Raw genomic sequence first — 70,847 nt, forward strand, 5'->3', positions numbered from 1 at the left:
GTCCCTGGGGGCTGGTGAAGCAGGAAGTTGGAGACACTTGGTACAATGGAAAATTTAAATGTAGAGATCACTGTGGAAGCCCTTGATGTGCTCTTCAAAGCAGGAAGGCCACGTCCTTACCCACATCCCCTACAGATGGGGCTCCTTTCCCTCTTGGCATGTTCGGGGCTCTTCCTGGGGGCAATGTGATTGGGAGTGTGTGTTGCCAGGTGCAGGTCAGCAGTAGGGCACCTCCCAGGATTTATGGGGGGTGGCTGAGGAGGCAACGAGGCACTGGAGCTGGAAGGACCTTGTGTTCTCTCCTGGGTCTCAGTGGAAGAGACAGAAGCCACAGGAAAGAGAACAAGGGCCTCAGATCTGTTGGGGTGTCAACGCCCCACCAAGGCCCTTGGCCATCCCCACCACAGCTACGCTGTCCTGTGCCTGTGCCTGCTTCCTTGTTTCCAACTTCAAAACACTGTGGGTGTCTGAGGATTTGCCAATGCCAGTGAGTTCCCCACATCTCACCTGGTTTCCTCCAAAGCCTTGCTACTGCTCATTTATCCCCAAGATTTCCAAGCTCCAGAATCCTGGAGAATCCATGCCAGAATCCTCTCTGTAGCTCCACATCCCAGCACTGAACAGCCAACCCCCAATATTCCATTTCTTCTTCCTGCCTTTAGCACACTCACTGCTCCCCCCACACTGCTCTCTCCCTGCACGCCCATGTGTCTCACAAACCCTTCCTCTGCCCCTGCAGTGCTGAGACCTCAGCCCAGGAGGTTTGTGCATCCTCCAGGCTCATGGATGTTTCCTGAAGTCCATCCAAGTGTGGGCAGTGAAGGAGGGGAAAGGAGCAAGTTGTCAGCCCATGGGGCATTCCTAAGAACAGCCACCCCCAGCAGTGGGCATTCCCCATCCGCCAGGCTGAGGCAGGCACACAAGAGATGAATGTCTGTATCACCCCTGGTTTGCAGAGGAAGGGTCTTCCTTCCTGCCATTGTCCCAGGACAAGCCTCTTCCTCAGCCTCTGCCCACAAACATCCACTGCTTCCCACGGCTGGCTTCAGACACGGCTGTAAGGATTGGCTAAAGCCATCAGCCGTCCCCTTGCTTCTCGCTGACATTGCTTGACCCTCTCTAACAGACTTACACGTGGCCAATCACCACTGCTCAGGGCCACTCGCCCTTTGGAAGAGCATTTTGGACTTTCCTAGTGCTTTTTATAATCTTCCTCGCTCCCTCCAGAGCACATGGTGGGCTTTCTTGGCCAAACAGGGCCTTTTTCACCATCTCTTAAGAAACAGTCGTCTTTTTATGATCCTCTGTGCGGGAATAGTCATCCCAGAAAAGCACCAAATGTATCCAAATAGCAGTTGAGTGAAGTGCCAGTAAGAACCAGGTGAACTCCCCCCATGGCCGTGGCTCCCTGGCAAGGAGCCTCTTCTGAGAAGGTGATCCGGCCTCTGCCACTCTCTGGAGAGGGAAACCAGCAGCGTCTGTGCCACACGGGGACACAAGGGGTGACTTTTGCAAGACCACCCTTCATCTGAACCACTTTCAATATGTACTTCAGGATGGGATATCATACCTTATATGGCAAATACTAATTTAATTGCCATTGTCCAGATTTGCTATTGTGGAAGTAGACTGTTACTTTAACATTTCTTTTCATCATTATTATTATTTTTTGCCACTCTAAAGGAAATCACAGAATCACTGGAAGGATCACTGATGCTTTATCAACAGAAGACCCGCCAGCTTTGCATCTCAAGAAATAGGATGCCAGAGGTCAAGAGAAGTGTGGGAGACTACGGGGGGTGTGGACCCCTTGATTGAGGGTATGGAGTCAGGAATTGACCTTGCAGATATTGAAGTATATCCTTGAGAAAGAAGGGAGTAGAAAACATCCTGAGAAGTAAACAACTTCAAGGAACCAGCTGGAGACTGACAAGATAAGGAGTAGCTTTGATGTTTGCAAAAGTTAACCAATGACATATTGTTATGACAATATGTAATCAGTAGTAAAAGAACACGTGTTAAGAAAGAGTATATGAGAAAGTACGTGTGGCAATAAAAGTTAGTCTGTTACTGCTTGAACTTCAGAAGAGTGCTGTCCGTGTCATTTGTCCGTCTCAACAATGACAGAGAAGGATGGTTTGGGAAAACTCATGGGATTTGGGAAACTGAAGCGTGTGCCCCTCTCCCCGACATCCTGCCCTCCTCCGTGACCTGTGTGAGAAACTTCATCAACTGGGTCCGTGCTCACAGTTGTGTCAAGAAAACGGTGTGTACCTGCAGCCAATGTTGTCCTTCCAGTTCAGGATTTGAGCTCCCACTTAAGACCAAGAAGCCCAAGGATCCCAGTTCCTAGAGGGCCAACTAATGAGGACATCCCACAGGCTGGGGGAGTTTTTCTTTACTGACAAAGATTTTGTTAACTTTTTTTCTCTCTCTTTGTAACTTGACTGTCAGAATTCATGCATTGAATCTACTTTGACCCTTTAAAACTGTCTCTGTGAAAAACTAATCCAGCATAGTTTTTTGTTTTGGTTTGGTTTTTTTTCCCAACCCAACTGTACTTGGAGCATTGAAGAGTCTTTCCAGATTTGGAGTGGTTTTTCAGAATGTCTGCTCCAAGAGGGGAAATATCTCAGCCTGCAGATGGAAGGACAGGAGGAGGACAGCATCATTCAGGCTCAAAGGGAATTGGAGGGTGTCTTGACCAACCTCCCATTGAAAACAGGGTCAGACCTGAAGAGTCAGGGCTTTGTTCAAAGATGTCTGGATCCCTTTCCAAGACAGAGCTGTTGCGCGCTCTCTGGGAAACAGCTTCCAGTGCTTGACTATCCTCATGCTGGAAAAAGTTCCTCCTTGTTTGGCTTGACCATCCCTTTTCTCAGCCCATTGCCTCTTGTCCTTGTATCTTCTACCATGGATTTGACTCAGGCTCAGTCTTCCTGGTAACTGTGTTGTTATAGTTGAATTTTAAGACAAATCGAGTCCGAAATAGATTTATTAAATATTTATTAAGGTAGGAAAGCAAAAGCAGCGCTGGGCGGCCGGGGAGTCGCAGCTCCACCAAAGACTCGCAAATTCAGGCAAGCTAAACGACTCCTTTTATCTTCACAGAGGTCGATTGCAACATCTTCGGTACGCCCCTCGGCTTCTTCCGAGGGGCTTCTTGCTTGGGGCAATTTCGATAAGATATCGTCACAGAATCAGCTTATACAATCTATTCTTTTCAGGGTTGATTGGTACAATGGCACACGTTAGCACGACATTAACGGTTTAACATTCGCTCAAGGTAACACATTCTGATGACATTGTGGTTAAGCCTTTCTTGTCAAACAGGGTGTTCCCATGTTTGGTGTTGCCAGATAACATTGTGGACGTGTATCTTCTGGTTAAATAGGAAGTTCTCAAGACTGCTACAATGGGTTCGTTCCTCTTGCTTAACCTGTTTGATCAGCAAATTACCCTTAGTTACTTATTACAATCCCCCCTTTTTTTTATTTATAAGTGATTTGCTGATCAAACCTAGACAACACCTCACAAGCGGCATCTAATTCAGGATTTTCGTTTGGTATAATTTTCATTTCCAGTTCCGATTGCTTCATCAGCATTAGCTGCACTTTTTCTAACCTGCCTTTAAAAAAGGTTACAAGTTTATTAATGACACAGGGTCCAAAAGTCAGAGCCAATAGTAACATTATGAGGGGTCCCGCCAAAGTAGAAATTAAGGTAGTCAGCCATGGTGACGGATTAACCCAAGATTCATACCAGGAGGACTGAGCCTCTCGTTCCCGTTTTCTTTTCTCTAATCCTTCTCTCAGCTTAGCTAATGAATCTCTTACTGCCCCTGTATGGTCAGCATAAAAGCAACATTCTTCACCTAGGGCAGCGCATAATCCTCCGTTTTGCATGAACAAAAGGTCCAATCCTCTTCGATTCTGTAAAACTACTTCTGACAATGAGGTCAATGATTTCTCTAAATAGGAAACAGATTTTTCTATTCGGGCCAAATCTTCGTCTACTGCAGCTCTTAGAGATGTTAGACTCTGTTGTTGTTGTACCAAGGAGGTTATGCCAGTGGCGGTCCCGGCGACCCCTAAACCAAGTAGAGTAGCTATAGTAATTGCAGATATTGGCTCTCTTTTGTTGATTTTATGTCCTGAATTGCTCCAATGTAAATACATAGTTTCTTCCCCATGTAAGAGGATTCTAGATACCACAGTAACTTGTACACAAAATTCTGAGGCATTTTTCTTGAGAACAGCAGTGGACAAACAAGGTGTTAATCCGGTTATGGAACAAACCCACCATGCCCCAGGACTAGGCAGAATCCATTTAATATCAGATGTAAAGTTTTGAGTTTGGTTAGTACATAGAGCTCTTTCCCCATTCGTCACCTTTCCTATACACCAACCGCTCCCTCTGACCTGTTGGAGAGTAATCCCTGCTTTCCGTTCTTTCCAATTACATCTGGGGGGATTCTCCTCGGCAGAGGTATTAAAGGGAGATGGCACAGCTATCCCTTCATAAAAAGGGGGTTTTACATCATAACATAACCAACAGGAAGTGGTAAAATTTGGATTTGTTGCATTTAGAGCTTGATAGGCTGCCTTCATTACAGCCCATAGGGGTTCATCATCTTTGGGTATTTTCTCCACTTTATTTGTAGAGGTTAGGTATGTCCCTGGGGTGACTGAGGCTGTGGAGTTTCCTCCCTTTGGCTTTGTGATGACTCGATTGGGCCCTACTGCTTGTGGTATTTTAACTTCCCGTTTTTGAATGAATATTAGTCCTCCTCTATCAGTTCCAGATTCCCAATATCGCATTCCCCAGGTTCGTCCAAATAACCATCCATGGTCATTAGGCTGCAGGATTTCTAATATAACATGCTTACAGTTGCCAAGATGGGAGCCCTCTATGTGTCCATCCCAGCTAGAAGCTGGCGGGTTGCATCCTCTGGGCCCCCATATTATATTTAAAAATCTATCTTTACTGGCTACATCCCAGTTTGAAGCTATGGTTTCACATCCCCAATATGCACAGTAATAGTGATTAGGGAAATTGCAATAGCTTTTCCCTGGATTCGAACTGGGGCAGAGATAAAAAGGTTTTATTGCTCTTTCTTGTCGACCGGGTGGGTCTAGTTCATAAAAGACTAATTCTTCCAATTTAACTTGGAATTCTGGGGGTCCGGCTGTCGCATTATACCGAACTTCTATTGAATCTTCCCATCGACCTAAGGTCCAATTGAAGGGTTGATGTTAATTTTCTAAAGTCGTGGTAATTAATACCATTAATAGGATACCAGCTTTCATTTCCCCCACTGTTCAGTACCTCTCTGCCTTCCTCGTCTACTCTTTTGCGGAGAGCAACGGGATATTAATATCTTCTCGGCAGCAGCAGGTAGTCTTCAGGGGGATTTTGCTGTTATCCTGTCAATAATTTCCAAGGTCTAAAGAGTTAGTTACCTCTCAAATATATTTCCACCTGTTTGGTTGTTGTGCCCGTTTCCAGGCAAATCTTATAACACACTGTCTTAAAACTCTATACCAGTCTGTTTCATATATTTCCCAAAGCTCGGGTATTGACAATTCCCACCCACAAAATAATTTACGAATCTCTGCTTGAGCCCGTTGTTCCCTGGTATGTGTCAAATTATTGCGACATTTCATACAATAAGGTTGTCTCTTAAATGAAACACAGGACCATTCTTTATCGCAATTTAAACATCGGCAAACAACCCAACATAGATGTCCGGAAGTGGGGTGTTTCACGCAGGGTATTCTACGGAGATCTCCTATACTGGGCGATTCAGGTATTTCTGTCTCTGTTTCACAGCAAAAAGGAAAAACCTGAGGAGTTCCTGTCAGTTTGTATAATCCAGCCCCCCCCGTTTGGTCAGGTATTCTCTCCTCACTCCAAGGTGCAAAATATACTTTTCGTAGGGTATTTCCAGGTGGTATTTGGAACCATTGATGTAAACTATTTCTTGCTTCCCTTCTGGAGTGGTTCATTTACCGGTCTCGTTTTTCCTTATCTTCATTCGGAGGTCTCCTGGTTCTGACGTTACGGTCCACCTTTCTGGGAAGATAGGTCCCTTAATTCTGCTGGCATGAGTCCATCCTTTTTCTGCTGTCCGTACAGCCATATCTGTGGTAAGTAAAACAACAAAGGGTCCTTCCCAACGGGGTGTTAGGGAGGTTTCTTTCCAGGTTTTGATTAATACCTGGTCTCCAGGCTGGATTTGGTGTATGGAAATGTCCAAGGGAGGTCTTTGTACTACCAAACCCTTCTTTCTTAGTTCCTGTCTCCTTCTTGTAAGTTCTAAAATATATTCTGTTAAAATTTTATCCTCGACCTTTGGGTGCTCTACTAATAATCCAAAGTCATAAGGCATCCCATACAACATTTCAAAGGGGGATATACCAGTATCTGTCCTAGGTTGAGTTCTAATGTAAAGCAAGGCCAGCGGTAGACATTTAGTCCAACTCATTTTTGTCTCCACCATAAGTTTGGTTAGGTGTTTCTTTATTTCCCCATTCATTCTTTCTACTTTCCCGGAACTTTGTGGGTGCCAGGGAGTATGGTATTCCCATTTTGTACCGAACAATTCAGTTGTTTCTTTAATTATTTTGGATGTAAAATGTGGGCCTCGGTCTGAGTCAATTACCGCAATAGTTCCATACCTCGGAATAATTTCTTCCAACAGGATTTTAATAACTGTCTTTGCAGTAGCCCTTATCACTGGGAAGGCTTCTACAAAGTGCGTAAGGTGATCAACCAAGACTAATAAATACTGATATCTCCCAACCTTCGGTAATTCAGTAAAATCCACTTGTATTTTCTCAAAGGGCCTTTTAGCCAGTTCACGACCCCCTTGAACCTTCTCCCTAAGTTGTCGTTTATTCACTTTGTGACAGGTTAAACATCCCTCTAAGATCCTTTTGGCTAATCCGTATATTCCGATGCAGGCATATTTTGTTTCAAACTGATCCACTAAAGCCTGAATTCCCCAATGGGTTTTATGGTGTAATTTATTTAGTATTCCTCTGGCTAATCCCTTTGGAAGAATTTCCCTACCATCTGGTAGCAGCCATTTATCACCATCTCTTTTTGCTCCAATTTGTTTTAGCTTATCCAATTCTTGGAGAGTGAAAGTCTTCTCTATTTTTAGCCTTTCAGGTTCCTCTCCCAAGGTCTGAACCATTAACAGGGCAGCCCGTTTTGCCTCTGCGTCGGCTAGATTGTTTCCTCTTACTGTATGGGTTAGTCCCCTCTGATGTCCTTTTACATAGACTATGGCTATCTTTAGTGGACCTCTTAAGGCCTTTAAAACTTCTTGGATTAGTTTTTCATGGACTAATCCCTTTCCCTGGGTGTTAATTAAGCCCCTCTCTTCCCAAATTTTTCCAAAGGTATGCACCACCCCAAAGGCATACTTTGAATCTGTATAAATGGTTCCAATTTTATTTTCTAAAAGTTTTAATGCTCTCATCATAGCATATAACTCACATGCTTGTGCGGACCAAGCTTTATTTAATGGTCCTGACTCTTTTATCTGAAAGGTATACCCGTCCACAATAGCATATCCCGATTTCCGTTGTCCTTCAACCACTCGTGAGGAACCATCCACAAATAATTTCTCCCCTTCGCCTAATTCATCTTCCTCTAAATCCTCCCTTATCTTAGTTTGCAAATTTATTAGTTGGAGACAGTCATGTGTCAAATCTTCCCTAGGTTCCCCATATAAAAATTGGGCAGGATTCTGAACAGAGGTGGTTTCCATTTCTAACCATGGGGAGTTAATCAAAATTCCCTCATATTTTAGTAATCGACTGTCTGTAAGCCACTTATCAGCTCGTTGTTGCAATACTCCTCGAATGTTATGGGGGGTGTATACCTTTAGTTCACCTCCTAAGGTGACCTTTCCAACTTCTTCTACCAATAATGCAGTGGCCACTATTGCTTGTAAACAAGTGGGCCACCCGCGGCTTACAGGATCTAGTATTTTAGAATAATATCCTACAGGCTTTCTCTGCCCTGCCCACCCTTGGGTCAGAACCCCATAAGCTGTCTCGTTATCCACATTGATAAAAAGTTGAAAGGGTTTACGGATATCGGGTAAACTGAGGACAGGTGCTTCCACCAGGTTTCTTTTCACGTTCTCCCAGCGCTTCTCATCTTCAGGGGTCCATTTTACTAACCCATTTTTAGTTAGCTTTTCGTACAAGAATTTTACTTTACTGCTGTAATTTTCTGTCCACTGTCGACAATACCCTAACAATCCCAACAGCTGTCTTATCTGTCTTTTATTAGTGGGCGCTGTTAGGGATAAAATTCCTTTCACTCTTTCGGGATCTAATTTCTTGTGTCCCTTTGTGAGCCAATGTCCCAAATATTTTACCTCTTCTTCAGTGAACTGCAATTTGGACTTAGAAACCTTTAACCCCTTGAGGCCCAAAAAGTTTAATAATTTGATGCTCTCATTTCTGACTTCTTCTTGAGTTTTTCCTGCAATCAATAAATCGTCTACGTATTGAATCAGGATTAATCCCTGACTTAATTCGTAGGATTCCAATAATTGTTCCAGAGCTTGTCCAAACAAATTTGGGGATTCTGTGAATCCCTGGGGCAAAACAGTCCACCGTAATTGTTGTTTTCTATGGGTTCTGGGGTCCTCCCACTCGAAAGCAAAATAGTCTCTACATTCTTCTTCTAAGGGACAGGCCCAAAAAGCATCTTTTAAATCTATAACACTATACCATTTATATTCTGGACTTAACCGATTAAGTATAGTGTGTGGGTTAGCCACCACAGGGAACCGGGTAATGGTTCGTTCGTTTATGGCTCTCAGATCTTGTACTAAGCGATAAGACCCATCCGGCTTCTTTACGGGCAATATGGGGGTGTTGTGAGGAGACATACAGGGTTCTAAAAGTCCTTGGACCAAAAGTCTCTCAATTACTGGCTGCAACCCTTCTCTCCCTTCTCTGGAGATGGGATACTGTTTTATCCTAATTGGCTGGTCTGGGTCTTTTATAGAGACTGTGATCGGTTTGATATTTAATTTTCCCACCAATCCAGGGCTATACCAAGTTTCTGGATTAATCTTGGCTTCATCTTCAGCGGTTAATAAGCATAACTTTACTTTTAACATCTCTTGGTCTACTTCCAAATTAATTCCTAATTCCACCATCAGGTCTCGTCCCAAAAGGTTATATTCAGCTTCTGGGACCAATAAAAATGTTCCCACCCCATCTTTATTTGGGGCTTCTATTGCTACATTCCTTATCAGGGGCACCTTGAAAGGTTCCCCTTTTGCACCAATTACTTGGAGTTTATCCTTTGATTCAACACATCCAGATGGTAACTTTTGGATGGTTGATCTTTCGGCACCCGAGTCCACGAGGAACTCGAACACTTCATGCTGAGGACCCAATTTCAATTTTATCAAGGGCTCGGTAACCTTAGGGGTCCCCAGCAAATAGAGCCCCTGACCCCCCTAATCTTCCTTAAAAATCTCCTCATCCTGCATTCTTTTCCGACAATTTCTCTGCAGATGTCCCTTCCTGCGACAATAAAAACATTCTATGTCCTGCGAACCAAATCTCCTTCTTCTCGGTTCTACTGGGCCCTTCCAGGGACTTTCTCTTCTCTTTCCCTGACTTTGCCCTTCCCTTACAGCAGCCATCAGGATTCTGGCTTGTTTCTTCTGACTTTCTTCTTCCCTTCTCACATACACCTTCTGAGCTTCTCGTAGTAACTCATCTAACCCCCTCTCCTGCCAGTCTTCTACTTTCTCTAACTTTCTTCTTATATCTGTCCAAGATTTAGCTACAAATTGAGTTTTCAGCAGGGCTTGACCCACTTGGCTATCGGGGTCTAACCCAGAATATAGCTGTAAACTCTTTCTCAATCTTTCCAGCCATTCGGTGGGGGTTTCATCTTTCTTCTGTTGTTCATTAAAGGCCTTATTGATATTTTGCCCTCTAGGTACAGAATCCCTAATCCCCTGAATTATCATATCACGGAGATCAACCATGTTATTTCTATGTGCGGGGTCTTGATTGTCCCAATTGGGCCTCTGTAAGGGCCATTTTACATCCCCGGCGGGACCATGCTGATGCCTCTGATCCCAGTGTCTCATGCCTGCCATTCTGATCATTCCTCGTTCTTCGTTTGTGAACAAGATCTTTAAAATAGACTCCATCTCGTCCCAAGTATAAATGTTAGGCCCGAGGAATTGATCAAAACGTTCTGCTACCCCTAATGGGTCCTCTAACAAGTGTCCCATTTCTTTCTTAAATTCCCTCACATCCCCGGAGCTGAGGGGTACAGATACAAATCCAACTCCGGGTTGTGGTCCCCCCATAGCAGTCTCCCTTAAGGGATACAATAAATTTTCCTCCCTTCTTTCTCTGATTTGACTTCTAGTTATTCTTCAATTAGAAGGAGGAGTCTCTTCCTCAGGTTCTGTAGGTGCTGTTGGAGGGAGATCTTGCTCAGGACCTTGTGGTGGCGGAGGAGGGGGGACATAGGGTGGGGGGGACACTGGAGGTTCGTCTATGTCCCACCTTTTCTTTTTATCATTTTTCTTTTCCTTTAATGGAAACAAATTAGCGGCCTGAGCCGTGCTCAGGATCCATAAAAAGGCATATTCACTCTCCTCCTTACTAAACAGTCGTTTGTTGTTAACGTATATGTTTAATTGTTGGCATATCCAATCCTCTAAGGATCCATGAATTGGCCAATATAAATCTTTTCTTATCTGTTTTCCTCCCCATATTTCCATACAATAATAGACCAATTTCTCCTTGGATTTCCCTTTTAGGGAAGGGGAACTATCCCAATATCGAATCATTAGGCCTAATGGGCTGTCTTGGGGTATATCAGGGAGCCCACCCCCACCCCGTATCTTCTGTATGGAACCAGAAGCCTTACTTTTCTTCTGTCCCATCTTCCGGGAGTGCCTTCTCTCACTCAAGTTTCACTCGCTTCCCTCCGTTCGTGGCCCACGCCCTCGCGGACAATGGGAACCGCACTATTAGGAGGTCCACACTCACTTCGTCCGGTGGGCTACTAAGCCCAGTGGACGTCTCAGTCACTCACATCCCAGGTACCCAATCCCCGACCGAACGGAACCGCAATATACTTACTCACTCCCGAGTCTTCGTCCGGCTCTTTGTGCACAAAAATTACGGGGAACTGCAGTTTTCCTTTCTCTTTCTTTTTGCTTTCCTATCTCAGTTCGGAAAATCCAGGTGAGCTAAGTCGGAATCTCCTCCAGGACCATCCGAAGATGGGGGCGCCCTCCCAGAGTTGAATTCTGAGTTGGCTGTCTGGATCCGAGTCACGGCACCAAATTTGTTATAGTTGAATTTTAAGACAAATCGAGTCCGAAATAGATTTATTAAATATTTATTAAGGTAGGAAAGCAAAAGCAGCGCTGGGCGGCCGGGGAGTCGCAGCTCCACCAAAGACTCGCAAATTCAGGCAAGCTAAACGACTCCTTTTATCTTCACAGAGGTCGATTGCAACATCTTCGGTACGCCCCTCTTCGGCTTCTTCCGAGGGGCTTCTTGCTTGGGGAAATTTCGATAAGATATCGTCACAGAATCAGCTTATACAATCTATTCTTTTCAGGGTTGATTGGTACAATGGCACACGTTAGCACGACATTAACGGTTTAACATTCGCTCAAGGTAACACATTCTGATGACATTGTGGTTAAGCCTTTCTTGTCAAACAGGGTGTTCCCATGTTTGGTGTTGCCAGATAACATTGTGGACGTGTATCTTCTGGTTAAATAGGAAGTTCTCAAGACTGCTACAATGGGTTCGTTCCTCTTGCTTAACCTGTTTGATCAGCAAATTACCCTTAGTTACTTATTACAAGCTGCCTTTGTCTCATCGTACAAGTTTTGCCTTTTTCTTCCGATTCTCCCCTCATGGCCAGGGGGGTGCTGGGCGGCCCGAGAGAGTGGCTGAGGCTAAACCACGACAGTCCTTTTCGGCAATCGATGTTGCACACGAAGGGTTGAGATAACGACAGATCTGACCAGAGCGTGCTAAAATGAATTTGTTATATACATTTATTGTATTAGTTAAATAGTCGCTGGGCACCATGTTGTTTTGGTTGTTCTCCTTTACTTGCTTTGTGCTCTCTCTACAGGGCATAAAGATATTTCTGACACAGTTGTTGTGCTGATTTCTATGTTGGTCAGTACAAAACTAGTAATGTCCTTTATTTCCTGTAGTGCCCTGCAACTGCTCTTGCTGTTATCTTGTGCTGATGGATCACCACAACCACTGTGAGCTGTCTGCACGCAAACATTAAGAACGGACCAAATGGAGCTTCAGTCCAGAGGGACTTTGGGAAACTCTGGGATTCAGCCAGCAGCAAACTCCGAAGTTTTACAAGGAGGAGTCACCAGTCCTGCATCAGAGGGAAGATAAACCTCGTATATCAGGACCTGAAAGGACCTGAAAGGATGAGCAGTGACCCTGAGAAGAAGACCTAGGCATTATGAGGGACACCATATGAGCCAGTGGTTCATGCTCACCATGAGCAAGGCCAGTTGCAAAGGGGGATTTATTAGGAGGAGCATGGTCATCCCCCAGCATCTTAAATTTTCATACCCCTCCAGTGAGCTGTGTGGTGGCCACACCTGGACACGTGTGTGTGTCCCTCTGTGGGAATTCCTGCTGTAGAGAGGTGGGGAGGAAGTGGAGAGTGTCTGGAGGAGGTAGGCCCTTTTCCACTACTCATGGCCCCAAAACCCATCTCTGCCAACTGTTTCCATCTCAACACAACACCAGGAACATGCTGACCCAGGAGAACCAAGATGCTCTCCAGACCGCTCCAGAGTCCCCTCCCAGAGGATGGATGTCCTTAATACAACCTGTGTGAAAAGCCTGGGCACATCCCTCAGTTCCACTCACCATCTTACCTGTCAGCAAACACCGACTGGTGACTCCAAAATCCAGTTCTACATCTCTAAAATGTCACAGACACTAAGCTTTTCATTCCTGAACTGATGGAGGAAGAGGAAGTTCAGGGGTGCAGTTCTCAGGCCTGTTTGGAGAAGGAGCCTGGTATGAAAGCACTGCACTGAAAGGGATCCCATTTTATTACAGAGATGCTATGAAAGATGCCAGCTCGGAGCCACTATTAAATTAAATTTTATAAGGGAACCAGGTGACATCAAGCAGGTACATGGTCTCAGGTGCAGTGACACAAATGAAACCTTTGTGTAGAAACATAAAAACCATGAATGACAATAAAGATAATGTTTAAAAATTCAACACCAACCAACAAACAAAACACACAAAAACCCAGATGGAATCAGATAGTGTGGGAGTCATTTGTGGAAAGAGGTGGTAAATGTCTCCCTCTTGAAAAATATCCATGAAATCAGATTCCTAATGACCTCCTTCAGCTCCTGGTTCCTCATGCTGTAGATGAGGGGGTTCACTGCCGGAGAAAACACTGAGTACAGAACAGCCACCAGTAGGTCTAGAAATGTGGAGGAGATGGAGGGGGGCTTCAGGTGGGAAAACACTGCAGTGCTGACAAAGAGGGAGACCACGGCCAGGTGAGGGAGGCACGTGGAAAAGGCTTTGTGCCGTCCCTGCTCAGAGGGGATCCTCAGCACGGCCCTGAAGATCTGCACATAGGACACCACAACGGAAACGAAACACCCAAATGCTAAACAGGCACTGACCACAAGAAGCCCAACTTCCCTGAGGTAGGACTGTGAGCAGGAGAGCTTGAGGATCTGGGGGATTTCACAGAAGAACTGGTCCAGGACATTGCCCTGGCAGAGGGGTAGGGAAAATGTATTGGCCGTGTGCAGGAGAGCATTGAGAAACCCACTGCCCCAGGCAGCTGCTGCCATGTGGACACAAGCTCTGCTGCCCAGGAGGGTCCCGTAGTGCAGGGGTTGGCAGATGGCAACGTAGCGATCGTAGGACATGACGGTGAGAAGACAGTACTCTGCTGTGATAAAGAAGAGAAAGAAGAAGAGCTGTGCAGCACATCCCCAGTAGGAGATGGCCCTGGTGTCAAACAGGGAATTGGCCATGGCTTTGGGGACAGTGGTGGAGATGGATCCCAGGTCAAGAACGGAGAGGTTGAGGAGGAAGAAGTACATGGGGGTGTGGAGGCGGTGGTCACAGGCGATGGCGGTGATGATGAGCGCGTTTCCCAGGAGGGCAGCCAGGTAGATGCCCAGGAAGAGCCCGAAGTGCAAGAGCTGCAGCTCCCGTGTGTCTGCGAATGCCAGGAGGAGGAACTGGGTGATGGAGCTGCTGTTGGACATTATCTTCCCCTAGGCTTAGAGACCTGTCCATGGAAGGAAAGACAGTGAGAAGTGAGGGCAGACTTCTCTCAAAAAAGCCTCTTCAATCACTCTTTGAGACCCAGCCAACTGCCTCTCCCCTTTTGGGAATGTATTTGTCGCATCCTTTTTGCACACACTGGTTGGAGCTGGCTGATGATCCATCAGGGAGGTGTTAGCTCTGCAGGATCCAGTCCTGTCCTACAGCAATAGTTAAATAGGAACTGGGGCGATCTCAGATTAAATCCATTCATGGCATCAAAGGGCTTTTCAGCCTTGTCATTCCCAATTCACCCGACTGCAGAACAGAGCTGAGGGCACTTTATTTCTCTGTTTGTTCTGTTCTAATTTCCCCACCACACCTGAGGAGTGTCTTTAAGACAGAAACCCTTGGCATTTCTGCTGCACACTATGTAAAACCTTGTGGGTCCTAAGAGCCAAAGGGCTGTCCCTCAGTACAGAGTGGGGACAGCCCATCTATCCATCAGTATTGTTCCCAACCCCCCACCCCATCTCGCAGGACCTGAGGAGGATCTCAGCTCTCCCCTCCCAGCCAGCGACACACAGGGCTCATTGCAGCTGCCTACATTCAGCCCTCCAGCAGGACTGACATGGCCTTGCCACTGTCATGTCTATTCCGTGGGGCTCCTAAAAACCACAGAGATGTAAAGGGAGAGCTGTGCCCTTCTGGAGGGCAGCGTGGCACCCAACAGGGCACTGCAAGGGGATGTTGACTTGAGTTGACTCAAGTCAACTGTCCTATAGATGGAATATCCTGATGTGAGCGTCGGCTTACACTCACCCAACACATTGCAGTCACGAGAGCCTGAAAGATTAAGGTCATTGGGATGCTTTTCATCCATGGACACACCAGTGTCTGAGCTTCACTTGAATCCTCACCCCCCCACCACAGATAAAAGAAGGGGAGGAACAAGGGCAGCAGGGACAAGAGGGGAACACGCCAAAGTTCTCTTGCCAAGAGAGTCGGGACAGGGAGACACAGTCAGACACGCGAGCATTTCTCCTCTTTGGTGCTTGGGCTGCTGGGAGGGAGACTCAGGACTAAGTCCCCAAGATATGAAGGGGTTGGGGAGTCTACTGTGTGGGAGAGGGAAGTTGCTGCAGGGAAGGCATCTGCGCTGCAGGGGATGGCAGGGAGGTGCTGGAATCCCCCCTCCCATCACCCTTCCTGTAGCAGCTCCCTCTCACTCCCTGCCCATGCCTCTGCTGCCTGCACTGTCGCTGCTGGGGGCTGTTTCTCTGCCCCCAGGTCTCCTCCCTTTCAGTGCTCAGAGACTCCATCCCAGCTGCTGAGGGCTCAGCTCTGCCCTGCAGACACCTTCTGCAGCAGGGAATGGCCCAGGGGCATCTCTGGGTGTGCACGGGCTAAAGGAGCAGCTCGGACAAGTGCTAACAAAAACTGGGGTCTCATTGCCTTCATGGGAATGGAGATGTAAATTCAGATCTCCCACCGCCCATCTAACCAACCAAGAGGGGAAAATTCAAAGCAGAGATTCCATTTCTTTTGGCTAAATGCTGCCTCTGTGTCCTTCTTCAAAAGGACCCTCTGCAAATGTCCTGGGGGTGATGTGGAGCTGTGAGCAAACCTGACCCACGCAGCATCCTCTCGACTGCAGAAGGACCCTGCCATGCCCAGACTGGGGTCACCCCTTCCCTCCACAGCTTCTCCCCACACTGTCATGGGCAGCTCCCCGGGCAGGCTGAGAGCTGACCCTGGCAGGAGACAGAGTCCCTGCCCCAGCATACAGTTCCCTGGGACACAGGGACCCTGCTCGGAAGGACAGCCCTGGGCACCCCTGGCTGCACGCCCACCTTCACAGCCCTGCAGCCATCCCTGGGAGAAGGCAGCCGACACGTCCTGGCACTTTGATGATGTGGTGGGCATCCGCTGCTCTCAAGAAAATCCTTCTCAGCACCAACAGATCCCTGAGAGCCTTCCTGACAGATCACATGAGACACGGGCTATGCCAGCTGTAGGAGACTGCTCCAGGAAGCCTCTCTGCATTATACTGCACCAGAGAGAAACATCACGCCCTGTCCCTCTGCCCCTGCAGCAGGGAAGCCCTGCTCCACAAGTTCTCCTTCTCCTCTACACTAGAGAAACTGTGAGAGTTGTACTTACAGATCCCACGGGCTGTGGGTTGTGCAGCTTCTGGATCCCTCCAGCAACTGCAGAGTCAATGCCCTGCAGCCAGAGACTTATTTTGTGAAGGGCTGTGAAGGTTTCTCCCCCAGTGAGCTCTCAGTTTTCATCCATTCCTGAATGCTTTTCAGCTCTCCTGGCCTCACAAGTTGTCTCTCAGTGCCTGCAGGCAGTGCCCTCAGCCCTTGGCAGAGGAGCTGCTCCTGGGCAGAGCTGTCTCTCTGCCGCGCTGCCCCATGGCCAGGAGCTCCCTCCATCCCAGGAGCCCGGCCCAGCTCAGCAGCAGAGCAACAGCCCAAGGAACAGCCCAAGGCATCACTTTCTCTGCCCCCTCTGGGATCCCCGGAGATGTCCCTGGGGCTTCAGGAGAACCAGCTGTGAAACAGGATGAAGTCAGCCCTGATGTTCTCTCAGGAGATGGGAGAGATTGTGGGAGAGATTCATTTCCAGCAGTGTCATTTCTCCTGTCAGGAGAAGACTTGGGCATGAGAACCATGAGAATCCTAAGAATCGCCTTTCCTTATCCTATCGTGAGGCAGCACACCAGGAGGGTGACAGGGCAGGATCTGATTTCTACAAGCTGGGGGGCTGTCTTTGGGTTAGTGTATGAGAGAGTCCTTTTTCATAACATTTGCAGGTGACCTCACAAGGAAGAGAGCAGACACTGCACTGCAGGGCAAGGTTGCCATCCGGAGGGACCTAGACAGGCTGGCGGGATAGACCGATAGGAACTTCAGGAGAGCCAATAGGTCCTGACCTGGAGGTGGACTAAACCCATGCCATGACAGAGACCAGGGACTGCCCAGGTGGGCAGCAGCTCTGCGGGAAAGGCCCTGGTGGCCCTTGGGTTCTGTGGGGTAAAACATGAGCCATCAGCAAAGGTGGCCAAGAGCTTCCTGAGCTGCAGGAGCACAGCCAGTCTGCTCAGCACTTGTTACACCTTATCCAGAATACTTCCCTAGGTTTTGGCACCACACCGTGCCAGAGAGCCCTTGCAAAGTGGAGCCAGGTCAGTGGAGGGACACCAACATTGACAGAGCTTGTACTGTGAGAAGAGGCTTAGAGAGCTGGGCTTGTTCAGCTTGGAGGAGAGGAGCTCTTGGGGGGAACATGGAGCAGCATCACACAGTTACCAGGAAGACTGAGCCTGAGTCAAATCCATGGTAGAAGATACAAGGACAAGAGGCAATGGGCTGAGAAAAGGGACGGTCAAGCCAGATAAGGCGGAACTTTTTCCAGCATGAGGATAGTCAAGCACTGGAAGCTGTTTCCCAGAGAGCGTGCAACAGCTCTGTCCTGGAAAGGGATCCAGACATCTTTGAACAAAGCCCTGACCCTTCAGGTCTGACCCTGTTTTCAATGGGAGGTTGGTCAAGACATCCTCCAATTCCCTTTGAGCCTGAATGATGCTGTCCTCCTCCTGTCCTTCCATCTGCAGGCTGAGATATTTCCCCTCTTGGAGCAGACATTCTGAAAAACCACTCCAAATCTGGAAAGACTCTTCAATGCTCCAAATACAGTCGGGTCGGGGGGAAAAAAAAAAAAAACCAAAACCAAAACTATACTGGATTAGTTTTTCACAGAGACAGTTTTAAAGGGTCAAAGTAGATTCAATGCATGAATTCTGACAGTCAAGTTACAAAGAGGGAGGAAAAAAAGGCAACAAAATCTTTGTCAGTAAAGAAAAACTCCCCCAGCCTGTGGGATGTCCTCATTAGTTGGCCCTCTAGGAACTGGGATCCTTGGGCTTCTTGGTCTTAAGTGGGAGCTCAAATCCTGAACTGGAAGGACAACATTGGCTGCAGGTACACACCGTTTTCTTGACACGACTGTGAGCTCAGACCCAGTGGATGGAGTTTCTCACACAGGTCACGGAGGAGGGCAGGATGTCGGGGAGAGGGGCACACGCTTCAGTTTCCCAAATCCCATGAGTTTTCCCAACCCATCCTTCTCTTGACCTCTGGCATCCTATTTCTTGAGATGCATAGCTGGCGGGTCTTCTGTTGATAAAGCATCAGTGATCCTTCCAGTGATTCTGTGATTTCCTTTAGAGTGGCAAAAAATAATAATAATGATGAAAAGAAATGTTAAAGTAACAGTCTACTTCCACAATAGCAAATCTGGACAAAGGCAATTAAATTAGTATTTGCCATATAAGGTATGATATCCCATCCTGAAGTACATATTGAAAGTGGTTCAGATGAAGGGTGGTCTTGCAAAAGTCACCCCTTGTGTCCCCGTGTGGCACAGACGCTGCTGGTTTCCCTCTCCAGAGAGTGGCAGAGGCCGGATCACCTTCTCAGAAGAGGCTCCTTGCCAGGGAGCCACAGCCATGGGGGGACCTCACCTGGTTCTTACTGGCACTTCACTCAACTGCTATTTGGATACATTTGGTGCTTTTCTGGGATGACTATTCCCACATAGAGGATCATAAAAAGACGACTGTTTCTTAAGAGATGGTGAAAAAGGCCCTGTTTGGCCAAGAAAGCCCACCATGTGCTCTGGAGGGAGCGAGGAAGATTATAAAAAGCACCAGGAAAGTCCAAAATGCTCTTCCAAAGGGCGAGTGGCCCTGAGCAGTGGTGATTGGCCACGTGTAAGTCTGTTAGAGAGGGTCAAGCAATGTCAGCGAGAAGCAAGGGGACGGCTGATGGCTTTAGCCAATCCTTACAGCCGTGTCTGAAGCCAGCCGTGGGAAGCAGTGGATGTTTGTGGGCAGAGGCTGAGGAAGAGGCTTCTCCTGGGACAATGGCAGGAAGGAAGACCCTTCCTCTGCAAACCAGGGGTGATACAGACATTCATCTCTTGTGTGCCTGCCTCAGCCTGGCGGATGGGGAATGCCCACTGCTGGGGGTGGCTGTTCTTAGGAATGCCCCATGGGCTGACAACTTGCTCCTTTCACCTCCTTCACTGCCCACACTTGGATGGACTTCAGGAAACATCCATGAGCCTGGAGGATGCACAAACCTCCTGGGCTGAGGTCTCAGCACTGCAGGGGCAGAGGAAGGGTTTGTGAGACACATGGGCGTGCAGGGAGAGAGCAGTGTGGGGGGAGCAGTGAGTGTGCTAAAGGCAGGAAGAAGAAATGAAATATTGGGGGTTGGCTGTTCAGTGCTGGGATGTGGAGCTACAGAGAGGATTCTGGCATGGATTCTCCAGGATTCTGGAGCTTGGAAATCTTGGGGATAAATGAGCAGTAGCAAGGCTTTGGAGGAAACCAGGTGAGATGTGGGGAACTCACTGGCATTGGCAAATCCTCAGACACCCACAGTGTTTTGGTGTCGGAAACAAGGAAGCAGGCACAGGCACAGGACAGCGTAGCTGTGGTGGGGATGGCCAAGGGCCTTGGTGGGGCGTTGACACCCCAACAGATCTGAGACCCTTGTTCTCTTGCCTGTGGCTTCTGTCTCTTCCACTGAGACCCAGGAGAGAACACAAGGTCCTTCCAGCTCCAGTGCCTCGTTGCCTCCCCTTGTGCATCACCCTTGTTTGCCCACCTGGCAGCTGTGTTAAGAAGTTGTCCCAAGGTCCTCCAGGCTGCTGGCACCCTGTGTCTTTGCCTGGCCAGTGAATGCCAGGGCAACTACTCTTCCCCATAGGAACCTGCTCATTGACTTGGAGACTTCTTCAGGTTGCTGTTAGAAGACTTATTCTGCCTACTGTGCCCGATCAAGTGGGTTATAATGGCCAAGACATTTTCACCCTTACTGGCTTCTCCTCTCATCCTCACTCACACAAGCTCACTCAACCCTTGACCCATCTCATACAGGAGCTCCATAGATCTGAGCTGCTCCTTCACTCAGGGGGCATTCTGCTGGTCGTCCTCTTCCCTGCTACTCCCTCCAGCAGAGCCTGTACCCTTCCATTGCAGCACCACAGCTCAGCAAGATGTCCCACCACATCTCATTCATTCCCAAACCATCCCAGTTCTGTGAGTAGACATGGGACTCCTCCTGGCAGTGCATATTTGGGCCACAGCACCTCAGCTGACTTCTCACGGGGAAACCTGAGCTGTGATCCTGCCCAGAAGAACCATTGTACATCGAGCAGTTCGTGCTGGGCTGGGCTGTACGTACAGAGTGGCCTTCACCCCTGGGCTGTGCTGCACAGATGCCTTGGCCACAGGACAACCTCAGCAGCACATTGTCACACAGGAGCCTGCAGAAAGGTCCCAGTCTGTACCAGACATTCTGCCTCCTGCGTGGCCCTCCCTGTACCCGGCACTGCTGCAGGAAGTTCTCATGGAAACGTCCTGGCTGTTTGACTGTCGAGATGACGAATAGTGTTGTTTCCTTCTAAGAAAATCCTGGAGTGGTTTGAATGACCGAAAGAGGAGACTGTCTGCTATGGAGGGGGTCTGCATGGTTGTCTGCATGGTTTGCCGCATTTGGGTCGAAGGCCCATTCAATGCTACACCTCCTGGGGTTCTCACCATTGAAACAGACATGAGATTTGTGAGAAACACCGGCTCACGATTAGAATTTGATAGAGAACAAAGTCGCCGAAGCAAAGATAAAAAAATTACAAATTTATTATACGAAACAGTGCTGAATGTGGTGCGTCTCAAAGCAGAGGCACACCTCATCTTTCAGCTTTTAGGTATTTATACCCTATCCCGGCCGCTGGAGTTTCTGTCTCTCTTCTCGTTGGTTGAGAAGTTGGAGCTCACATTCTTCCCGACCGCCTGACCCGTTACAGGTTCAGTTCACACCTTTTCACCTTACAGGGCATACACACACCTCCCCTACGAAATCATTATCCTAAACACGCCTTGGATTAGTTGATTACGCTACAAGTTATTTCACTGTCTTTGCTGCCATCTACTGTCCAGTGTTAGTAATTACAAGCACTCTGGTGGTCGTTTACTTCCTCAGGTGGTCGTATCCTCCTCTTCATCAGCTGCCCTCTAGATGACCTTAGTCCACTCAGCGGTCTTCACAGCCCCCTCAGCAGTTTTACTGTCCAGGCCTGGTTTCTTTGGCCTTATCGATACTCCCCTATCTTCTGGGTTCCTGTATTGAAGGCCACATGCCAGTCTGTTTCTCTTTACCTGGATAACGTTCTGTAAACAAGGATCCCTTGACAGACCCAGGGCAGTTCTAAGGATTAGTTGGGTGCCATTGATTAGATTCTACTATCACTAAGCCTCCTTTCTTAGTGCAGACACACTAACAAACATATATCCATTTGCTGAAGCAAAACTTAACCCGTTTCTCACAGTTCACCCCCTTTTCATTCATTACTTTTTTGCTGAAGCTCATAACCTTCTTCCCATTTATTTAATAATAACTGTAACCTCTCATTTTGTTCTTCCTTCTGGTGGTCCCTTTTCCTTAGGACCATAATTCTCTGTGGTGTAACATCTTGATTCGAGCCCTTCGCATCTGGTAGACTGGTCACTTGCATTCCTTCTACCACACTAGAAATCCATCTCACTGCACAAGGAATAAAGCAAGGTATGAACAGCAGCCCAGTAGTAGCACATAACGAAATGAAGCCCACCTTTTTCCACCAAGATACTCCAAAAAAGTTGTCCCACCAGTTGGCCTCTATCATATTTTGCATTTTTGCACCGGGACACGTGCTAGTCTTCTGATGTTCGTTGCTAGATCTCTCACAGCTTGCCTGTTATCATCAATTTGAAGACAACATTCTGAAGTGTTAAACTTGCCACATACCCCCCCTTCTTCTGCTAGTAGGTAGCCTAATGCCAGTCTATTCTGGTACATTGCAGTTCGCATCTGTGTTTGTTGGGCCGCTATTAATTCTAATGCTGAGGCGGTCTGATTGGTAATTACTTCGAGTACGGCTTGCAACCTAATTATTCTATCGAGCATATAAACAGGTGTTCGATATCCCCAGCTACCATCTTGTAGAGTCTGACATAAAGGGTCTTGCCTTGCATATTCAAACTGCATCGGGAGACATTCAGGATCAATATTGACTGGAGATTGCTGATATCACCCCACGTGTAAGAAAAAAAAATAGATAAAATATTAGAAAGAAGAAATAGTTTCTTATTTTTTAGTATTGTGATACTGTCACTTCTGAAATCCCGATCACTAACTGCATAAGAACCGAGGGATTCCTGAAAACTGCCCAGGGGCTTGGCTTGTTAGGGCGTTTTGCATGTTAATGAGCCAAGTTCCTGAACTGCAGATCCTGAAAGACTGAACAAGCATCTGGAGAAGTAACAGTGGGCAGCAAACCTCCAAGTTCCTGAGGGTGTCAGCAGGCCCCACCGAGGGCCATCACCAGAGAGACCCTGGAGGGAAGGAGCAGGCAAATTGCCATCCCTGGGGACTGGTGAAGCAGAAAGGCAGAAGCAGTGGTTACAGGTAGAAAACCACACGTGGGGATGGCTCTGAAAACCTTGGATGCATTTAGTTGATCAAGAGAGCAAAGCCCTGACCCCTGTCCCCTGGGAAAGGGGATTCTTCCCTCATGGGAGTCTCAGGGCTTTTCCTGGGGCAGGGAGAGGTGGGGCTGTGCAAAGCGGGGTGCAGGACAGCAGTGGGACACCCCCCAGCCTCTGTGGAGGTGAGGAGGTAAGGACGCACTGGGGACTTAAGGAACTGCTGTCCTCTTGTGGGCCTCAGCGGCAGAGACAGCAGCCATAGCCAAGAGGACAAGGATTTCAGTTCTGTTGATGATGTTGTTCTTGGTTCTGACCCCACCAAGGCCCTTGGTTGTCCCCACCACAGGCTGTCCTCCACTGTCCTGCGACTGTGCCTGCTTCCTTGCAGACTTCAACTACCCCCCTGGTTCCTCACATCACTCTGACCCAGGATCTCCCACACTTTACTGGTGTCTCCTGTCCTCACTGGCTGTGTCTTCAAACAAAGATTTCTGAGTAATTGCCAGTGCCTATGAGGTTTCCACAACTGATCCAGCTTCTTCCAAGGCCCTGCTAATGCTCCCCCAGCTCCCAAGATGTCCTGGCCTCCAGACTTGCTTGAATCCTCACTCCATATCCCAGCAGGGAACGGCACACGTACCTTCTGCTGCCGCCTCAAATTGAAGAATCAACCTGGTTCAATTCAACATGACCCCACCTCACCCATGGTATTTCAGATCTTTTCCTACCTCTAACACACCTATTGCTACCCATACATCGCTCTCTCTGCACTCCCCTGTGGTGCACAAACCCTTCCCTCTTCCCCAGCAGTGCTGGGCAGTCTTCAGGAACCACCTTTTCGAAGCAGAGGAGCCAGCAATTCCACTCTGCCATAACTCCAGCAAGCTGGGCAGGAGACCAGCTTGGCTGAAGAGGGAACGCCTCGTGAAGTTCAGGAGGAAAAGAAATGCTTCAGTCTCTGGAAGCAGGGTCAGGCTTCGCAGGAAGATTACAGAGCTGTGGTTCGTATATGCAGGGAGAAGGCAGGAAAGGTCAAAGCTCAATTAGAGTTGAAACTGGCCAGTGTTGTCTCAGAAAACAAGAAGGGCTTTTTAAAGTATGCTAATAGCAAGGGGAGGTCAAAAGAAAGCATTGGACCAATACTTGAAGATGGTCATCTGACTAATAGGGATGAAGAGAAAGCAGAGGCATGCCATGCTTTTTTGGCCTCAGGCTTTAATAATGCAGCTAGAGCTTGGGCTGCCCGGTCCCCTGAGTTGGAGGAGCTCGGCTGTGGGAACAGAGACTGTCCATTTGTGGACACTGAAATCATGAGGCACCAACTGGATCAGATTAATGTTCACAAGTCCACGGGGCCTGATGGGATTCACCCCAGAGCACTGAAGGAGCTGGTGAATGTGATGGCAGGACCCCTGTCGATCACCTACCAAATGTTTTGGGAGTCAGGAGAGGTCCCCCCTGACTGGGACGTAGCCATTGCTATTCCAATTTACCCAGAGGGTGTGAGGGAAGACCCAGGGAACTACAGACCCGTTAGTCTAAGCTCAGTTCCTGGAAAAATTTATGGAGAAGGTTATACTGGGTCCTATTGAAAGGCACTTAAAGAACAGTCAATATGGGTTCACAAAGGGAAAGTCCTGCCTAACTGATTTGATATCCTTCTATGATAAGGTCACCCGCCCACTGGATGAAGGGAAAGCAGTGGATGTAGATTTTCTGGATTTTAGTAAGGCTTTTGATACTGTCCCTCCCAGCATCCTTCTAGACGAGCTTCTGGGTTGATCACTGGGTGAAGAAGCGGCTGAAGGGCAGAGCTCAAAGGGTTGCAGTGAATAGGGCTACCAGTGTTGCTTCTCAGGGTTCAATTCTAGGGCCGGTTCTATCCAATACGTTTATCAGCGATCTGGACGCAGGAGGTGAATGCACCGTGAGCAAGTCTGCTGATGATCCCAAACTGGGCGTTGCTATTGACCCTCTTGTGGGACAAGATGCCTTGCAGAGAGATCTAGAGAGATTGGAGCACTGGCCGATGATTGATGTGATGAAATTTAACACGTCCAAATGCCAGATCCTTCGCCTAGGACGGAGTATTGCCGGGCACAAGTATAAATTGGGAGAGGAGTGGCTGGAGAGCTGCCCTGCAGAAAGGGATCAGGGGTGCTGGTTGGCAGCAGGAGTCCCAGCAGGAGTCCCTGGGAGTCAGCAGGGAGCCCTGGCAGCCAAGAGGGCAAACCACACGCTGGGGGGCATCAAAGACAGTAGAACCAGCCGGTCGAGAGAGGGGATTATCCCACTGCATTCAGTGTTGGTGTGGCCTCACCTTGAATAGCGTGTGCTGTTCAAGGCCCCACCATTTAAGAAGGATGTGAAGGTCTTTGAAAGCGTCCAGAGGAGGTCATTAAAGCTGGTGAAAGGGCTGGAAGGCACGATGAGGATCGGCTGAGGACTTTGGGCTTGTCTAGTTTGGGCAAAAGGAGGCAGAAGGATGACCTCCTTGTTCTCTACAGTCCCCTGAGGTGGGGAAGTGGAGAGGGAGGTGCTGGTCTCTTCTCCCTGGGAACCAGGGATAGGACACGTGGGAATGGTTCAAAGCTGGAGCAGGGGAGGTTTAGACTGGACATCCAGAAGCTTTCCTTTACCGAGAGGGTGGTCAAACACTGGAACAGGCTTCCCAGAGAGGTGGTTGATGCCCCAAGCCTGGCAGTGATTAAGAGGCATTTGGAAATGCCTTTAAACACACGCTTTAACTTTTGACCAGCCCTGAATTGGCCGGGCAGTTGGACTAGATGATTGATGTAGGTCCTTCCAATTGAAATATTCTATTCTATTCTATTCTATTCTATTCTATTCTATTCTATTCTATTCTATTCTATTCTATTTGATTCCCAAGTTGTCAGAACCCTTCGATCCTGCCCCACCACTTCATGTCTGAGCTTGCTCAAGTAACCCCTGACTTGCCCCACATCCACTGCTGGTTGTTCTCCTCCAGAGTCCTGCTTCAAGGAACACAGGCCTGGGAGACCTTATGGCTGAAGACAAAGAGGACAAAGAGGACCTCAGACACATCTGCACCTTCTCTGACAAAATTCAGCAGTAGCCACACCTGTAAAGAGGAAATGAAATGTCCCTGAGGAGAGCAAACCCTTCGGACCAGAGAGACGCAGGGCTGGACTGCGCGGCCCTGGCAGGAGAGGGCTTTGCTGCCTGTGGTGTCTCTGCAGCCCTGGAGGGCCTGTGGTGCAGGTGAAGCTGATCTCCAGGAAGGACAAGGTGCTCTTGAAAATGTCCTTGGCTACGGACAACCTGTGATCCAACACTGTGAAAACCATTGCTCTGCTCCTTGATTGCATCATCAAAGGGATGACTAAAGGATGCGGGAGCAGCACTGCCAGCATCTACTGGATGGAGAAGGGACAGGACTTGACCCCCTGCGGTTGCTTTAATGTGATGATGTGGCTGCTCTGAATGGGGACGGTGTTCCTGCAAGTCCTGTGCTGTCCCTGCTGGCTGCGTGCTGCTGTGCTGGAGAGCCCTGGCACCTCAGGCAGCACCACAGGATGGAGTCAACCTCCAAATTGAGCAGCTGCCCTGAGTTAGGTGAGGCCTTGGAGGGGTGTCTCTGAGAAACCTGCCCTCACTGCCCCTGGAGAGCTGGTAAATGCAGCTGGTGGAGAAGAGAGAGGCTTAGCTCTCCTGATGGCAATGACTCCGTTCTCTCAGAGGAATAGCTCTATGGGCTGCCCTGGACACAATGAGCAGGATCAGCTTCATGGCCCTAAATGGGGACATCTGCTGTCACTTCAGCTGGCCAAAGGCATGCTCCACCAGCCTCCGAGGGAGGAGGTGGTGAGGAGGAGCAGATGAGCCCAGGTGCTGCCCAGTCCTTCTGAATGTTTCCATCAGTTATCTGCAAGTGTCTTGGACCACCTCTGGCACCTCAAATGCCACTTGTGGTTTGCATGGGTACAGGAGGTAGAGGAGATTCCTCCCTTTCACTGCCTGGGTGTCCTGTCTCACAGTGACCTCAAGAAGAGGTCATTCTTGGACCTAACTCTGTCTCTGAGAGGGGAAATGCCACTGCTGGAAAGAAGTGTCTCTCCCCAGCGGAAGAAATAAACATCATTAATGACTTCAGTTGGTTTCAGAGTCAGTTGCCCTGGAGCCCCAGGGACATCTGTGAGGGAGCCCAGAGGGGCCAGAGGAAGCGCTGCCTTGGGCTGTTGCTCTGCTGCTGAGCTGGGCCGGGCTCCTGGGATGGAGGGAGCTCCTGGCCATGGGGCAGCGCGGCAGAGAGACAGCTCTGCCCAGGAGCAGCTCCTCTGCCAAGCGCAGCAGGGCTGAGGGCACTGCCTGCAGGCACCGAGGGGAGACGAGATGTGAGAGAGAGGTAAAGGCAGTCTGGGGTGGTGAGTGAGAGCTCACCAGGGGGAGAAATCTTCCCAGGCTTTGACACGGTAAGTCTCTGGCTGCAGGGCAATGCAGCTGAGTTCCTGGAAGCGTCTCCTAGACCTGGCACATGCCATGACCGATAGGACCTGTCGGGAAGGTTCTGCTGGGTTTTCTGGTGTGGAGGAGGAGGACATGCTTCAGAGAAGGCCTTGGGCATCAGAAGCGTGAAGCCGCGTGTGCAAACAGGGCTGCCCAGGGCTGTCCATCAGAGCGGGGACCCTACACCCCAGGGCACTGTGTGCTGGGAAGGGATTCTGCTGCTGCCAGGGTCAGCTGTAGCCTGCCCGGGGAGTGTGGGGAGAAGCTGTGGGTGGAAGGAGTGACCACCACAACGGTAGGGTAGGGACGAGCAGGTGAGGGCACGGTGCCTCTGCTGTCAAGAGAGTGCTGCACGGGTCAGGGCTTCTCACAGGTTAAGCTCTTCCTCGTGACATTTCTAAGGGGACTTCTCAGGAAGCACATTCACTCAGCAGCATCTTCCCCTTTGCAGCCGCATCAGGTTTTGTGCGATCTGCTCTTTAGCCCCTGCACACGCAGAGATGCCCCTGGGAGGTGTTTGCAGGCAGAGGTGGGCGCCCAGCGGGTGGGATGGGGTTTGTGAGCGCTGGCAGGAGTTGAGCTGGGGACAGGGAGACGGCTCCTGGCAGCAGAGACATGGGCAGGGAGTGAGAGGGAGCTGCTGCCAGAAAGGCTGGGGAAGGGGATGTGGGCACCTCCCTGCTGTCCCTGCAGCACAGACACCTTCCCCTGAGCAGCGCCTCCCTGGTCTCCTTTCCCAGCCCAGGCAGAGCCTCTGTCCTCAGGCCCATGGGGTCTTGGCTGCGCATCACCCCTGCAGCAGCCAGAGCCCAGGAAAGGGCAAACCCCTGATTTCCATCTTGTTTGTGTGTCCCTCCTCCCTTGGCCAGGAGCATTGTGGCGTTTCACTGCCGTCCCCTCCTGCCTGTGCTGCCCTGGTTCTCACCATTGGCTTTCCTGAGTCAGTGCCGGGGGTGGGGGTCGGGGGCGGCAGATTCAGCTCCTGTTCAGACTCCCATCCTTTGGGTCCTGCTCTACAGACGTGTCTAGGGGAGAAACGTGCCCAAGTCTCCTCCAGGCCAGCTCAGGACATTCAGCTTTTTCCCTGGGGTGTCCTGTGGGGCTGCAGGGTGCCCTCCAGAAGGGCACAGCTCTCCCAGAGTATCTCTGTGCTGCCCAGGATGCCCATGGAGAAGACATCTGGGTGCTGAGGCCATGGAAATGCTGCTGGGCCGCGTTAGATGGGCCACTGCAGTGATCCCTCTGTGTCCCAGTCTGGGAGGGGAGAGATGAGAAAGGGCGAGGAGTCTGTGAATCTGCTCTTTGAACCTGGATTCCTCTGCTCTCTGCAGCGTCCTCTTTCTTTTTAGGGGGACATCGGAGTGTGACCCTCCTCCAGGTCCAAGCTGCCAACACAGGGCAGCTGAGAACAGGACCGATGGGCAGAGCAGCTCTCCTCTCTCTGCACTAAGGGACAGTCCCTTTGCTGCTCGGGACCCACAGGATTTCACTTGGAATGCATTAGAAATGTGAAGGATTTCAAGCATCCAAACCCACTCCTAAACGTGGCAGGTGAATCTAGAACACATTAAACAAAACAAAATCCCCTCAGCTCAGTTCTGCAGCTGGGAAAATTGCAGGGAACAGAGACAAAAAGTTCTTTGATGTCTCACAAGTACATTTAATTTGAGATCAACCTGTGGCACAGCCAGAAGGAGTCCTCAGTTTCCCATTCCGGAGTCCCTGCTCCCAATGGCACCCTCATCCAGCAAAAGCCAGGGCTCAAGTGAGGGAGCTGCAGACAGGTCTTCCTGAAAAGAGAGAGCCTGAGTGGGGGGTTGCAATGAGACATGCAATCAGTTTTGCTCAGAGAAGTCAGGGTGAACTTTGTACTGCCTTTTCCTTCTCAACAGATAACCACAGCCAGTGGTAGCAAATGCCCAACAGCAGCTCCATCACCCAGTTCCTCCTCCTGGGATTCACAGACACACGGGAGCTGCAGCTCTTGCATTTCGGGCTCTTCCTGGGCATCTACCTGGCTGCCCTCCTGGGAAACGCACTCATCATCACCGCCATCGCCTGTGACCACCGCCTCCACACCCCCATGTACTTCTTCCTCCTCAACCTCTCCGTTCTTGACCTGGGATCCATCTCCACCACTGTCCCTAAATCCATGGCCAATTCCCTGTGGGATACCAGGGCCATCTCCTACTGGGGATGTGCTGCACAGCTCTTCTTTTTTTTCTTTTGCATTGGTGCAGAGTTTTATCTTCTCACTGTCATGTCCTACGACCGCTACGTTGCCATCTGCCAACCCCTGCACTACGGGACCCTCCTGGGCAGCAGAGCTTGTGTCCACATGGCAGCAGCTGCCTGGGGCAGTGGGTTTCTCAATGCTCTCCTGCACACGGCCAATACATTTTCCCTACCCCTCTGCCAGGGCAATGTCCTGGACCAGTTCTTCTGTGAAATCCCCCAGATCCTCAAGCTCTGCTGCTCACACTCCTACCTCAGGGAAGTTGGGCTTCTTGTGGTCAGTGCCTGTTCAGGCTTAGGCTGTTTTCTTTTCATTGTGGTGTCCTATGTGCAGATCTTCAGGGCTGTGCTGAGGATCCCCTCTGAGCAGGGACAGCACAAAGCCTTTTCCACGTGCCTCCCTCACCTGGCCGTGGTCTCCCTGTTTCTCAGCACTGCAGTGTTTGCCCACCTGAAGCCCCCCTCCATCTCCTCCCAAGTTCTAGACCTGGTGGTGGCTGTTCTGTACTCAGTGTTTTCTCCAGCAGTGAACCCCCTCATCTACAGCATGAGGAACAAAGAGCTCAAAGGTGCAGTGTGGAAACTGATGACCAGATGATTTTCTGAAACAATAAGCTGTTTTCTTTTACAAATCACTGTTAATGTAACTCATTATATGTCAAGCTCATGTACTGTAGTTTATGTTAGTTTTAATTCTGTGTTTAGGCCTTTGTTTGGCTTTTGTTGGGTTTTTTTTTGCTTTACTTTGTATAATGTTTTCTACCAAAAAAACCAACTTGTTTTGCTGATTCGAATTATGTATTTTTCCAAATTTGTGAAATCTACATACTGTATAAATGAGGACCTGCTCTCTCTGTGGATTAAAATAAAATATAAAACCATCCAGCGACCTGTTGCCCGAAATCCTTCTTCTCAGGCTTTCTCTGGAGCTGCAGGGCAATGCCTGTGAGCAGAGGTGGAGGGGAAAGAGTCCGAGCACAGCAGCTCTGTCAGCGAGCACCAACCTTGGTCTTTTCCAGCTTGTGCTCTTTCACTCCCACGCTCTCCTTCTGAGCCCTTGCCTTGCTATGGAGCCCGAGTGCTCTGGCAGCTCATCCTCCTGCTGTGGGGCAGCCCTGGACCACAGGTCGGGACAGGCACTGGGCAATTCCCTTCCAGAGCTGAACTCCCTAACTAGCACCAGCCACACAAACCAAAAAATAAAGAAACCAAACACCAAAAACGAAACCGAAACCACACAAAACAAACACCCACAACCACACAGCACACCCACCCACAAACAGGCACAACCCAAGAATCTCGGGCACTAGAGCATGCCCTGAAGTGCCATGGCTACACGTTCCTTAAATACCTCCAGGGATGGTGACTCCACCACCTCCCTGGGCAGGCTGTTCCAGGGCCTGACCACTCTCTCACTCAAGTAATTCTTCCTAATATCTAATCTAAACCTCCCCTGCTCCAACTTCAGACCATTTCCTCTGGTCCTGTCATTATTCCCTTGGGAGAAGAGGCCAACACCCACCTCTCTACACCCTCCTTTCAGGGAGTTGTAGAGGGCAATGAGGTCTCCCCTCAGCCTCCTCTTCTCCAAACTAAACATGCCCAGTTCCCTCAGCCTCTGCTCGTATGACTTGTTCTCCAGACCCCTCACCAGCTTGGTGGCTCTCCTCTGGACACGCTCCAGCAGCTCAATGTCCTTCCTGTAGTGAGGGGCCCAGAACTGAACACAGCACTCGAGGTGAGGCCTCACCAGTGCCCAGTCCAGAGGCACCATCACTGCCCTGCTCCTGCTGGCCACGCTGTTCCTGATACAGGCCAGGATGCCGTTGGCCTTCTTGGCCACCTGGGCACACTGCTGGCTCATGTTAAGCTGGTTGTCCACCATCATCCCCAGGTCCTTTTCTGCTGGCAGCTTTCCAGCCACTCTTCCCATAGCTTGTAGCGTTGCCTGGGGTTGTTGTGACCAAAATGCAGGACCCATCACTTGGCCTTATTAAACCTCATTCCATGGGCCTTGACCCAATGATCCAACCTGTCCAGGTCCCTCTGTAGAGCCTGCCGACCCTCAAGCAGATCAACACTCCCACCTGGTTTGATGTCATCTGCAAACTTACTGACGGTGCACTCAATCCCCTTATCCAGATCATCAATAAAGATATTAAACAAGACTGGCCCCAAAACTGAGCCCTGAGGGACACCACTGGTGACCGGCCGCCAACTGCATTTCACCCCATTAATCACAACTCTCTGGGCACGGCCATCCAGCCAGGTTTTACCCAGTAAAAAGTACACTTGTCTATGCCATGATTCGCCAGCTTCTCCAGGAGAACGCTGTGGGGGACTCACCAAAGTCCAGGTAGACAACGTCCACAGCCTTCCCCGCATGGAGAAGGCGGGTCCCATGGTCATAGAAAGAGATCAAGTTGGTTAAGCAGGTCCTCCCTTTCATAAACCCATGCTGGCTGGCCCTGATCCCTCGGCTGCCCTGCACTTGCCGTGAGAGCTCACTCAAGATGATCCTCTCCATGATCTTTCCCGGTACTGAGGTCAGGCTGACAGGCCTAGAGATTCCCGGATCCTCCTTCCGGCCCTTCTTCTAGATGGGCGTCACATTGGCCACCCTCCAGTCATCTGGTACCTCTCCTGTTGACCAGGATTGTTGATAGATAATGGAGAGAGGCTTGGTGAGCTCTCCCGCCAGCTCCCTGAGTACCCTTGGGTTAATTCCATCAGGCCCCATAGACTTACGCGTGTCCAGGTGCATAGGCAAATCATTAACTACTTCCTCCTGGATTACGGGGGGGTTGTTCTGCTCTCCATCCTTATCTTCCAGCCCAGGAGGCTGTACACCCTGGTGGTAGCTGGTCTGACTATTGAAGACAGAGGCAAAGAAGGCATTAAGTATCTCAGCCTTCTCCTTGTCCTTGGTCGCAATGTTTCCCCCCGCATCCAGGAAGGGATGGAGATTCTCCCTGATTCTCTTTTTGTTGACGTATTTACAAAAACTTTTTTTGTTGTCCCTTATATTAATGGCCAGGTTGAGTTCCAGCTGGGCTTTTGCCTTCCTAATTTTTTCTCTGTGTAACCTAACAAGATCTCTGTACTCCTCCTGAGTTGCCTGTCCCTTCATCCAAAGGTGGTAAACCTTCCTTTTTTCCCCTAAGTCCCATCAAAAGCTCTTTGTTCATCCAGGCTGGCCATTTTCCCCACTCTTTAATTTTGCGCTTCATGGTGACAGCCTGCTCCTGGGCTTTTAGGATTTCCTTCTTGAAGAGCATCCAGCCCTCCTGGACCCCTTTGCCCTGCAGGATTCTCTCCCAAGGGACCCTCCCAACCAGGGTTCTGAACAGGCTAAAGTCCGCCCTCCGGAAGTCCAAGGCGGAGGTTTTGCTCACCCCCTTCCTTACCTCACTAAGAATTGAAAACTTGACCATTTCATGATTGCTAAGACCAAGACGTCCTCCGACCTCCACATCTCCCACTAGTCCTTCTTTGTTTGTGAAAAGTAGGTCTAGTGAGGCGCCTCCCCTGGTAGGCTCTCCTACCAGTTGTGTCAGGAAGTTATCTTCCATACACTCAAGGAACCTCCTAGACTGCCTGCTCTCTGATGGATTGTATTGCCGGCAGATATCCAGTAGGTTGAAGTCCCCAACCAGAACAAGGGCTGGCAATTGCGAGACTTCAGCCAGACGCTTACAGAACACTTCATCAACCTGCTCATCCTGGTTGGGTGGTCTATAACAGACTCCCAGCACAAAATCCCCCTTGTTAGCCTTCCCCTTCATCCTTACCCATAAACACTCAACTTCATCGTCACTGGAATCAAGCTCTATACAGTCAAACACTCCCAAATGTACAGAGCCACATCCCCGTCTCTCCTTCCTTGCCTATTCCTTCTGAGGAGCTTATAGCCACTCATCGCAACATTCCAGTCGTGACCGTCGTCCCACCGCGTTTCTGTGATGGCAACTACGTCATAGCTGTCCTGCTGCACGATGGCTTCCAGCTCATCCTGTTTGTTGCCCATCCTACGTGCATTAGCGTAGATGCACTTGAGCTGGGCTCCCCATTTCACCCCCATCCTTGCCCCTTTACCCCCAGGCTCATTACCAGTGGGCCCGGTTTTATCCCCTTCCCCCTTCACTTCTAGTTTAAAGCTCTGTCCATGAGCTTTGTTAACTCCTGGCCTAGTACCCTTTTCCCCTTTCGGGAGAGGGTTTTCCCATTGTTCGCAATCAGAAATTTCTAAACGTCTATCCCTTTGCTCAAATGAAATGGCAGAGCGAGAGTCCTCACTAGTCCAGCATCCTTCAAGCCCTGGCGTGCTTCCCTTGGGTTTAATCCTGACAGGCCCAGTTATTTCCCCTTCCGCCCTCATATCAAATTTAAAGCCCTGTCAATGAGCCCTGCTAACTCCTGCCCCAAAATTCTTTTCCCCCTCTGGGATAGGTGCATCCCACCTGCCACCAGCAGGTGCTGATGTTCATCCTGAGTCAGGGTGCCTCTAGCAAGAGCATCATTGTAGAAGCTGCAGGACGCTACAGATAAGAAGACAGTACTGGTGTAATGGAGTTGCTAATCAAAGTAGAAAGCACTGGGATACCATCTCAGAAACAGCAAAGGTGGGAGCAAAGTGAGGAAAGGCAGCGCCAGTGGGGAAATGGTGAAAAGGGGTTGACTTTTTGCAAGGGAGAGGATGAAGTTGGTTAAAGAGTGGGACTTGAGACGTGGGAAAATAGTGCAATGGGAATGAATGGTTAAGCAAAGGAAATGATCTGGGCTGTTTGGAGATACCTGTCAAGTAGCCCTGCATCTGAGCAACCCTGCCTGGAGCAGGACAAGAAAGCTGCAGCTGGTCTGACTGTACCAACATCTGACTGACTTCCATGGACACAGGAAACCCGAGAGCTTTCCCTGCTGTCACCACTTCCTCACTGAGGCTTGATTTACCCTTGGAAAGTCCGCGCTGACTGCTTTTGGACACATTGTCCTCTTTCCGGTGCCCAGAAATGTCACCCAAGGGGACTCTCATTGATGGCACACTAATCACCCCAGGGAGCTTGTACAGCCTGTGGGTCCCTGGGCTGGGCCTCTTTCAAAGGTGGGGGCAACATTGGCTTGTCCTCACCCACAAGAGAGCTCTGCCAAGCCTGTCACCTTCCAGAGGTGATATTCCAAAGAAATCTCAGTCTTCCCTTGTGACTTCACTACAACTATTTTGTCTGTTATATGGTGTATTTTGTTTCTCTAATCTTTCCTATACTTACACTTGTCCTGATACAATGGTCATTTGCAAAGTCATCTTTTCAGATGCAGACTGTCTAGGAAAAGGCCCTCTCCATCATTCTCCAGTTTTCTCCTCCCTTTACTCTTTGTTCATCCAGGTACCTCTCACCTCTGCTGCTCTTTCACCCTCAGGGAGTAAAACCTTGCCTGTCTCTCAGTAGTCTCATTGTCTCCTCAGCCAGCTCTTTCATTATGTTTATATCTATCTTTGTGTATCTACCTACCTCAACTATTTCTCCTAAGATTATCCCTTGTAGAAAGGCAACCTCATTAGAGGCAGTTTGTACTTTGCGTATGATTACACAGTGTTTTCTTGTTTATGAAAACTGACTGTGCTTTACTTTTCTTTTCTGAAGAACAGGCAGAATTCCCCTGTGGCTGTGAGCAGCCAGGTCTCTGAGGAGAGCAGGTGGGAGATGGTGCAATGGAGCTGTCACATCCAGACTGGAGTGGAGAAGTCTGATGCAAGGAACAGTGATGTCAGTCCCAGGTGGGCGAGGTCAGACCTGGTGGGGTTGGGGAGGTGAGGAGCAAAGCTGTCCATACAGGGATGGACATCACGGGACTGCTTTTCCTGACCTGGCCAGACCTCCTGAGGAGACACTCGGCCTCAGTATCCCTTGGAGAATGCTTCCATCACCTCCTCTGTAAACTGAACACTCATAAAATACATCCTTTACAATCAAGAAAGCATTTTCATTAGATGCACTTTGAAAAAATTGTCATTAACTACACCACAAAACCTCCCCAGGTAGCTGTACAAGTCTTGAAGGAAATTGCAAAGAGATAAATTCCTTGTTAAGGCTTTCTGTTTCCAAGGAGCCCCATGGGGTATTTGCTGCTGAGTCCATGAGCCTCAGATACTGAGAGAAGATTGAAGAAAGTGCTCAAGAAATCAGAAGCACAACCCAAACTTCCTGGAAGCCTTAAGGAGCCCCACTGAGGGCAGTTACTGACAAAGGCTCCCTGGGGACTCGTTAGAGCAGATAATTGGAGGCTGTGATTGCAGGTAGGCAAAGGCAGAGTGCAGGTGGCTGTAATGCTGAGGAAAGCCTGGCTTTGTCTGAGGAAGCAGAAAGGCCAAGCCCTCACCCCCAGGCCCTGGCAAGGCAGATCCTGCCCCTCACTTGTGGCTCAGGGCTCTTCCTGGGGGCAGTGGGATGTGGGGGTGAGCAGTGCCCAGGGCAGGAAAATTCTGTGACACCTCCTGGCCTCCCAAAGAAGGGGCGAGGATGAAACAAAGTCCCAAGATTCAAACGAATCGTAGACTCATAGAATCATTTAGGATGGGAAGGACCTTTACGGTCATTGAGTCCCTCACACTCCCATGTCCACACCTAAACTACATCCCTATGTGCCCCATCTACACATCTTATAAACACCTCCAGGGATGGTGTCTCAGCCACTTCCCTGGGCAGCCTGTTCCAGCGCTTGAGAAAGTTTTCAGTGAAGAAGTTTTTCCTCATATCCAATCTACATCTGCCCTGGAGAAACTGCCAGCCATTTCCTCTCACCCTATAAACTTGTTACTTGGGACAAGAGACACACACCCACCTTGCTATAACCTCCTTTAGGTTGTTCTAGAGAGCAAGAGTGTCTCCCTTCAGCCTCCTTTTCTCCAGGCTGAACAACCCCAGTTCCCTCAGCTGCTCCTCATGACACTTGTTCTCCAGACCCCTCACCAGCTTCCTTGCCCTCCTCTGGACACGCTTCAGCACTTTCTTATAGTGAGGAGCCAAAACCTGAACACAGCACTCGAGGTGCAACCTCAGCCGTGTCAAGTACAGGAGAGACCATCACTTCCCTGCTCCTGCTGGCCACGCTGTTCCTGATACAGGTCAGGATGCTGTTGACCTTTGTGGCCACCTGGACGCTCTGCTGGCTCATATTCAGCCACTGTCGACTGACATCCCCGGTGCTTTTCTGCCGGGCAGCTCCAGCTGCTCCTCCCCAGCCCGTAGCGCTGCATGGGGTTGTTGTGATTCAAGGGCAGGACCTGGCACTTGGCCTTGTTCAATCTCATCCTGTTGGCCTCAGCCCATCGATCCAGCCTGTCCAGATCCCCCTGTAGGGCCAGCCTAACCTCAAGCAGGTCAAAACTCCACCCCACTCCGTGTCATCTGGAAACTTACTGAAGGTGTACTCGATCCTCTCATTCAAGTCATTGATAAATATATTAAAAGGAACCGGCCCCAGCACCGAGCCCTGGGGGACACCACTAATGACCAGCCGCCAACTGGATTGAACTCCATTCACCACCACTCTCTGGGCCCGGCCCTCCAGCCAGTTTTTTACCCAGGGAAGAGCATGCCCACTCAAGCCATGAGCATTCACTATGTCCAGGAGAACTCTGTGGGAAACAGTGTCAAAGGCTTTACTAAAGTCCAGGGAAACAACATCCACACCCTTTCCCTCATCCACCAAGCAGATCACAGAATCACAGAATATTTTTGGTTGGATGGGACCTTTGAGATCATCGAGTCCAAAGAACAACAACAACAACAACAACAACTAAAAAAAATCCCAGAACACCAACACCAAAACCAAACCAAACCAAATGTCCACAACCACACCTCACCCCACCCTCAAACAGACAGAAACCAACAATCTCGAGCACTAGAGCATGCACTGAAGTGCCATGTCTACACATTCCTTAAATACCTCCAGGGATGGTGACTCCACCACCTCCCTGGGCAGGCTGTTCCAGAGCCTGACCACTCTCTCACTCAAGTAATTCTTCCTAATATCTAATCTAAACCTCCCCTGCCCCAACTTCAGACCATTTTATCTGGTCCCGTCATTATTCCCTTGGGAGAAGAGGCCAAGAGCCACCTCTCTACACCCTCCTTTCAGAGAGTTGTAGAGGGCAATGAGGTCTCCCCTCAGCCTCCTCTTCTCCAAACTAAACATGCCCAGTTCCCTCAGCCTCTCCTCATATGACTTGTTCTCTAGACCCCTCACCAGCTTGGTGGCTCTCCTCTGGACACGCTTGATCTTTCCTGGTACCGAGGTTAGACTGACAGGCCTATAGTTTCCCGCATCCTCCTTCCGGCCCTTCTTGTAGATGGGCGTCACATTGGCCACCCTCCAGTCATCTGGTACCTCTCCTGTTGACCAAGATTGTTGATAGATAATGGAGAGAGGCTTGGTGAGCTCTCCCGCCAGCTCCCTGAGTACCCTTGGGTGAATCCCATCCAGCCCCATGGACTTATGCGTGTCCAGGTGCATAAGCAAATCATTAACTACTTCCTCCTGGATTACGGGGGGGTTGTTCTGCTCTCCATCCTTATCTTCCAGCCCAGGAGGCTGAACAACCTGGGGGTAGCTGGTCCGACTATTGAAGACGGAGGCAAAGAAGGCATTAAGTAGCTCAGCCTTCTCCTCGACCTTGGTTGGGATGTTTCCCCCCGCATCCAGGAAGGGATGGGGATTCTCCCTGACTCTCTTTTTGTTGACGTATTTATAAAAACTTTTTTTGTTGTCCCTTATATTAATGGTCAGGTTGAGTTCCAGCTGGGCTTTTGCCTTCCTAATTTTTTCTCTGTGTAACCTAACAAGATCTCTGTACTCCTCCTGAGTTGCCTTCCCTTAAAAATGTTAAACAGTACTGGTCCCAGCACGGACCCTTGAGGGACACCACTTGTCACTGCTCTCCCTCTGGAATTCAAGCCATTGAGTACCACCCTCTGGGTGCGACCATCCAGCCAATTCCTTATCCACTGAACAGTCCACCCATCAAATCCGTATCCCTCCAATTTGGCAAGCAGGATGTTGTGAGGGACCATGTCAAAGGCCTTACTGAAGTCCAGATAGATCACGTCCATAGATTGTCCCTTATCTACTGACCTAGTCACTCTATCATAGAAGGCCACTAGGTTAGGCAGGCAGGACCTGCCCCTAGTAAAGCCGTGCTGGCTATCTTGAATCATCTCCGTGTCCTCCGTGGGCCCAAGCATGGCATCTAGAAGGATCTGTTCCATGATCTTCCCAGGCACGGAGGTGAGGCTGACAGGTCGGTAGTTCCCAGGGTCCTCCTTTCTACCCTTTTTAAAAATGGGTGTGATGTTTCCTCTCTTCCAGTCTGCAGGGACTTCACCTGACTGCCACGACTTTTCAAATATCATGGAAAGTGGCTTGGCAACTAAGGTGGTAAAAGAAGTCAGTAACATTTTAGGAAGGGATTGGCAGTTACATACTCCATACCGCCCACAGGCCAGCGGCCAGGGGGAGAAAACAAACCATCTGATAAAACAACAACTGGCTAATCTTTGCCAGGAGGTTAATTTGCACTGGGATCAGGCCCTTCCTTTGGCCTTGCTAAGGATCCGAACCAAGGCAAGGTCCAAGGAAGGAATCAGCCCTTTTGAAATTCTGTGTGGAAGACTTTCACAGATCCTGCCCCTCACTTGTGGCTCAGGGCTCTTCCTGGGGGCAGTGGGATGTGGGGGTGAGCAGTGCCCAGGGCAGGAAAATTCTGTGACACCTCCTGGCCTCCCAAAGAAGGGGCGAGGATGAAACAAAGTCCCAAGATTCAAAAGAATCGTAGACTCATAGAATCATTTAGGATGGAAAGGACCTTTACGGTCATTGAGTCCCTCACGCTCCCATGTCCACACCTAAACTACATCCCTATGTGCCCCATCTACACATCTTATAAACACCTCCAGGGATGGTGTCTCAGCCACTTCCCTGGGCAGCCTGTTCCAGCGCTTGACAAACTCTTCAGTGAAGACATTTTTTCTAATATGCAATCTATATCTCCCCTCGTGTAACTTGCAGCCATTTCCTCGTGTCCTAACACTACTTACTTGGGAAGGGAGACTAACACCAACCTCGTTATAACCTCCTTTCAGTAGTTGTAGAGAGTGACAAGGTGCTCAGCCTCCTTTTCTCCAGGCTGAGCAACCCCAGTTCCATCAGCCGCTCCTCACAAGACTTGTTCTCCAGACCCCTCATCAGCTTTTTTCTTTTCTTGGGAGTTCAGAAAAATCGATTTGCCAATAGCCTCCTGGTGTGTTTCCTTTCCCAATAGTTCCTCACTGTACTCGATTACCTGTGTTGGGGTTGTTGCTTGAACACATTTCACACTGCTGAGTCACTTGTTGAACAGTGGTATATAAATTCTGTCCTATCCATTTCTGACTCAAAAATTTATATAACGAATCTGCTCCCCAGTGTGTCTTATCGTGTTCTTCTCTAACAAGTCCCCACACTAGTTTGGCAGGTGTAATAATCCTACCGTCACTCAAATGAGCCCATCCCCTGGATGGAACTTCTCCTCCTAGTTCTTGGATGAGCTCCTGGTCTGGTCTAGAATATTCAATGCCCTCCTGGTCGTCCAGGTCTTTATTTCTGCTGTCTGGAATTAAAGCTGAAATGGGTTCTTTCTGGGTTCTTTCTGCTGCCTGTTTAGCCTCACAGTCAGCCAAGCTCTTACCTCTTTCTTGGTCAGTGTTCCCCCTCAGATGTCCTCGGCAATGCATGATGGCCACTCTAGCTGGTAACCGTACTGCCTCCAATAGGCGAAGTATTTCTTCTGCGTGTTTGATCTGTTTTCCTTGCGTGGTAAGCAATCCTCGTTCCTTCCAGACTGCTCCATGGGCATGAACAACTCCAAAGGCATATTTAGAGTCTGTCCACGTATTTATCTTTTTCCCTTTTACCAATTCCAAAGCCCTGCTCAAGGCAATAATCTCAGCCTTTGGAGCTGACGTCCCGGTAGGCAATGGTTGGGATTCAATTACCTTATTTGTTGTGGTCACTGCGTATCCAGGTTTACGGATACCTTGTCGGACAAAGCTGCTTCCATCCATAAGCCAGGAGTCCTGTGCGTCCTCCAGGGGTTCTTCTTTCAGATCTGCTCTGCTGGAGTACACAGTCTCTATTGTTTCCAAACAGTCATGTGCCAGTGGTTCAGTTGTTGCCTCACTAAGAAAAGACGCTGGGTTCACAACGCTAGTCACCTCAATTTTAACATCATCCGATTCAACCAGGATGGGCTGGTATTTCACAAACCTGGATGGGGAAAGCCTGTGATCCCCCCTCTGTTCTAATACAGTGGATACTGAATGTGAAACCAATACCGTCATCTTCTGGACCAAACCACATTTCTGGGCTTCCTCAATATTTAGTATTATGGCCGCTACTGCTCGGAAACATCCTGGCCATCCTTTACTTACTTCATCTAATTGTTTAGAGAAGTAAGCTATGGCTCTTTTGTAGGGTCCCAGCCGTTGAGCTAGAAGTCCTAGAGCTATTCCCCAAAGCCGGGGCTCTCACGAGCTCTTTCTTGAGTATTTCAAATGCATTCTGGGCTTCTTTGGACCATATCAATTGAGTGGGATTATTTTTCAAAAGTTCATATAAAGGTTTTACTATCATCCCATAGTCGTAAATCCCTAATCAACACCAACCCGTCATTCCCGAAAAAGTTCTGAGTTCTTTTACCGCCCGAGGGAGAGGGGTCCTGCAGATGGCTTCTTTTCGTTCCGTTCCCAATTCCCATTGTCCTCCAGACAGCTCATATCCCTAGTAGGTTACTTGCCTCTGCACCATCAGAGCTTTCTGTTGAGAAACCTGATATCCATTTAATCCCAAAAAGTTTAACAAGCTAACAGTCCACCGGGTACAGTCATGTTTTGTTTCAGTTGCTATCAATAGATCATCCACATACTGTAAAAGGGTTCCGTTTTTGGAAGGAGGCTTCCATACCTCAAGCTCTTGTGCTAACTGATTTCCAAACATTGTTGGACTGTTTTGGAAACCTTGGGGTAACACTGTCTGGGTAAGCTGGGTTTTCCTACCAGTGGTAGGGCTCTCCCACTCAAAGGCAAACAACTTTTGACTTTCTTTGGCCAAAGGCAGACAAAAGATTTAAATAGTCGCTGGACACCGTGTTGTTTGGTTGTTCTCCTGGCTGTCTTATGTAAATTCCTATATGCTCTAGGTACTCCTCACGATGCTGGAGTCGGGGATACAGAGGATGCAAAGCCCCCTTTGTTCAAACTGAAAAAGAGATATTGGCAGCGTATGAAAGGGTTCGAGCTGCTCCAGGAGTGGTTGGTACAGAAGCAGAGCTCCTCTTAGCACCTCGGCTGCCGGTGCTGGATGTCCAAAGAAAGGGTCCCTGCCACACATCGTGCAACTGATGCCACGTGGAGAAAGTGGTTTTCCCTGATCACAGGGAACTCGAACGGGAAACCCCAGTCACCCTGGAATTCTGGAAGTGATCATGGACTGAAGGCAAGGATTTCTAATGTCACCAGAGGAGGAGGTGACACACGTGGCAGAGGCTCCACTCTATGAAATACTACCAGAAAGTGAGATGTGCCCTCTTCACTGATGGGTCCTGCCGGATTGTGGGAAACATGGAAAGGGGAAGGCGGCCTTGTGGAGTCCTACACAACAAGTTGCAGAAGCCACTGAAGGACAAGGTGAATGGAGCCGGTTTGCAGAGGTGAAAGCCATTGAACTGGCCCTAGCCATTGCCGGAAGAGAGAAATGGCCAGTACTTTGTCTCTACACCCATTCATGGATGGTGGCAAATGCTCTGTGGGGGTGGTTACGGCAGTGGAAGCAGAGCAACCGGCAGCGCAGAGGCGAACCCATCTGGGCTGCTGAACTGTGGCAAGATATTGCTGCCCGGGTAGAGAATCTGGTTGTGAAAGTACGTCACATAGATGCCCATGTACCCAAGAGTCAGGCCACTGAGGAACATCAGAACAACCAGCAGGTGGATCGAGCTGCTAAGATTGAAGTGGCTCAGGTGGATCCGGACTGGCAACATCAGGGTGAGTTATTCATAGCTCGATGGGCCCATGACACCTCAGGCCATCAAGGAAGAGATGCCACATATAGATGGGCTCGTGACTGAGGGGTGGATTTGACCATGGACACTATTGCACAGGTCATCCATGAACGTGAGACGTGCTGCAATCAAACAAGCCAAGCGGTTAAAACCTCTCTGGTGTGGAGGACGATGGCTGAAATATAAATCTGGGGAGGCCTGGCAGATCGATTCTATCACACTCCCACAAACCCGTCAAGGGAAGCGCCATGTGCCCACAATGGTGGAAACAACCACCGGATGGCTGGAAACATACCCTGTGCCCCACGCCACCGCCCAGAACGCCATCCTGGGCCTTGAAAAGCAAGTCCTGTGGCGACATGGCACCCCAGAGAGAATTGAGTCGGACAACGGGACTCATTTCCAAAACAGCCTCATTGACACCTGGACCAAAGAGCACGGCATTGAATGGGTCTGTCACATCCCCCACCACGCACCAGCCTCTGGGAAGGTCGAAGGGTACAATGGGCTGTTAAAAATGACACTGAGAGCAAGAGGTGGTGGGACTTTAAAACATCGGGATACACATTTAGCAAAGGCCACCTGGCTAGTTAACACCAGGGGAGCTACCAACCGAGCTGGCCCTGCCCAATCAAAACCCCCACGTGCTGTGGAGGGAGATAAAGTCCCCGTAGTGCACATGAAGAATATGTCAGGGAAGGCCGTCGGGGTTAGTCCTGCCTCGGGCAAAGGCAAACCCATCCATGGGATTGCCTTTGCTCAGGGACCTGGGTGCACTTGGCGGGTGATGCGGAAGGACGGGGAAGTGCAACGTGTCCCTCATGGGGACCTGATTTTGGGCAAGAATAGCCAGTGAATAAACTGTATGATGTTAATTGCTAAATGACCCTGCCGCTGCACATCTCATTTCTATAACCGCTCTTGGTTGCACTACAGCAAGAATCACCCAAACTAATGGACTCTGATGAAAAATCAAGTAAAGTGCAGCGGTGACGGCATCAGAACTGACCTCAGCAGCTGGCACCCAGCAACTTCGTCAAGGTCTACATCTTCAACCCATGGACCGTGGCCTTAAACATCAGCACCTACAGCTACAAAACGTTCTCCCTGATCCTGGCACCAGCCATTCCCAAGGATGTCATGGCCTTTAGGGGGTTAGTTGAGATTTTGCACCCACAGCTCCCCGCCTGCACCCACGGGCCCCAGGGCACCCCTTCACCAGCTCCCTCTCCCCAAAGCCCCCAGCAGCCTCCCCCGCAGCCTGCGCTGCGCACTCCACGGGTCGCCCCGAGTCGGGGACAGGGCCACTACCAGCAGCAGGAATGGCAGCAGGGAAAGGAGGGCTTTGCTCGGGGCTTCGTCTCTGCTCATGGCCCAGGGGAAAACCAGGCAGGAGGAGAAGCAAAGCCCTGAGTGTGGGGACTTGAAAGGTTCAAGATTTTGCCTCTTGCGTCGCTGTGGCCTGATCCCGGCTCGTGCCCCGTGAGTCCCTTCCCTTTCCCTCCAGCAGGAAGGGGAGCAGAAGGTTTCCTGCTGCTTTGACGGCATCACGGCAGGGGTGGGTCACCTCAGAGCTCAGGCTTCTGCTGGGGACCCCGTTGCTGCTGGGGACACCGCTCTCCAGCAGCCCATGAACCCCGCTGCTGCCCAGTGCCGTCCCCTGCGTCAGCGGGACCCCTCTGTGCACAGGGACCCCCTGCCCCCGGGGCGGCCGTGCCAGCACCCCCAGCCCCCTCCAGCCCCGGGAACCCCCAGCGAGTGGAAACCACAGCTCTGCAAACGCCGCGGGTGCCCAAGGAAACACAGAGAGAGCTTGGGTCTGAAAAACATACATACAACTCTTTATGAACAACAAAACAACTTTCAACAACTGTTTACAACACAACAACAACTCTGTAAAACTATTAACAAAAAAAAAAAAACCCAACCCTGTAAAACTATTAACAAAACACCAACTCTCTAGAACTATTTACAGCGCTTCCTCTTCATCGCTCCTCTTCCTCGCCGTCGGTCCCCACAGCTCTGCTGGCCCTGGAAGCAAAGCAAGTGGCAGGGCCGTTTGGCTAACGAGCAGCGTCTGGCCCAGCAGAGCTGGGGCTTCCTGAGCCGGCTCAGCGGCAGCAGCTGCTTGGGCTGGGGCTTGCCCCTGACGGGCATTCGATGGCCACAGCCCTGGGACACGCTGGGGAGAGCGGGACTCTGCCGCCAGCGCTGAGCCCCGGCTGGGCTCCGGCTTAGACTTGGGTGTCCCGGCCCCGAGAACCCGCTCCCGTCCCAAAGCGGACGGGGGCTGAGGGCAGCGCGGTGGGGGCAGTTGTGCTGCCAGGACGAGGGCACCGGGAGCCCTGTCCCTGCAGCGGGGACCCCCCAGCCCCAGCCCGGTGGCAGGACACCCTCCCTCCCTGCGGGCAGTAGACAGCGAGCACGTGCCTGTGCTGCTGGTGGGGGGTCTACATCCATTGCCTCCTCCTCCTCATCCACCTCCATCTGCTCCTGTTCATCCTCATCGATCTCCATTGCCAGCTCCAGCTCGATCCACTCTTTTACACTTTGGGCAGCTGCCTCTGCAGACTCAAGGGCAACTTGGCACATCCTAAGCCCAGAGGCAAGCAGAAAAGTGCGTTGGTCCTGCCCTGGCCAGCCAAGAGGACCCGTGGAACAGGGGTCTCGCCACCCGGCAAGAGCCGTGGGGTGATGGGACCCCTGGGCATGTCCCCAGTAGGAGCTGGCTGGACCCGGGCGACTCCTTGGCCACCAGCACCCACCAGCAGTCGAGGGCCACTGCTTGCAGCTGCAGGCTCCTCATCTTCTTCTCCTTCCTGAGTTTGGGGTGTGTCAAGGTCTTCTGGATCTGCCGGAGCAGAGAGGAGAGGGGTGAGCGGCCCTGCTCCCTGCCCCGTGGGGCCCGGGCACAGACCCCGGCCCCGCAGGCGCAGACCCCGGCCCCGCGCCTGCCTGGGTTCCCAGAAGCTCCTTACTCTGTGCAGCCGCCCTTTGGGCTCGGCGCTGCTCTGGGGGCAGGGCTCGGCTCCCCCGGCTCCAGCCTGGAAAGGGGCAGAGGAGGCACCGGCTCAGGCTCCGGGCAGCACCCGGCTGCTCCCGGCGAGCATCCCTGCGGCACCAGCCCATGGTGCCCTGGGCTCCCCCGGGCACGTGTCCCCCCGCGCAGGGATGCTCCATCCCAGCAGGGCACGAGCAGCCCAGGAGGGCTTCTGCCAGCCCCTGGCCTTGCAGGGCTGGGGGGAGAGGGCGAGCCCAGCTCCTGGCCCCCCGAGCTCCCCAGAGCGGGGTCCCTGCCCCATCCCACCCCATCCCTGTGGAGCCTTCTCCATCCTGCCTGGGCACTGGGGGGTGCCCACCTCTGTGGAGCGGGGCCGTACCTCTGCCAGCACAAGCGACCTCTTCCTGAGGGCCTTCATGATTCCCAGAGTGCAAAAGAGAGGGAGGAAGGTGGTTTTGGGAGCGGGAAGGGAAGGGCTGGGTCGTTGGTCCAAGGCACCGGGAGCAGGGCAGAAGGGCTGTGGGGCGCAGGGCAGAAGGCTGCGTCGTGCCCGTCACCAGGCACTGGCAGTTGCAGATGGAACACGGGCCATGGCAACGGGATGCGCAGCGGGGATGAGAACGAGCCCCCTTAACGGGGGGGCAGCTTAATACGTACACCCCCCCAAAGTTAATAATCCCAACACATTTCACTTCCTTCCTGTCCTAAGCACTTCTCCCCAACCATCCCATCACTGGTCAAGTGGGTTTTGCCCAGAGCCTTGCAGACTGTCTGTGGGACGCCGGGGCAGGTGGTGCCCGTCCTTCCCAAAGAGGTCTGGATGTATGGAAATGCCACGGGAAAACCCAGCCCCTCCTCACGGACAAGTGCCAGCCCAGTCTCCAGGCGGCACCTGCCGGGCCTTTGAGCCACCCACCCCTCACCATTCTCCATTCCTTACGTCTCATCACACGGCAGCTCTTACGGGTCAGGAGGTGACCAGCCAGAACAAAGACCCAGCTTTTGTCTCATGGAGAAAGCTGGAGGGGCTGCTCCAGCTCTGTTCAGCCTGGGCTTTGGCGGTCTCTGTGCTGAGATCCTTTCTCCAGGGCTCTTTCTCCTCAGACCAAGAAGCCCTGCACCAACCCTTGCTCTCGCCGCTGCGGGGAGGGACAGTGGCGACTCCCCCTGGGGACCGCTCTGCCACGTGTCCTTTGGGTCCCCTCGGTCCGGAGCGGGGAGGCAGGTCTATTGTGGAGGCCCAGGATGGTGCAGGGGAGCAGGTTCCAGCAGCCGGTGCCAGGGCTCACCCAAAGGGAGCTGCAGCAGGGAATGGGAAAAAACGGGGCGGGAGGAGATGTCCCTGAATCAGGGCCCTTCACCCGCTGTGTAAAATCCAACCAACCCGCTCAGTCGAGAAATCTGTCTTTATTTCAGTTCTCCAGCTAACCCAGTTTTCTCAATTGAATTTAACCGTTTCCCCAGACTAATTACATATTGTTGTAAATAATTGTCACCTAATTGTGTAAGATCTCTGGCATACTGCAATTGCTAGGGTCTTCCACACAGAATTTCAAAAGGGCTGATTCCTTCCTTGGACCTTGCCTTGGTTCGGATCCTTAGCAAGGCCAAAGGAAGGGCCTGATCCCAGTGCAAATTAACCTCCTGGCAAAGATTAGCCAGTTGTTGTTTTATCAGATGGTTTGTTTTCTCCCCCTGGCCGCTGGCCTGTGGGCGGTATGGAGTATGTAAGTGCCAATCCGTTCCTAAAATGTTACTGACTTCTTTTACCACCTTAGTTGCCAAGCCACTTTCCATGATATTTGAAAAGTCGTGGCGGTCAGGTGAAGTCCCTGTGGACTGGAAGAGAGGAAACATCACACCCATTTTTAAAAAGGGTAGAAAGGAGGACCCTGGGAACTACCGACCTGTCAGCCTCACCTCCGTGCCTGGGAAGATCATGGAACAGATCCTTCTAGATGCCATGCTTGGGCCCACGGAGGACACGGAGATGATTCAAGATAGCCAGCACGGCTTTACTAGGGGCAGGTCCTGCCTGCCTAACCTAGTGGCCTTCTATGATAGAGTGACTAGGTCAGTAGATAAGGGCCGACCTATGGACGTGATCTATCTGGACTTCAGTAAGGCCTTTGACACGGTCCCTCACAACATCCTGCTTGCCAAATTGGAGGGATACGGATTTGATGGGTGGACTGTTCAGTGGATAAGGAATTGGCTGGATGGTCGCACCCAGAGGGTGGTACTCAATGGCTTGAATTCCAGAGGGAGAGCAGTGACAAGTGGTGTCCCTCAAGGGTCCGTGCTGTGACCGGTACTGTTTAACATTTTTAAGGGAAGGCAACTCAGGAGGAGTACAGAGATCTTGTTAGGTTACACAGAGAAAAAATTAGGAAGGCAAAAGCCCAGTTGGAACTCAACCTGGCCATTAATATAAGGGACAACAAAAAAAGTTTTTATAAATATGTCAACAAAAAGAGAGTCAGGGAGAATCTCCATCCCTTCCGGGATGCGGGGGGAAACATTGCGACCAAGGACGAGGAGAAGGCTGAGCTACTTAATGCCTTCTTTGCCTCCGTCTTCAATAGTCGGACCAGCTACCCCCAGGGTGTTCAGCCTCCTGGGCTGGAAGATAAGGATGGAGAGCAGAACAACCCCCCCATAGTCCAGGAGGAAGTAGTTAAGGATTTGCTTATGCACCTGGACACGCATAAGTCCATAGGGCCGGATGGGATTCACCCAAGGGTACTCAGGGAGCTGGCGGGAGAGCTCACCAAGCCTCTCTCCATTATCTATCAACAATCCTGGTCAACAGGAGAGGTACCAGATGACTGGAGGGTGGCCAATGTGACACCCATCTACAAGAAGGGACGGAAGAAGGATGCGGGAAACTATAGGCCTGTCAGTCTGACCTCGGTACTGGGAAAGATCATGGAGAGGATCATGAGTGATGACACCAAGCTAGGTGGGAGTGCTGATCTGCTTGAGGGTCAGAAGGCTCTACAGAGGGACCTGGACAGGTTGGATCATTGGGCCAAGGCCAATGGGATGAGGTTTAATAAGGCCAAGTGCCGGGTCCTGCATTTCAGTCACAACAACCCCAGGCAACGCTGCAAGCTCAGGGAAGAGTGGCTGGAAAGCTGCCCAGCAGAAAAGGACCTGGGGATGTTGGTGGACAGCCAGCTTAACATGAGCCAGCAGTGTGCCCAGGTGGCCAAGAAGGCCAACGGCATCCTGGCCTGTATCAGGAATAGCGTGGCCAGCAGGAGGAGGGCAGTGATGGTGCCTCTGTACTCGGCCCTGGTGAGGCCTCACCTCGAGTGCTGTGTTCAGTTCTGGGCCCCTCACTACAGGAAGGACACTGAGCTGCTGGAGCGTGTCCAGAGGAGAGCCACCAAGCTGGTGAGGGGTCTGGAGAACAAGTCATAGGAGGAGAGGCTGAGGGAACTGGGCATGTTTAGTTTGGAGAAGAGGAGGCTGAGGGGAGACCTCATTGCCCTCTACAACTCCCTGAAAGGAGGGTGTAGAGAGGTGGGTGTTGGCCTCTTCTCCCAAGGGAATAATGGCAGGACCAGAGGAAATGGTCTGAAGTTGCGGCAGGGGAGGTTTAGATTAGATATTAGGAAGAATTACTTGACTGAGAGAGTGGTCAGGCACTGGAACGGCCTGCCCAGGGAGGTGGTGGAGTCCCCATCCCTGGAGGAATTTAAGAAATGTGTAGATGTGGCACTTCTGGGCATGCTCTAGTGCCCGAGATTGTTGGTTTCTGTCTGTTTGAGGGTGGGGTGAGGTGTGGTTGTGGGCATTTGGTTTGGTTTGGTTTGGTTTTGGTTTTGTTTGTTTGTTTTTGTTTTTTTTTTGTTCGTTGGACTTGATGATCTCAAAGGTCCCTTCCAACCAAAAATATTCTGTGATTCTGTGATCTGCTTGGTGGATGAGGGAAAGGGTGTGGATGTTGTTTCCCTGGACTTTAGTAAAGCCTTTGACACTGTTTCCCACAGAGTTCTCCTGGACACAGTGAATGCTCATGGCTTGAGTGGGCGTGCTCTTCCCTGGGTAAAAAACTGGCTGGAGGGCCGGGCCCAGGGAGTGGTGGTGAATGGAGTTCAATCCAGTTGGCGGCTGGTCATTAGTGGTGTCCCCCAGGGCTCGGTGCTGGGGCCGGTTCCTTTTAATATATTTATCAATGACCTGAATGAGAGGATCGAGTACACCTTCAGTAAGTTTCCAGATGACACGGAGTGGGGTGGAGTTTTGACCTGCTTGAGGTTAGGCTGGCCCTACAGGGGGATCTGGACAGGCTGGATCGATGGGCTGAGGCCAACAGGATGAGATTGAACAAGGCCAAGTGCCAGGTCCTGCCCTTGAATCACAACAACCCCATGCAGCGCTACGGGCTGGGGAGGAGCAGCTGGAGCTGCCCGGCAGAAAAGCACCGGGGATGTCAGTCGACAGTGGCTGAATATGAGCCAGCAGAGCGTCCAGGAGGCCACAAAGGTCAACAGCATCCTGACCTGTATCAGGAACAGCGTGGCCAGCAGGAGCAGGGAAGTGATGGTCTCTCCTGTACTTGACACGGCTGAGGTTGCACCTCGAGTGCTGTGTTCAGGTTTTGGCTCCTCACTATAAGAAAGTGCTGAAGCGTGTCCAGAGGAGGGCAAGGAAGCTGGTGAGGGGTCTGGAGAACACGTGTCATGAGGAGCAGCTGAGGGAACTGGGGTTGTTCAGCCTGGAGAAAAGGAGGCTGAAGGGAGACATTCTTGCTCTCTAGAACAACCTAAAGGAGGTTATAGCAAGGTGGGTGTGTGTCTCTTGTCCCAAGTAACAAGTTTATAGGGTGAGAGGAAATGGCTGGCAGTTTCTCCAGGGCAGATGTAGATTGGATATGAGGAAAAACTTCTTCACTGAAAACTTTCTCAAGCGCTGGAACAGGCTGCCCAGGGAAGTGGCTGAGACACCATCCCTGGAGGTGTTTATAAGATGTGTAGATGGGGCACATAGGGATGTAGTTTAGGTGTGGACATGGGAGTGTGAGGGACTCAATGACCGTAAAGGTCCTTCCCATCCTAAATGATTCTATGAGTCTACGATTCGTTTGAATCTTGGGACTTTGTTTCATCCTCGCCCCTTCTTTGGGAGGCCAGGAGGTGTCACAGAATTTTCCTGCCCTGGGCACTGCTCACCCCCACATCCCACTGCCCCCAGGAAGAGCCCTGAGCCACAAGTGAGGGGCAGGATCTGCCTTGCCAGGGCCTGGGGGTGAGGGCTTGGCCTTTCTGCTTCCTCAGACAAAGCCAGGCTTTCCTCAGCATTACAGCCACCTGCACTCTGCCTTTGCCTACCTGCAATCACAGCCTCCAATTATCTGCTCTAACGAGTCCCCAGGGAGCCTTTGTCAGTAACTGCCCTCAGTGGGGCTCCTTAAGGCTTCCAGGAAGTTTGGGTTGTGCTTCTGATTTCTTGAGCACTTTCTTCAATCTTCTCTCAGTATCTGAGGCTCATGGACTCAGCAGCAAATACCCCATGGGGCTCCTTGGAAACAGAAAGCCTTAACAAGGAATTTATCTCTTTGCAATTTCCTTCAAGACTTAAAGCCTTGTACAGCTACTTGGGGAGGTTTTGTGGTGTAGTTAATGACAATTTTTTCAAAGTGCATCTAATGAAAATGCTTTCTTGATTGTAAAGGATGTATTTTATGAGTGTTCAGTTTGCAGAGGAGGTGATGGAAGCATTCTCCAAGGGATACTGAGGCCGAGTGTCTCCTCAGGAGGTCTGGCCAGGTCAGGAAAAGCAGTCCCGTGATGTCCATCCCTGTATGGACAGCTTTGCTCCTCACCTCCCCAACCCCACCAGGTCTGACCTCACCCACCTGGGACTGACATCACTGTTCCTTGCATCAGACTTCTCCACTCCAGTCTGGATGTGACAGCTCCATTGCACCATCTCCCACCTGCTCTCCTCAGAGACCTGGCTGCTCACAGCCACAGGGGAATTCTGCCTGTTCTTCAGAAAAGAAAAGTAAAGCACAGTCAGTTTTCATAAACAAGAAAACACTGTGTAATCATACGCAAAGTACAAACTGCCTCTAATGAGGTTGCCTTTCTACAAGGGATAATCTTAGGAGAAATAGTTGAGGTAGGTAGATACACAAAGATAGATATAAACATAATGAAAGAGCTGGCTGAGGAGACAATGAGACTACTGAGAGCCAGGCAAGGTTTTACTCCCTGAGGGTGAAAGAGCAGCAGAGGTGAGAGGTACCTGGATGAACAAAGAGTAAAGGGAGGAGAAAACTGGAGAATGATGGAGAGGGCCTTTTCCTAGACAGTCTGCATCTGAAAAGATGACTTTGCAAATGACCATTGTATCAGGACAAGTGTAAGTATAGGAAAGATTAGAGAAACAAAATACGCCATATAACAGACAAAATAGTTGTAGTGAAGTCACAAGGGAAGACTGAGATTTCTTTGGAATGTCGCCTTTGAAAGGTGACAGGCTTGGCAGAGCTCTCTTGTGAGTGAGGACAAGCCAATGTTGCCCCCATCTTTGAAAGAGGCCCAGCCCAGGGACCCACAGGCTGTACAAGCTCCCTGGGGTGATTAGTGTGCCATCAATGAGAGTCCTCTTGGGTGACATTTCTGGGCCCCTGAAAGAGAAGAATGTGTCCAAAAGCAGTCAGCGCGGACTTGCCGAGGGTAAATCATGCCTCAGTGAGGAAGTGGTGACAGCGGGGAAAGCTCTCGGGTTTCCTGTGTCCATGGAAGTCGGTCAGATGTTGGTACAGTCAGACCAGCTGCAGCTTTCTTGTCCTGCTCCAGGCAGGGTTGCTCAGATGCAGGGCTACTTGACAGGTATCCCCAAACAGCCCAGATCATTTCCTTTGCTTAACCATTCATCCCCATTGCACTATTTTCCCACGTCTCAAGTCCCACTCTTTAACCAACTTCATCCTCTCCCTTGCAAAAAGTCAACCCCTTTTCACCATTTCCCCACTGGCGACGCATTTCCTCACTTTGCTCCCACCTTTGGCGTTTCTGAGATGGTATCACAGTGCTTCCTACCTTGATTAGCAACTCCATTACACCAGTACTCTCTTCTTATCTGTGGTGTCCTGCACCTTCTACAATGATGGTCTTGCTAGAGGCACCCTGATTCAAGATGAACGTCAGCACATGTACTTTCAATGCGTGACTGCTGGAGCTTATGTCCAGAGGGACCTTGACACACCTGTGGATTTGGCCATCAGGAACCTGAAGGTTTAGAAGAGAGAGGTGCACAACAACTCCATGCAGCCGCACGGGCAGTGACCACACCAGCTAAGGGGCGCCCTGACGAGAGGGGCCTTTGAGTCACGATGGATGCCCTATGAGCCAGTGGGCTTTGTGTTTCAAAAGGAAAATGGAGAGACTGGAGAGGGTCCAGAGGAGGTCTGACAAGATGGTGAGGACCCTAAAGCTTGAGCTGTGAGGAGAGTCTGAGGGAACTGAGTGTCTCTAGTCTGCAGAAGGGGAGGCGTGGGGTGACCTGTGTAAGAGCCTGCACCCACCTGGAGAGGTGACAGAGCCAAGCTCTCTTCTGCAGTGGCCATGTATATGACGGAGGCCACAGCCACAAACTGCCTCTTGGGAGCTTTAGACAGAGCATTAGAAAAATAAAATGGACTGGGAGGAGCATTGCTGTGATGTCCACCTGTCCTGGTTCCAGCAGGGATAGGATTAATTGTCCCCAGGCTCTGGCATGGACACAGCCATTCCATCCCAGGTGAGCCATGGCCAGTCTGTAGCCAGGACCTGGCCAGGGAGGGGGCAGGAAGTCACCACTTGGGAGAGAGATGGGGAGTCCCAGGTTGGTGGGTGAGCGGTGGTACCGTAATGGTGTTTGTACACCCCCTCTGTCAGTGTTACTGCTGATGTTTTCCTGTTCCCTTTGCTGTTCTGTTAAACTGCCTTTGTCCCAACCCATGAGTTTTGCCTTTTTCTTCCGATTCTCCCCGTGGTGGTGGGCGTTGAGAGAATGACCGCATGGTTCTTTGTTACCGTCTCAGGCTAAACCATGAAAGGTCTTTTCGGTGCCCAACATGGGGCTCGAAGGGTTGAGATAACGACAGATCTGACCAGAGCGTGCTAAAACGAATTTGTTACAGCATTTATTCTATTAGTTACATAGTCATTGGTCACCATGTAGTTTGCTTGTTCTCACGGCTGGGATATGTAAATTCCATATGCCCTATTCACTCCCTGTGACGATGTTTACCACCTCTGGGACAGGGATCGGGATTATCGTGTTGCCGTCCTGTGTGATATCAACAAATGACATGATGAAATCACTGTTCAAATGGTTATATTGGGGTGTTTATGAGGCATTTGTTGCCCTGCCTCTACCTCGGGTGCTGTGTCTCAGAATTTATTAATAATCAGACTCATCTATGTGGGAAAAGGAGGGGATACTTTCTTCAGCTCTTTCGCCTCCCTTTTCTCCTTTGGGCCAGATTCAACAACTTTTCATTATTTTGAATATCCTTGGGATGCTCAAGCCAGCCTGGTCCTATTGGTCCTGTTGCTGGGTCTCCTGAATGTGCTCCAGGTCTCGTTTAGGGTTTAACAGCTATTTCAGAGTCCCACCCAGAGATCTGGCCCAGGGCTGGATAGTCACGGGTGGCACAGCATGTGGGAGAATAAGGGCAGGTATCTAGAGAGCTTCTCACCTCTAGACCCTGATGAAGTGGCAGAATATTTGAAAGGAATTGGCTGTGGCTATTCCAGAGAGGCACAACTCACCGCACTGTGCTGGGCCCTGGCCAGTATCTACCAAACACTGCTCGATATTATGCAGCACCCTCAGGGGAACGAGACGGAAACCAGATTGACAGACACTGTGAAGGGGGCATGGACAAGGCGATTGGTAAAAAGACACAAGCCCTCAGCCTCTGGAGGTGACTCCTGTCAGGCGTGAGGGAAAGGTATCCCTTCGGTGAAGATGTCGTCTTTCATCCAATCAAGTGGCCCACCATGGAGAGAGGTATCCAGTACCCGAGAGAATTAGCCATGCGGGAGATGATTCATTATGACCTGGACAACGAGCAGTTACCCACAGATCCCGATGAGGTCCAATGCACAAGGCCCATGTGTTGGAAGTTTGTATGGAGCGCAACATCATCATAAGCCAACTCATTGGCATTGATGGAATGGAAAAGCGAAGAGGGACTAACGGTGGATGAAGTGGCTGCCTGACTCTGGCAATACAAAGAAAGTCTCTCTTCCCCCTTCATCTCCACAGAGCTATGGAGAATTGCTAATGCGCTCTTCTCAGTCCCTCTGGCAGCAGGGGGCAGGCCACAGTTTGCTTTCACCTGGAGAGGCTTCCAATGCCCCTGGAATTGACTGCCCCAGATCTGGAAACACAGCTCCACCATTGGCTGTGGGCTGATCCAGACTGCACTTGAACAGGGTGAAGCTCCGGAACACCATCAGTACACTGACGACACCTTTGTACGGGGCAACTCCGTAGAAGAATTTTTTGAGAAAGGCAGGAAAATAATCCAAATCCCTATGGAAGTTGGTTTTGCCATAAAACAAAGTAAGGTCAAGAGACGTGTGCAGGAGATCCAGTTTTTAGGAATAAAATGGCAAGACGGACACCATCAGATTCCAAGGGATGTGATCAACAAAACAGCAGCTATGTCTCCACCAACTAGAAAAAAGGAAACACAAGCTTTCTTAGGTATTGTGGGTTTTTTGAGGATGCATACCCCAGATTACAGTCTGATTGTGAGCCCTCCGTACCAAGTGACCCAGAAGAAGAATGATTTTAAATTGGGGCCCTGATCAACAACAAGCTTTTGACAAATTAAAGCAGAAATAGTCCATGAAGTAGCCCTGAAGTAGCCCTTGGGCCAGTCCAGGCAAGAGAAAATATTAAAAAAGCGCTCTAAACCACAGCCGGGGAGAACGGCCCCACCCGGAGCCTCTGGCAGAAAGCACCAGGGGAGACTCGCGGTCGACCCCTGGGATTCTGGAGTTGGGGATACAGAGGATCTGAAGCCCACTCTACTTCTACCAAAAAAGAGATATTGGCAGCGTAGGAAGGGGTTCCAGCTGCTCCAGAAGTGGTTGGTAGAGAAGCATAGCTCCCCTTAGCACCTCGACTGCCGGTGCCGGGCTGGATGTTCAAAGAAAGGGTCCCTGCCACACATCATGCAACTGATGCCACGTGGAGAAAGTGGATTGCACTGATCACGCAGCTAACTCAAATGGGAAACCCCAGTCACCCAGGAACTCTGGAAGTGGTCATGGACTGGCCAGAAGGCAAGGATTTCTAACGTCACCAGGCGAAGAGGTGACACATGTGGAAGAGGCCCCGCCGTAGAATAAACTACCAGAAAATGAGATGTGCCCTGTTCCCTGATGGGTCCTGCCGGACTGTGGGAAAGCATCGAAACTGGAAGGCTGCCGTGTGGAGTCCTACATGACAAGCTGCGGAAGCCACTGAAGGACAAGGTGAGTCGAGCCAGTTTGCGGAGGTGAACACCATCCAGCTGGCCTCATACATTGCCTGAGAGAGAAATGGCCAGTACCTTATCTCTATACGGACTCATGGATGGTGGCAAATGCCCTAGTGGGGGTGGTTACGGCAGTGGAAGCAGAGCAACTGGCAGCACAGAGGCAAACCCATCTGGGCTGCTGAACTGCAGCAAGATATTGCTGCCCGGATAGAGAATCTGGTTGTGAAAGTACGTCACGTAGATGCCCATGTACCCAAGAGCCAGGCCACTGAGGAACACCAGAACAACCAGCAGGTGGATCTGGCTGCTAAGATTGCAGTGGCTCAGGTGGATCTGCAGTGGCAGCATAAGGGTGAATCACTCATAGCTCGATGGGCCCATGACTCCTCAGGCCATTAAGGAAGCAACGCCACATATAGATGCGCTCGCGACCAAGGGGTGGGCTTGACCATGGACACTATTGCACAGGTCACCCATGAATGTGAGACATGAGTTGCAATCAAGCAAGCCAAGCAATCAAAGGCTCTAGGGTATGGAGGATGATGGCTGAAATACAAATAGGGGGAGGCCTGGCAGATGGATTCTATCACACTCCCACAAACCCGTCAAAGCAAGCGCCATGTGCTCACAGTGGTGGAAGCAACCACTGGATGGCTGGAAACATACCCTGTGCCCCATGTCACTGCCCAGAACACCATCCTGAGCATTGAAAAGCAAGTCCTGTGGCGACATGGCACCCCAGAGAGAACCGAGTCGGACAACGGGACTCATTTCCAAAACAGCCTCATTGACACCTGGGCCAAAGAGCACGGCATTGAGTGGGCCTATCGCATCCTCCATCACACACCAGCCTCTGGGAAGATCGAACGGTACAATGGGCTGTTAAAAATGACACTGAGAGCAATGGGTGGTGGGACTTTAATGTGGATTTAATGTGGATACACATTTAGCAAAGGTCACCTGGCTAATTAACACCAGGGGATCTGCCAACTGAGATGGCCCTTCCCCATGAAACCTTCCATGTGGTGTGGAGGCAGATAAAGTCCCCGTAGTACACAGGAAGAATATGTCAGGGAAGACCGTCGGGGTTAGTCCTGCCTGGGTCAAGGGCAAACCCATCCGTGGGACTGCTTTCGCTCAAGGACCTGGATGCACTCAGTGGGTGATGCGGAAGGACGGGGAAGTTCGATGTGTACCTCATGGGGACCTGATTTTGGTTAAGAATAGCCAATGAATGAAACTGTATGATGTTAATTGCTAGATGACCCTGCCGCTGTACACCCTCATTTCTATAACTGCTCTTGGTTGCACTACAGCAAGAATCACCCAAACTAATGGACTCTGATGAAAAATCAAGTAAAGTGCAGCGGTGACAGCATCAGAACTGACCTCAGCAGCTGGCACCCAGCAACTTCGTCGAGATCTACATCTTCAACCCATGGACCGTGGCCTTAAACATCAGCACCTACAGCTACAAAACGTTCTCCCTGATCCTGGCACCAGCCATTCCCAAGGATGTCATGGCCTTTAGGGGGTTAGTTGAGATTTTGCACCCACAGCTCCCCGCCTGCACCCACGGGCCCCAGGGCACCCCTTCACCAGCTCCCTCTCCCCAAAGCCCCCCGCAGCCTCCCCCGCAGCCTGCGCTGCGCACTCCACGGGTCGCCCCGAGTCGGGGACAGGGCCACTACCAGCAGCAGGAATGGCAGCAGGGAAAGGAGGGCTTTGCTCGGGGCTTCGTCTCTGCTCGTGGCCCAGGGGAAAACCAGGCAGGAGGAGAAGCAAAGCCCTGAGTGTGAGGACTTGAAAGGTTCAAGATTTTGCCTCTTGCGTCTCTGTGGCCTGATCCCGGCTCGTGCCCCGTGAGTCCCTTCCCTTTCCCTCCAGCAGGAAGGGGAGCAGAAGGTTTCCTGCTGCTTTGACGGCATCACGGCAGGGGTGGGTCACCTCAGAGCTCAGGCTTCTGCTGGGGACCCCGTTGCTGCTGGGGACACCGCTCTCCAGCAGCCCATGAACCCCGCTGCTGCCCAGTGCCGTCCCCTGCGTCAGCGGGACCCCTCTGTGCACAGGGACCCCCTGCCCCCGGGGCGGCCGTGCCAGCACCCCCAGCCCCCTCCAGCCCCGGGAACCCCCAGCGAGTGGAAACCACAGCTCTGCAAACGCCGCGGGTGCCCAAGGAAACACAGAGAGAGCTTGGGTCTGAAAAACATACATACAACTCTTTATGAACAACAAAACAACTTTCAACAACTGTTTACAACACAACAACAACAACTCTGTAAAACTATTAACAAAAAAAAAAAAAAAACCCAACCCTGTAAAACTATCAACAAAACACCAACTCTCTAGAACTATTTGCAGCGCTTCCTCTTCATCACTCCTCTTCCTCGCCGTCGGTCCCCACAGCTCTGCTGGCCCTGGAAGCAAAGCAAGTGGCAGGGCCGTTTGGCTAACGAGCAGCGCCTTGCCCAGCAGAGCTGGGGCTTCCTGAGCCGGCTCAGCGGCAGCAGCTGCTTGGGCTGGGGCTTGCCCCTGACGGGCATTCGATGGCCACAGCCCTGGGACACGCTGGGGAGAGCGGGACTCTGCCGCCAGCGCTGAGCCCCGTCTGGGCTCCGGCTTAGACTTGGGTGTCCCGGCCCCGAGAACCCGCTCCCGTCCCAAAGCGGACAGGGGCTCAGGGCAGCGCGGGGGCGGTGGTTGTGCCGCCAGGACGAGGGCACCGGGCACCGTGTCCCTGCAGCGGGGACCCCCCAGCCCCAGCCCGGTGGCAGGAGACCCTCCCTCCCTGCGGGCAGTGGGTGGGGAGCACGTGCCTGTGCTGCTGGTGGGGGGTCTACATCCATTGCCTCCTCCTCCTCATCCACCTCCATCTGCTCCTGCTCATCCTCATCGATCTCCATTGCCAGCTCCAGGTCGATCCACTCTTTTACACTTTGGGCAGCTGCCTCTGCAGACTCAAGGGCAACTTGGCACATCCTAAGCCCAGAGGCAAGCAGAAAAGTGCATTGGTCCTGCCCTGGCCAGCCAAGAGGACCCGTGGAAGAGGGGTCTCAGCCCCCCTGCCCGTCTCACCACCCGGGGAGGGCCGTGGGGTGATGGGACCCCTGGGCATTTCCCCAGTAGGAGCTGGCTGGACCTGGGTGACTCCTTGGCCACCAGCACCCACCAGCAGTCGAGGGCCACCGCTTGCAGCTGGAGGAACCTGATCTTCTTCTCCTTCCTGAGTTTGGGGTGTGCCAAGGTCTTCTGGATCTACCGGAGCAGAGAGGGCAGGAGTAAGCGGCCCTGCTCCCTGCTCCGCGGGGCCCGGGCCCTGGTGCCTGGGTGCCCAGAAGCTCCTTACTCTGTGGAGGCAGCCTTTGGGCTCGGCGCTGCTCTGGGGGCAGGGCTCGGCTCCCCCGGCTCCAGCCTGGAAAGGGGCAGAGGGGAGCACCTGGCTCAGGCTCTGGGCAGCACCCGGCTGCTTCTGGCAAGCATCCCTGCGGCACACCAGCCCGGGGTGCCCTGGGCTCCCCCGGGGACGTGTCCCCACACACGGGGCTGCTCCGTCCCAGCAGGGCATGAGCAACCCAGAAGGGCTTCTGCCAGCCCCTGGCCTTGCAGGGCTGGGGGCAGAGGGCAAGCCCAGCTCCCGGCCCCCCGCGCTGCCCAGAGCAGGGTCCCCACCCCATTGCACCCCATCCCTGCGGAGCCTTCTCCGTCCTGCCTGGGCAGTGGGGGGTGCCCAGCTCCATGGAGTGGGGCCGTACCTCTGCCAGGGCAAGCAACTTCTTCCTGAGGGCCTTCATGATTCCAAGAGTGCAAAAGAGAGGGAGGAAGGTGGCTTTGAGAGCAGGAGGGAAGGAAAGGGCTGGGTTATGCGTTCAAGGTGTCAGGAGCAGGGCAGAAAGGCTGTGGGGCACAGGGCAGAAGGGTGCGTTGTGCCTGTCACCAGGCACTGGCAGTTGCAGATGGAACACGAGCCATGGTAACGGGATGCACAGTGGGGATGGGGACGAGCCCCCTTAAAGGGGGGGCAGCTCAATACATACACCCCCCAAAGTTAATAATCCCAACACATTTCACTTCCTTCCTGTCCTAAGCACTTCTTCCCAACCATCTCGTCGTGCCTGGCAGCCTCCACACCCCTCAGAAAAGCGTCTCTCCAGCTATTCCATGCAGAGCTGAAGCTCACCTCCCCTTTCATGGACACCCCTTTCTGGTCTCTGCTCTCGCTCGTCATCTCTACAGCCCGTGGTGCTGAGCAGTGCCCATGGACCTTTCCCGAGTGAGAAGCACATCATTGCAGGCCATTCTCTTTTGCAGGGCTACCCGGGATGTCTGTCCCCTCCCGCTCGAAGGCTGGAATAGCATCGCCCATCTCTGCCATGGCAGCAGACCTAGTTACGAGAGCTCTTGGCGATCCTGATGGATTATTGCCAGGGCAGGAATGCCCACGGGACCTGGTGGAAGCCAGTTTCCCAGATATTTAACAAGTGGGTTTTGCCCAGAGCGTTGCAGACTGTCTGCGGGACGCTGGGGCAAGTGGTGCCCGTCCTTCCCAAAGAGGTCTGGATGTACGGAAATGCCAAGGAAAAACCCAGCCCCTCCTCATGGACAAGCGCCAGCCCAGTCTCCAGGCAGCACCTGCCGGGCCTTCGAGCCCTTGAGGCTTCAGTGCGGGGCTCTGGTCAAGCTGCTTCCAGCTGGGTGTGGAAAGGCCTCCCCCATTTCATCAATCCCTGGCAATATTTCAGGGAAGCCTCCTCTGCCGCTGCCCAGTTTGACTGTGCGGCAGCTCCGATGCTGTGTCAGACGCTCACCTGGGGCTGCCCAGGAGGGTCCCAGGAGGTGACAGCCCACACCGCTGCTCACCTCCATCCCTGGCAGAGGGAACACATCCCGACGGCTCCGGCCACTTTCTGCACAAGCTGTTACCGCTTTCCTTTTGAAATGGGGAGTTTTCCAACTCTGCAGCCCCACGAGATGGGGGGTGATGGGCACAAGGACACTTTGGGGCTCCCTGTAGGGCTGCCCACATTCTCTGCATTCCTCGTCCAGTCAAACGGGTCCCCTTCTTGCTCTCTCATCTCAGGGGACACCAAACCCAGGAATTAGAGCTCTGCAACGGTTTCATGCCGCAGTTGTTCCATCTGCAGGTTCTCAAGGGCCAGTCTTAATGGTTCTTTCAGCACAGAGACTTCACCTCATTATCCAAGTTCCACAGTGCCGTGACGTGTCCTGGCACTCAGGATGATCCGTTCCATAACCTTCCCAGGTACCGAGGTCAGACTGACAGGCCTGTAGTTCCCCGAACCCTCTTTGTTGCCCTTCCTCTGGATGGGCATCACGTTTGCAAACCTCCAGTCACCTGGGACTTCCCGTTTAGCCAGGACTGCTGGTAGATGATGGACAGTGGATTGGTGGGAACATCTGCCATCTCCCTCAGTACCCTCGGGTGGATCCCATCTGGCTCCATAGACGTGTGTGTCCAAGTGCTGTGTTAGCTCACTCACCATTTCCCCTTGAATTATGGGGGATTTTTTATTGTCCTTAACATCCAAAGCCAGATTAAGTTCTAGTGGGGGTTTTGGCCTTTCTGATTTTCTCCCCACAGAGCCTCACAAGATCTTTGTAGTCCCCGTGAGGTCCCTGCCCCTTCTTCCAATGGCCACAAACTCTCCTTTTCTCCCCGAGTTGCGACCAGAGCTCTCTGTTCAGCCAGGCCGGTCTGGTGAGAGAGGTGAGAGAGGGCAAGTGAGAGAAATCTCCTTGGGATGGTGGGGGCTGTTCCTGGCGTCACACACAGCAATGTCAGGGCTCTGACAGGGCTGTTCAGAGACACGAGTCCTTCCCTGGCGCAGGCAGAGGCCCTGCAGCCCCTCAGCCCTGTGGGGTGTCTCCTGCTCTGCACCTCTCTGAGATGCCCCATGGCTGAGGAATGGACACAGGGACCTCAGTTCAAGGAAGCCCATCCCAGTGCTGCATCCAGGGAGTTTCCCAGGGGATGTTACCCTCAAAGCGAAGTGACCTCTAGACACTGTCTGTCCCACAGACCTTAGACGACCCCGCAGGAACAGCTGATGGTGTCTGTGCTCACTCAGGATAATCTCACCACACACACAATGTACATGCTGACATCTCATCCTGACAATGCAGACATGGACTTCTTTAGAGGGCCAACCAGCCTCTCTGAGTTGGCATAAGAGGCCTGTTCCAGAAATGGTGGTTGTTACTGGCTGGGTATGTGGTGATTGCCCTGGAGCATCTTCCCTGGGGTGCCCAGCACAGACAGGCCCAGCGAAGAACCTGCTGCGTGGGTCCTTCAGGTCTTTCCCAGGAGTCCTGGCTGAGCAAGGAAACTGCTGCTTTCCCCAACCCTGCACACACACACAGTTTAGCTGCACACTGGTGTTTTCATTTGCAGGGGCAATTCCCATGGCACGTTCTCGAGTGCAACTCTGGAAGAAGACCTAAGCCTTCATGCCCTGCCCTGAGGACATCCCCTGGTATGATGGAGGTGCTGTTCGGGAGTTCGGCTCTATCAGAGAAGAACCCAGTGGCTGTCCCTGCCAGTGGTTCCTGGGCTGCAGTGGTTCCTATGATCTGCAAGAGCACGCACAGCCTTAGAGCAAGGCGAGGGCTCAGAAGGAGAGCGTGGGTGAGAAAAGAGAATAAGTTGGGAAAGACCAAGGCTGGTGCTCCCTGACAGTGCTGCAGTGCTGGGACTCTTTCCCCTGCACCTCTGCTCACAGGCATTGCTCTGCACCTCCAGAGAAGGACTCAAAGGAAAGATCTTGAGCAAACAAGATGCTGCAAGTTTCTTTAATTTGTTTAATCATACAGTGAGCATGGAGCCATCTTTACACAGTCTGTGCGTCCCTCAAATTACAAATTTGGACAAATGCACAATTAGAAACAGCACAAATAATGACATTCCTTTGTAGACAATATTATACAGAGTAAATCAATGTAAAAAACAACCCCAAACCCATGGCCAAATAAAAAAAAACACAGAAGATGGGCTTGACATACAATGAAACACGTAATGAGGGATTTGCAGAAAAAGAAATTTTACTGCCTCTGAAAATCCATCTGGCAGCACAGAGTACCTGGGGAGAGTGAAAAAAGGGAGTTTTGAGAAGGCTTTTTTTTTTTTAAATCCCCCCCGAATGAGACTGTCCCCTCATCCTGCAGAGAAAATTGCTACGAAGGTTTTGGAGACACTGGAGGCGGCCATGCAGATCTGAGGATGAGGCATTTATTTTATATATCGATATTTATTTATTTTTTTTTAAAGGAGAAATGGTTAAAATAAATAATAAAAGAATGCCTTTTCTGAAATAAAAGCATGGGCAGCACTGGGGTGCATTGGGGAGGTGTGATTTTGGAGGGGGTGTCCTGGGGGGTCTCCAAATGAGGAGGTTGGATCATGGAGGCTTCGTGAGTCTTAGGGGAAAGGAGAGGGCGCACCCCAAATCCCCGTGGAGATTTATTTTAGGGGGCTCCCCCCATCAGCTTGGGGGAAGCAGAATGTGGGACCCACCCCCGAGTTTGGGGGGGTACACTCTGTTTTTCTAGCAGACTCAGCTGAGGCAACACTCAGCTCCCAGAGGGGCTCAGTAAACCCCAAAATTGGGACCGAGGGGGGCTCAGCTGGGGGGGGGGGGGCAGAGAGGTGGGTGCACCCCCATTACTTAGGGCACCACTGATTATTCAGGGCACACCGTTTCCACCTGCCAGCCTTCCCTATCCCCTACAGGGCAGCCCATGTCCCCCTGACACCAAATAAGCCCCCCCCAAACCTGCAGAGCACCCCACATCCCCACCACCGCACCCCAGGGCCCCCCTGCTCCCCAAAACCCCTTTTATGCCCCCAGAATACAACAGTGTCCGCCTGTGAGAAACACTGGCTCACGATTAGAATTTCATAGAGAACAAAGTCGACGAAGCAAAGATAAAAAAGTTAAAAATTTATTACACGAAACAGCGCTGAATCGGGTGCATCTCAAAGCAGAGGCACACCCCCTCTTTCCAGTTCTCAGGTTCTTCTACCTTATCCCGGCTGCTTAAGTTTCTGTCTCTCTTCTCATCAGTTGAGAAGTTGGAGCTCACATTCTTCCCGACCGTCTAACCCAGTACAGGTGCAGTTCACCTCTTTTCACCCTGTAAGGCATAAACACACCCAGCCAAGGAATCCTTATCCTAAACACGCCCTTGATTAGGCTAAATGCTATTTCACGGTCTTTGCCGCCATCTACTGTCCGTTGTTAGTAACTAGAGGCACTCTGGTGGTCGTTTACTTCATCAGGTGGTCGTATCCTCCTCTTCATCAGTTGTCCTCTAAATGAACTCGGCCTACTTGGCAGTCTTCACAGCCCCCTTGGCAGATTTACCGTCCAAGACTGGTTTCTTTGGTCTCAATGTTACTCCCCTGTCTTTTGGGTTCCTGCGTTGAAGGTTACTTTCCAATCTGTTTCTCTTTACTTAGATTTCGTTCTGCAAAACCAGGATCCCTTGTGTGGAATAATTCCTAAAATATAATTTTTATTAAAAATTTTTTGCATTGTTCACACACTAAGGAAAGGTATAAAATGGAAACCTTTCCAGGGTGGAACACAGCAGCAGCTGGTGTGCGAGGAATCCGCTACATCGCTGACTCCCTGAACAATATTGCTTGCAAAAGCAGCACGGAGGATGTGGTGGAGTGAAGATTCCACGGCCAAGCTCTGTGATCACACAGCAGATATGGGAACAAGGTGATCCTGTGGAAGTGATAAGCGGCATGCTTGCTACCCTGAGCCAACAGTCTGCCAAATTTTGATGAAATGCTGTCCTTTGTGCAAACTTTGCTCATTATAATGTCATTATAATACCAAAACACACCTCCAGCCCGAAGGCTGCCCGCCTCCAAGGTGCGACCACTCCTCCTTGAGTCTGCGCCCTGAATTTTTCATAAACTATACCTTTAAATGCGAGGTGACGGAATTTTACATCAATCGTAATAAAGGTATTTATGACTAGAGTCATTCAAACTCCACATTGAAGGTAAAAAATAATATAAAAATAGCCCAAGAAAGGGGGGTTGCTGGGAAGACACCATGGTAAAGAAGTCGGGGAGGAGCCCGTCACGGACTGCCTCTGACTCCCGGGACCAGGCGAGGGGCTGAGCCTTTCTTCCCCCCCATAGGGACGCCTGTGGGTAAGACTTAGACTATATCGAGTACTTCCTCGGGAAGCTTAGAAATCTCTCCAGAGGGTTACCTGTGACATTTAGAGCCAGGCTGTATTGTTTGGAACTTTGTCGCGCGCTTTGTACCGTTAACATTTTTTCTTTTACTTGCACGTGCTTCGCAGACAGTGTACTTATCACCGGCAAAGCGTAAGAACCTTTCTATCTGTTGCTTAAATAAACTGCGCTGCTTAAGTAGCTAGCCGTTTGGGTTTCTCACCGAACGCGACCAAACACTAAAGTGTGGCCGTGCTGGTTCGTGAGCACGACTAGACTGAAGGTGCAGTCCACTATTAGTGTATCCGGAATCGTGACAGTTTAATATATCAAACGCGACTGGGCTGATAGTGGTGCATTGGGCATCACTCAGAATTTAAACCCAGCCGCCCCCAGCCTCCCGCCTTGGTGAGGAGTGTTAGGACGCAAGGGGGTTTATTTTCGGCCAAAACTATTTTGCCTCTTCATGCAACACCTTGACAGACCAAGGGCGTTTCTGAAGATTAATTGGGTACAATTTATTAGACTCTACTGTGACAGTAATTACTAAAGTTCCCTTGTTAGTATATACATACTAACAAGAACCTATCAATTAGCTGAAGCAAAACTTAGCTCATCTCTCACACCCCCTAAGGTGTCCGCCTTCCCCCTCACAGCGGCTTTGGCTGTGCCGGCGGGTGGTGAAATCCTCCCTGGGGTTGTGGGGCACAGCTGTCCCCCTCGTCCCATACCCCAGGGCCTGGCTGAGGGGAGTTCGCCCCCTCAGCTGCGGCTGCCATTTGATCGCCTCTTCCTCCCTCCGAGGGAAGGGCTCTGGTGGCGCCTTACGAGGGGCGGGGTCAGCACGGGTGCTTCAAATCCCTTTCTTTTGGTAAAACCGGATATTTCGGGTGGTTTGGGGTGTTTCTGTCTTGTTTTTAATGGTCCAAGCCAAGTGGCGTGGCCATTTTGTGGCCCTGAGGAGAAAGGGGGCAGGGGCGCTTTTCCCGCCTTTTTCGCCACCTTGGCAGGAGCGAGGGGGCGGGGCGAGTGCAGCCGCCGGCCCAATGGCGGCACAAAGAGGGGGCGGTGGGCGGGATGAGAGCAGTGGGCGGGCCAATGGGCAGCAGAGTTTGCCGGGGTAGGCGGTGCTGCCGCGAGCGCGTGGGCAGAAGGGGGGTGCGCGCAGGCGCTGTCTGAAGGGCAGGTGGTGAGGGCGGTGCTGCCGGGTGGTTTTAGGGGGTGCCGGGGGGGGTCTGTGGCCCGTTTGAAGCGGGGAAAAGCGAGGAAGGGATGCGAGAGGGGGCGATGGGGACGTTGGGGTGAGGGTCACCACATTTACATCCTCACCAGCGACCTGTCCCCCACCAAGGGGGAGAACTTGTGATAGCGGGGGTCTTTTTCCCCCCGGGGGCCACTTTGGGGGGGAAGGGGAAGACCCCATTAGAGCTTCCCCCTCCCCGTTCAGGGGAATTTCCACCCCCCCCCGCCCCCTCAGATCCAAGGGAAGGACCCCACGTTCTGGACTAGTCAATACAATGAGTCTGAGGTCACCCTCTAATTCCTCCACCCCTAAAATAGAGTCCCTTTTGGAGTGCGGCCCCACAATCTCCAGGCTCAGCGCTTCATTAAGGCAAGGTTTAATTGGGAAGGGAGAGGCTTAATTTGGGGAGGCCCCCAAAATTAAGGTCCCCTCCCAACTTCTCAGTAATGCTTGGGGACAGTGACCTGGGCTTTGGCCGGGGGGCGGCTGATGTCGACGTTCTGCTGGGCAAAATGGGGTTCTGGTGGAGGTTCCCCAAAATCTATTGCTCCCCCTCCCCTTCATTTCAGGGGGGTTTAATGAGATCTGCCCCCTCTTTTGGGGGTTTTTTGGGGGGGTTCCCCCTTACCTGGGGCCGCTCGCAGTGGGTGTCCACTGCCTCCCCCTCATACGCTGGTTCCCCGGGAAGCAACAGGGGTTTGGGGGGGGGGGGCAGCCCCCTTTTTGGGGGAGGGTGTCCCCATTTTGGGGGGCACACATGGGGAGGGGACAATGCCTTTTTCAGGAAGATTGTCCCCTTTTCGGGGGGGAGACAGGGTGGGCACTCCTGTGGGGTGGGGCAATCCCTGGCCACGCCCTCCCTTTAAATGAAGGGGGGCTCCTGGGGCTGTGGCTTGGCCCCTTGGCTCCACCCCATTGGGGTGTAGCCCACGCCATTAGCCCCACCCTCGTGGCCCCACCCCTTTGTGGGGGTGGCCTCCTAGCTCTTGTGGGCGGGGCTCACTGCCTTAGGGCCTTGTGCGAGAGGCATAGCTGTGGGCGGGGCTTGTTTCCCCTGGCTCCACCCCTTTGTGTCCACGCCTCACCTGGGGGTGTGGCTTCCTCCCTTAGCCCCGCCCCTTTGCTTCAGCTCCACCCCTTCTCCCTTAGCTCTTCCCCTTTGTCCCCGCCCATCGTAGCCCTTGGGGGTGTGGCTTCTTCCCTTAGCACCGCCCCCAGGGTGTTCCCTGTGGGTGTGACCTCCCTTGGCCCCACCCCCTCCCTGTGGCTCCACCCCTGCCTGAGGCTTCCTGGGGGGAGTTGCCTGCTCTTAGCCCCACCCCTGCCTGAGGTGATTGGGGGTGTGGCCTCCCTTGGCTCTGCCCCTGCCCATAGCCCACCCCCTACCTTGTGTAAGCGGTGGGTGTGACCTCCCTAAGCCCCACCCCTTTTTCCTTCCCCCACCCTTCTAGGGGTGACTCCCACTGGTGGGCGTGGCCTTGTCCTTTAGCTCCACCTCCTCCCTGAGTCTGTGGGCGTGGCCTCGAAGAGCCCGGCCCCTTTTCCCCAAGCCCTGCCCTTACCTGGGGTGACTGGTGGGCGTGGCCTCCATTCTTAGCCCCACCTCCTTTTCCTTAGCCCCACCCCTACCTGATCTGCTGGGTGGGTGTGGCCTCAGCCCCTGCCCCAGCCCTGCCCACTGCCCTTGGCTCCGCCCTTCCCACCACCCTCCCTGCGCCCCCCCGCCCCCAGCCTGTCCCTGCTTGATCCCACCTCAGGGACGTGTCCTGCTGTCCCCGAGGGGAGACCCCCGTGTCCCCCTCGATGGGGTTGAGCTTCACTTGCTGGGGGGAGGGTGTCTGCACGGGTTTTTTTGGGGGGGTGGGCACGAATTTTGGGGGACGCCCCACCTCAAGGTTCTCACCTCGGTGTCGCTTCTGCCCCCCCAGGGTCTCACCTTGATGTTCCCTTCGATGCTGGCGGGGTCGACGCAGATGGATTCCACGCAGAGAACCTGGATGGGGGGAAAAAGCGGGTCATCGATGCCCCCCCGCCCCCTGTGCTGTGAGCACCCCCAAAGCACTGCCACCCCCCCCTTTGCTGTGAGCACCCCCAAAGGACTGCCACCCCCCCCATGCTGTGAAAACCTGTCCCCTTGGGTGTGGGAGCAATCTCCGGCCCTTGGGTACTGCGGCCCTTGGGTGCTCCTTTTGAGCCTGGCCCTGGGGAGAGGGAGAAAGGTGGTTTTGAGGATGAAGTTGCCAAGAGGAAACCAAGCCAGGAGGATGAAACCACCAACGCTGTTTGCAGCTTAACGTCACCAGGAGACGTTTCCTTCACTCGACGTCTTTCGTTCTATTTCTTGTGGCTTCATTTTTAAAAACTATTTTCAAACTTTCCCTCACAGCAGGGCCAACAACCTTCAAAAAGCGAGTTTTGGGGTTTTGCACAGAGCTCAGGGCCCCAAAGCGCTCCCTGCGCTGGACTGTCCCTGTCACCTCGACCTCCTGTCACCGAGAGAGTCCCGCCGCGAGGTGCTGGTGGCGGAAGAGGGTAAAAACCTTCCGTGAAACACCCAGTTCCTCCAGAAACCACGTTTCTGAGCAAGAGTGCCGAGGAAGGCGCTCTGTTCCGAGGAATGACTGTGTTTGTCCTGTCGTTGTCCCCCCGTCCCCTGCCCCGTGGGGTCTCCTTTCCCCCGCGCTGGTCAGGCCCTGTTTCTTCCTGGGCTTTGAGGAACGTTATCCCTGAAGATGCAGGAGAGACTGAGCCCCTTTTGCCTCTGGGACGGTCCCAGCAGCTCCTCAGCGAGGTGGGATCAGCTCTCCCGCAGTCCTGTGTGATGAGTCCGCCAGTTGTCCTGCTTCTCCACCCTCTGCCCAGAGCCAGAGGGACATGGGCAGGATGGAGGTGGCTCCTGTGACCCTCCTGAAGTTCCACCAGGCCAAGTGCAAGGTGCAAGGTACAAATCCAGGCTGGGTGGAGAATGGCTGGAGAGCAGCCCTGAGGAGAAGGACGTGGGAGTGTTGGTGGGTGAGAAGCTCCACAGGAGCCAACAATGTGGAGTGTGGGCCAGAGGAGGCCATGGAGATGCTGGGAGGGCTGGAGCCCCTCTGCTGTGAGGAAAGGCTAAGAGAGTTGGGGGTTCAGGCTGGAGAAGGGAAGGCTCCGGGCAGACCTTGGAGCCCCTTCCAGTCCCTAAACAGGGGGGCTCCAGGAAAGCTGGGGAGGGACTCTGGATGAGGGAGGGGAGCCGTGGGAGGAGGGGGAAGGGTTTGCCACTGGAAGAGGGGAGATTGAGATGAGATGTGGGGAGGAAATGGTTTGCTGGGGGGGTGGTGAGAGCCTGGCCCAGGTTGCCCCGAGAAGCTGTGGCTGCCCCATCCCTGGAGGGGTTCCAGGCCGGGTTGGAGGGGTCTTGGAGCAGCCTGGTGTGGTGGGAGGTGTCCCTGCCCAGGGCAGGGGGTGGCACTGGAGGGGCTTTAAGGTGCCTTCCAACTGTGACCATTGTGTGGTTGTGTGATCTCAAGAGCGGGCTGGTGTGTTAATGCAGGACATCAAGGTCTCTTGAGAGGTCTCTTGTGTTCTGCAGGTCAGGTGCCCGGGTGGTTCCGAGTCCCCGGATGAGGCAGCTCCTGCCGACAGTTTTAGCTCTGAGGATGTGACAGAATGGAAACCAGCCTCGTGGTGGACCCCAACCCTCAGAGGTGTGGACGCGTTGGTGACGTCCCCCTGGCCCAGAGACGCGGGGAGTTTTGCCACCAGCCTGGTAAGGATTCTCTTTTCTGCTGGAATGGGTGTCCCGATGGATTTCCCAAAGGATTGCCTTTGTGCTGGCTGTGTCTCTGTGCAGAGGGGTGCTCCTGACTGTGTGGCTTTAGCCCTGTGAGGGCTTTGGAGGAGAAGTGGCTAAAGCAGCTTTCTCTCCCTGGAGATGAGCAGCGTTTGGGTAGAAAAGCAGCGGTTGAGTCAGTAAAGCTTCTGGTTAGTGCTGCGCTCAGGCCGTGGAGCTCTGTCTCCTGGAGCTACATTTCCTTTGGAGCCATCATTTTCTCAGCTGAGCCTGTGCGAGTCTCACAGACTGGAGCCCGTTGGGGTGGTGACGCTGGAGCTGGGGTCTATGGACCGAGTCTGATCAACCTTCTGATGATCATAGAAGTTGCCAATGGATATAATTAAGGGACATCTCCTTGGCTGGGCAGCCCCCATGGACCAGCAAAGTTTGGATGTCTTTGACTTGGCTGA

At 51.7% G+C, this 70,847-nt stretch overlaps 2 protein-coding genes across 2 annotated transcripts; one reads left to right on the top strand and one right to left on the bottom strand.

The window, feature by feature from the left end:
- Positions 1-13,354: 13,354 nt before the first annotated feature.
- On the bottom strand, positions 13,355-14,383 carry LOC141478610 (olfactory receptor 14J1-like). The gene has a single exon (XM_074167638.1). It carries the CDS (start codon positions 14,312-14,314, stop codon positions 13,355-13,357), a length of 960 nt encoding a protein of 319 aa, XP_074023739.1. The 5' UTR covers positions 14,315-14,383.
- Positions 14,384-29,425: 15,042 nt separating this feature from the next.
- On the top strand, positions 29,426-30,146 carry LOC141478611 (olfactory receptor 14J1-like; the record flags this gene model as incomplete). Its single annotated transcript, XM_074167639.1, has 1 exon — positions 29,426-30,146. A coding segment is annotated over exon 1 (721 nt), but the record flags the coding sequence as incomplete, so codon positions are not given.
- Between the last annotated feature and the right edge of the window lie 40,701 nt (positions 30,147-70,847).

The sequence above is a fragment of the Numenius arquata genome, unplaced genomic scaffold (genome assembly GCF_964106895.1).
Source record: "Numenius arquata unplaced genomic scaffold, bNumArq3.hap1.1 HAP1_SCAFFOLD_38, whole genome shotgun sequence".
NCBI lineage: Eukaryota > Metazoa > Chordata > Aves > Charadriiformes > Scolopacidae > Numenius > Numenius arquata.

Excerpts from the sequence above, each read along its gene's own strand:
- LOC141478610 (XM_074167638.1), bottom strand. The coding sequence starts at position 14,314 with ATGTCCAACAGCAGCTCCATCACCCAGTTCCTCCTCCTGGCATTCGCA.